The following is a 71,400-nucleotide window of genomic DNA, read 5'->3' on the forward strand; positions in this document are numbered from 1 at the left end:
ATATTTCAAGGGATGATTCAAGGTGAAGTGGTCCATTAACACCCCTCCACTCATAGGGAAGAAATGAAGGGAGGTGGAAAGCAGCTGGGGGCAGATGAAGTTTAAGGGCTTGTTTGTTGAGAGCTTTTCTTTTTAATTTCAGGAATAATTCTCAGGCCTAGGATCTTGCTCCAGCAAAGGACTCTCTCTCCAGACAGAGAGGGGAGCACACCAATGGAGTGCCTTCCTCGTGACTGTCAGCTCTCCTCAGTGCAGGGTGGGGATGAGGGTGGGGGCTCTTACCAAAGCTTTTTCCTCTACATGACTTTCTCAGGCTGGTTCTTTAAATTTGGCTGAGCCAAGCAGCTGCCACTCTAATATCAGTAGTTAGTAGTTGGCTGTATCCCCCTCTCTTCCAACAGGTAAATACCTGTTCTGTTTCTTCTTTTCTGACATCCCTAATTTCTGTGGACATCAATGCTTTTTTCTTTAATCATAGGACAGGGATGCTCAAAGAAGCTAATCTATAGGGGCCAAAGCAATTTTTCAATGCAGATTTTGCTTTGCAAAGGTAAAAGTAATGCTGAGTGATACTGAGAAGAATTTATGGAGTAACTGTGTGCTGGACACATAAGAGAGGGCAGCAGGGACAGAGGGAGGGTAAGGAAGAGGCAAAATTCTGCCTGCTAGGCAATGGTGGGAGGGCAGTCCAAAGGGAAGTAAGTGAGGCCCAGTCCAGCTGGTGTTAATCTCCTTCCTATTTAGGGAACCACCAACCCATATTAACAGTGAGCATCTGGAGAATGGTAGGGAAGGGCAGGATGGTCTTGTGTCGCAGTCCAGTGGAATGACACAAGAGACCTGGGTCAATTCCCAGCTCTGTCACAGACTCCCTGTGTGACTTGGGAAAAGCGCCTCTGTCAGGGTTCCCTCCCCACTCTGAACTCTGGGGTACTGATGTGGGGACCAGAGCAGAGTCAGAGGGGAATCCTCTGTGGTTTAAATCTTTTTATTCACCCTGTAAAGTTACCTTCTATCCTAACTTTGCAGGTGTGATTCTTTTATTTATTTATTTTAATAAAATTCTTCTTTTAAGAACCTGATTGATTTTCAGTGTCCTATAAAAACAGGGGTTTGGTCTGTGCTCACATTGTAACCGATTGGTTAGTATTCTCAAGCCTTCCCAGGAAAGGAAGGGACTTGGGGAAATATTTTGGGGAAACAGGGACTCCAAGTGATCCTTCTTCCTGAATTTTTGGCTAAATCACTTGGTGGTGGCAGCAATACCGTCCAAGGACAAGGAAAGGATTTGTGCCTTGGGGAAGTTTTTAACCTAAGCTGGTAGAAATAAGCTTAGGGGGTCTTTCATGCAGGTCCCCACATCTGTACTGCAAAGTTCAGAGTGGGGAGGGAACTCTGACAGCCTCAATTTCCCATCTGTAACTGGGACAAACAATGCTTCCCTCACAAGGGTGGTGGGGAGACCTTCTTTGTGTTTGAAGTGCTTGGATGCAGGGGTGGCGGCCATGTTAGTACCTAGACAGACAAGATTGTATTGAATCACAGAGTTTAACCACAAATGGAACAGGAAATGAGATGGCAATGCCATCATTTCCTGCTGAGATGGCATTAATAGTGACAGATGTTCACCAGTGGGACCCATAGACAGTAGACTGTTGCCAACTCTCATGATCTTGATGTGACAGTTTGCCTGGCGCTGAAGCCAGTTGGGCCATAAAGGGAGAAGTTCCAGCTGTCTACCAAATTTGAGCCTTGCCTGAGGAAAAACTCCCTCTGATTGGCTAGTTGTCCCATTTGCCTGTGTCACAGGGATGAGTAACCAATCAGAGCTGCTTCAGGCATAGCTCCCTACCCTTAGCAACTGAAAGTCATTCACATAGGAGGGGAGGAGGGCAAAGGAGTCCAACAGCTCAGGGTGGCTCTGTTCCATCATCCCTCTTCCCCTCCTGTGAGCAATGGCTCCGTTCGCTCCTTGCTTCCTGCTCTGCTGTCAGGAATGAGTCATTCTGCTCCCTCTCCCCTCCACAATACCTGGCTTGGAAAGACTCAGAAGGGGTAAAAGGGTGGTGGTGGACAGTATTGATTTGGAAGTTTGGGGCAGCATTAATTGCTGGGCAGGGGACGGGAGATGTGGCAGTGAAAGCTCCTGTAGCAGGGGCCAAAATCCTCTTACTCAATACATATGGTAGAGTAGGGGGCATGAACTGTCACTCAGAGATGCAGGGGATGGGAAGGGAGAGTTCAGAAATCAAGACTGACCAAAAAACACAATATAATCCTTTTTAAAAAAATACATGGTTTTGGGGGGCCAATCTCATGAATTTTTTTGGGTGGTGGGCTACTCAGGATTTTTTATCTCTTGAGCTTGGCAATTTTGAGTAGTCCAGATTCTGATCTCAGTTACATTGAAGTCAGTGTCTTTATTCCATATTTACACACATATCTGAGAACAGAATTTGGCCCAGTAGAATTATACCAGGCATGTATTTGACCCAATGAGCCTGTGTTAGATCATATTTCCAGGATAAATTGAAAAATTGATTGGCGATAAAGCTGTGTAGAAGGAATTCTTAAAATAACCCAGAAAAATAAGGTCAGTGTCTGAGGTGCCTTATGCACCTAAAGAAAAGCCTAAAACATATTAGGGACTGTAGACTTGTGGTGCAGAGGAGACTCTTCTCAAAGAAATGCCACACCTCCCTGGAGCACTGTGACTTTCTTTGTGGTGGGTTGTGACAATTCACCCTGGAATGAATCTCAATTCCTACCAATGAAGTTTACGAATAAACATCTCTGAGACCTCCCAAAGGTTCTCCAGCAAAGACAGGGAAGGTCTCTTTATATGCCTGATATATCCCTAAAGTAAAAGCCAAGCGGAGAAAAAAAAATCCTTCTAAGCCATCATCTTACATACATTATAATGAAACAAAAAAAGGGTACATGGCCAATTTAAGAACTCTCTTTCCAGGTCACTTTTAAGGTATTGAGAATCCTAACTGCCCTACAAAGTACCATACTGATTTGCAGCCGAGTAAATTGGAATAGAAATCCTCATAAATATCTGAGTTACGTGTTTTGAGGGATTCTTGAAACTGGCTTTTCAGTCTATGTGGATTTTAGAAAAGGCTATTTGTAGAGGCAAGATGGATCAGTGGGTAGGGCCTAGCCTGAGACTCAGGAGACTGTGATTCAATTCCCTGCTGTACCAGTGACTTCCTGTATGACTCTGGCCAAGTCACCCTACATAGTAAGACAATTAGGCTGCTTAAAGAAGTGGGGACTGAAAAAACTGCAATGGTGATGTATGCTGATGAAAGCCACCAAGATTTTATTTGAGGGTGTGTGTCTATATTGCAATAAAAAACCCACAGCACCATGTCTCAGAGCCCAGGTCAGATGACAACCTTAAGTTGTGGGGCTAAAATAGCAGTGCAGATGCTTGGGCCCGGGCTCTGAGATCCTCCCCCCCTCACAGGGTTCTGGAGTCCAGCCAAAGCCCAAACGTTTACACTGCCATTTTTAGTCCTGCAGCCCAAGCCTTGTGAGCTCGAATCAGCTCACCAGGCCAGCCTCAGCTGTGCTGCGGGTCTTTTATTACAGTGTAGATATACACCCAAGTTGCTATCTTGCTGGTTTGCTGCCAAATGTCAAGGAATCCCTTTTCTATGCTCTCAGCATGGAGTTTATTTACTCTGCTTATCTGTCTCAAAGCATCATTCAATCCATCCCAGACACACACTCTTCTGATAATTTGTATAATTCTATTAGGCTGGAGGAAATGGGCTGTATGTCCCTTTGATTTTTCAGTAGAATCTCAGCCTTTTTAGTCCTGCAGCGTAACTCTTTGTGGATGTGTTCGTTTCTCAGCCTTTCTAGGATTTTCTGACGAGGCTTTTCTCCCCACCCTCCTTCCTCTTCATTTTCATTAATGAGCAGCTTTTGCACTACGAACAAATAAATTATAGCAGCTAGACATGAGCTAAAGCTTCAAAGCTCAGATCTGGATCCAGATTCCCCCAAAGCTCAAGGGGTGTTTGTCTAATAGTAACTATAAACCATTCTAAACTTCAGATGTTTTGCCTTAATTTGGCTTGTTGTTGCAAATTCTCAGTGCTATTTGTATTCCAAGGCAAGATCTTCTTTCTGATCCACTTGCTGGTGCTCATGATGAAATCAGCTGGATCAGTGATAAGGTTATTTTCATGGCAACAGATGGTGATGTGATATAAACATGTGATTATGACAACTGAAGGACTATGTAGAAGAAGGTTTTGTGCAGACAGGGGAAAAGCTCATCCAACCATGAATATCTGCAGTAACACAGAAGCTGCAGTTATACAGAACTGCACAGCATTTGCTCTTCATAACAAAGTGTTTTATAAAAATGCTTCTCGAAATCAAGCGCTATCCAGCTCAGATTATGAGGCAGGGGAAAAGGGATTCTTCTGCCCCACACCATGATATTGGTGCTACTCAGGGGTGAAAGTAACTTAAAGGACTTACTGGTACACCGGAGTCCTGAGCAGGGGCATGGCCTCAATTGGAAGAGGTGTGGCCTTTCAATATTTAAAGGCCCTGGGGCTCCGGCTGTGGCTGGGAGCCCCAGGGCCTTTAAATAACCCCGGAGCTACCAGCTGCAAAGGTGGCTGGGAGCCCTGGGGCTCAGGGGTGAATTAAAGGGCCTAGGGCTCCGGCCGCTGCGGAGCTCCAGGCCTTTTAAATCACTGCGGGAGCCCTGCTGCTGCTACCCCAGAGCGGCAGGGCTCCGGCAGTGATTTAAAGGGCCCGAGGCTCCCCGCTGCAGCTGGAGCCCTGGGCCCTTTTAATCACCGCCGGGGAAGCCGGTCCAGTCCGGCATGGCGTGCTAGCTCTTGCCGGTACACCATACCAGACCGTACCGGCTTACTTTCACCTCTGGTGCTACCCCTGCAACAAGCCAACATTCAGCTGTTGTCCACTGCTCTTGCTCATCTTGCTTGTTTGCCTTTTGCTACCACAGTCCCAAACAAATTGATCAGGAGCTGTGTCGTGTGTGCAGCACCTCATAAAAATGTTACATGTGATTTCCTAATAGGGGGCCTTGGACCAGTCCTGGTCAATCCGGGCTGAAGTAGCTCTGAAAAGAAAAGGGAACAGTCTCCTGGGGAGGGACTTGCCCCACTAGGATGGGAGCAAGGACTGTTTGAAAATTTTCTATTGAAACTGTTTTTTGACAGAATTTTTGAGTAAACAAATTTTTGTGAGAGGTGTCTGCTTTCCATGTAAAATTTCTGTATTTCGTTGAAAAAACACCCCCCAGAAAAACCAAGTCCAATCCATAGAGAAGAATGGGAGCATGAGGCACTGCAGTGCCAGTTTAAATCAGATTATTTCAATTGTCTGTGGAAATATTTTGATTTTTGATGAAAAGTCAACATTTTCCATTAAAAATTAAAATTAAAATTTTTATTGACACTTTCCATGGGGGAGCAGAGGAGGCAATATTTTCTGACCAGCTCTAATGGGAATAGCTAGTAGCATTGCCTAACATTCTTTTATAACATCCTGCTTAAAACTTTGCCAGACTTTAACTGTTTGGGCTGAAATTTTCTGTGCTAGGTCTTATCACAAGCTGAATTACTTTTGAAGTTTCAGCAAAAATGGGTCAGCCATTTCTGAGAATAAGATTAGGGGAAAGTACATTGTTTTGTCCATGACAAAAAATTCTTACAGCTGTTAAATTGCGAATCTCTAGTGCCTTCATTTTTTGGAGCAGGGAAGTCATCTGGTGCCAGAGATATACTTTGTACCATCCCTGTGAAAATCCACCAAAAGCTGGCCAAATTATAAACGTCTGTGAAATTGCGATTTGCACATGCTCAGTAGTGACTGTTAGTTTGGCTTTTAAGTTTGCTGAAGATTTTATCTGCCCGGAGCATGCTCCAGCTCAGGCCTTAGGGGGACTGAGCAGGCCTTTCCCTGCAACTTTTAGCTGGGGGTGAGGGCTATGGTGGTACCTAGGGTTACCATACGTCCGGATTTCCCCGGACATGTCCGGCTTTTTGGTCCCCAAATCCCCGTCCGGGGGGAATTGCCAAAAAGCCAGACATGTCCGGGGAAATAGGGAGGCTAGGATCTCCGAATCTGTGTGTGTTGGTCGCCCGCTGTGACATCATCTCGGTGCGACACTCGCTCCTGCCCAGGGCATGCTGGGGGCTGTAGTCCGGCCGGGCCTCACGCTCCAGGGAGAGCCGGGAGAGGGGAGCGGCCGAGAACTACAACTCCCAGCGGCTCCTGCGACGCGACCAACCTGCCCCGTGAGGCAGCAAGCCGTCGGAGGAGGGGGGGCGCGAGCCCCTGTCCTTTGGGTCGGGGGTGTCTCTGGGCACCGCTTGGCAGCCATCGCAGGGCTGGGGGGCGCCCTCCGGGGGTTGTGGACGCCAGCGCGTTGCGGGGAGCCGGCACTGTCCGGATTTGGATCCCCCTGGGGCTGGAGCTGCGCCCCCGGCCCCGGGCACCAGTCACGTAGGGTTACCGATACGTCCGTTTTTTCCGCAATCAAACCCCCGTCCGGGGGGAATTGCCAAAAAGCCGAACATGTCCGGGAAAAATACCGGACGGGCACTTCCTCTCCCTCTGCTCTGCTCCTCCCCTGACTCAGACTTCGGCTCTGTTTAAGAGCCAAGCGCCCGAGCCAGCGCTACTGGCTTCGGGCAGCACCCGTGTCTCCGGACCCCGAGCCGCAGGCCGGGCACTTCCCTTCCCGGGCTCCAGCTGCTCTGCTCCGGCGGCGCAGGGTCTGGAGGCAAGGGGGCTGCCCGAAGCCGGTAGCGCTGGCTCGGGCAGCTTGGCTCTTAAACAGAGCCAAAGAGTCAGGGGAGGAGCAGAGCAGCTGGAGCCCAGGAGGGAAAGTGCCCGGCCGGGGACGCAGGGTCCGGAGGCAAGGGGGCTGCCCGAAGCCCGTAGCGCTGGCTCGGGCAGCTTGGCTCTTAAACAGAGACAAAGAGTCAGGGGAGGAGCAGAGCAGCTGGAGCCCAGGAGGGAAAGTGCCCGGCCGGGGACGCAGGGTCCGGAGGCATAGGGGCTGCCCAAAGCCCGAGCGCTACCGGCTTCACGGGTTTGCCGGGCAGCCTCCAGACCCTGCGCCCCCGGCTGGGCTCTTCCCCTCCCGGGCTCCAGCTGTGCTGGGGAAGCGCTGGCCGGGGGCGCAGGGTCTGGCGGCTGCCCGGCAAACCGTGAAGCTGGTAGTGCTTGGGCAGCCTTTTTCGTGTGGCTGGGAGGGAGGAGGGGGAGTTAGGGCGGGGACTTTGGGGGAATGGGCGGAGTAGGGGTGGACTTGGGGCGGGGCCAGGGCCCGTGGAGTGTCCTCTTTTTTTTATTTTTTTAAATATGGTAACCCTAGGAGAAAGGAACCATGGAACAGCAACGTAACGTCACAGTCCCATTCCCCACCTGTCCTGTGGGGTCTTCTGGCCTTTAGAGCTTCTGGTCAGGGCCTCCCCCAGTCTGCAGGGGGCCACCGGGTCTGCTGGCCTCCTCGCAGCCTCTGCTGAGGCTACAGGAGAGAGGCCTCTTCAGTTTGCAGAAAGAAAGAAATCTCTGAGGTGAGCACACAGCAGATGTCTGTTTTCCCAGGGCCAGATGCTGCCACCTTGTCACTGGAAGGGCCCGTGTGACCTCTGACCACAGATGAGGGAGGACGCCCAGCTTGGCTAGACAGATTCCTTCGTGCCATGGCTGGGGACAGAAGCCTGCAGCCAAAGCTCACACTGCAGGAAACAACCCGCAGAGGCCTTTCATCTCCCCAGGGTCAGACGTCACCACTAGGAGAATGTGAGCGCCGGAGCACTGGGGGAGCTGGCCTGAGATGGCATCCCAGGGCATAACCACCTGTGTCAAGTCCATTCTGATTCCACGCTCAGCAAAGATGCAGGGAGCTGTGCGGTCAGGAGAGGCGCTGGTCAGAATTTGCCAGTGGAACCGTTTTTCCATCAGAAATTGCCAGCTTGTCAAAATCCAAACGTTTCGTGGGAACACGTCGATTTGGACAAACCTTCAGACAGAAAGCAGGCAGGTTTAGCACGGAAAGCTGCTTAGCTCCCTGCCAGCTCACCCGCCTGCCCACCTGCTTGACAGGCTGATGGGGGGCCTGGGCTTCCAGGCTGCTGAGAGAAGCCCTGGCTCCCAAGATCCCAGGGTCCCCGAAACCCTCTCCTCGCGGGGGTAATGTTCTGGTTACTGCACAGCTCTAGGAGGAGGGGAGGTATCCGATGCCCCACAAGCCACCAATCCTCCCTGCCAAGGTCCCAGTAACTACGACAGCCTGTGAGAACATCCTAACCTTTAGGGCACTTTCCCTGCCAGGTGAAAGGGTGCGAGCTGGACACCTCCCTGCCACCAGAGTCCAGCACTGCCGAGAAAGCCAAGTGTGGACTAAACTAAGCCCCTGGTTAACCCTTTCCCAGAGGAATCCAGAAGCCACTGATAATTGCAGGCTACATGGTGACCTCTCTCTCAGGTCACTCCCCCATCCTGGAATAGGGGTCGGTGAGTCCTGGACGAACGCCGTTCAGCTGGGAACATGCTCCCCCTTCTCGTGCCGAGGACTGCGTGAGATGGGTGTAGTGGGCACTCCCGATAAAGGGGACAGTGTGACAGCTGCCTTTCAAATAGGCCCCAGGCATGGGGGGGCCACAGCACCCAATTCCTCTGTCCCCCCAACTTTCTTCACTGCTTTAACGTACAATCACAACCTGCTCCGCTGACACCTCTGACTCCTGAAAGTCCTAACGCTCCAGGGGAGCAGGCCATGCCCTGCCCTGCCCTGGCTGCCCTGGGTGTTACCTCGGAGGGAATCGTTCCAGATTCCAATGGGTGGCAGGTCCAGGGAAGAGCCTTATCTGGGGGGAGGCTGTACCAGACCCGCCCGACCCAGGCAGGCTCCCAGGTACTCTCTGACCGGGGCTGATAAGGCTCCTTAGCAGTTTCTTTCCAAACAAATTCCAGTTCAAGACACCTCAGAGCTCCACAGCAGGGCAACATCCCCAGAGCGCAGCAGGGCGGGGGTTACGGGGAGCAGTCGGTAGCAGCCCCTCGTACGGCAGGAGCGAGAAGCGCCAGCCTCTCTGCACAGAGCAGCAGCGTTCAGCCTGGGCCAGACGTGCTGGGGTGATGGGTAAGAGCGGGCTCGGAGAGCCAGAGGGTCTGTGGGGCAGCGCTGGGCCCTTCTGCTCCGCACTAGGGCCGGGTGGGCGTGTTCAGCTGGGATTGGAACCCACCAGCACTTGTGGGTGCGAATGTGGGGCTGGAACGCAACGTGGGGCACTCCCACCTCGCCCGGGGGCGACTAGGGGGAAGGGCAGAGAGACACCTGGGCTGAGACCCCAGCTCCAGGGAGACAGTCACTCCTGCCCAGCTGGGTTAAATTGCCCAGCTGTGTGACAGCCCCCCCATCCCCGAGGGGTTCCCCCCCCAACCCGGGTATGTCACAGCAGGGTAATGTGCGTATTGAACGGCAGGGGTTGCCAGAGACTGGCTGGGAGAGGCCTTTGGGGATGGAGGAAGCAGCACTAAGGTACATGCCAACCTCCCTACAGAGGAGGGGCCGTGCCCCGCAGGTGTGGGGCAAGGAACTGGGACACTGCGCGGTGGGTCATTGTCTGGCCCAGGCCCTTCCTAGCCGGAGGCCGAGGCCGAGGCATTTCCTTCAGGTCACCTTCCGCTGCAGCTTGGCCACGGGCCCCCATAGCCACTAGCCCAGCCAGGGATCCCAAGTGGGGATTGTCACGGCTGGCTCCTCCCTGCCGCCAGCAGCTCTTCACTGCCAGGGAATTCCTGAAATCCTGTGTGCCCTCCCCCACCCACCTCCTGGGGCTGTGAGTGCCCCCCCGGACAGCCCCCCCCCCCCCGAGCTCTGAGTGCCCCTGGCCAGTCCCTCCCCTCAGCCCCCCCCCCCCCACTTCATGGGGCTCTGAGTGCCCTCAGCCTGTCCCCCTCCCAGACCCCGGGGCTGAGTGACCTTGGCCAACCCCCGTCCCTTCAGGAGGAACTCCCAGTACCCACCCAGCCGCCACACCTCAGGGTTCCCCTCCCTGCGGCTCTGTGGCCATACCCCCACCAGGGCCGGCTTTAGGCCAATTCAACCAATTCCCCTGAATCGGGCCCCGGGCCCAAGCCCCAGTACGGTGTACCGGCAAGAGCCGGTGCGCTGTACCAGGGTGGCCCGGCTTCCCCAGGGGGCAATTTAAAGGACCTAGGGCTCCCAGCAGGGGCCGGAGCCCCAGACTCTTTAAATTGCTACCAGACCCCCACTGCTGGAGCCCTGGGGTAGGGCTGCGGGGCTCTGGGGGCTATTTAAAAAGTCCGGGGCTCCCGCTGCCTCTACCGCCCTGGCCCTTTAAATAGCCACTGGAGCCCCGCTGCTTCCCCAGGGCTCCCGCGGCTATTTAAAGGGCCGGGTCGGTAGAAGCAGGGGAGCCCTGGGCCCTTTAAATAGCCCCCAGAGCCCTGGGATAGCGGGGGACTCAGGGGCTATTTAAAGCTGCCTCTGCTGCACCCCGTCCCCGCACCAGCCCTGCACCCCCTGCCCTGCCCACAGCCAGCCCCGTCTCCAGCCAGCCCTGCACCCCCTGCCCACAGCCAGCCTCTGCCGCACCCCCTGCCCTGTCTCCAGGCAACCCCTGCCGCAACCCCCCTGCGGCCCTGCCCAAAGCCAGCCAGCCCCACACACCCCTGTTTCCAGCCAGCCCCGCACCCCTTGCCCTGCCTGCAGCCAGACCCTACCTCCAGTGAGCCCCTGCCCTGCCTCCAGCCAGCCCCATGTCCACTGGTGCCCTGCAGTTCCCAGGGCAGTGACCCTGCACACCTGCTTCAATGAGGAGGGCAGGGAGCAGCTGGGACCCACACATGTGCACACCACTAGCGTGACCAGACAGCAAGTGTGAAAAATCGGGACAGGTGGTGGGGGATAATAGGATCCTATAAGAAAAAGACCCAAAAATCGGGACTGTCCCTATAAAATCAGGACATCTGGTCACCCTAGCACACCCCCAGGGAGTGGCGGGGACCCACACATGTGAAACGGAGCTCATTAATAACTGATCAACAGCATATATGATGCAATGTACTTAATGTATAATTTTATTATTTATACAGTTATGGAAAGTAAATAATACATGGAAGAAATGAAAGGCTTTTTTTTACATTATTTTTTTTTGTCATCCCTGCCGGGGCCCCGCCAAAAATGTTTGAATTGGGCCCCGCCCTTCCTAAAGCCGGCCCTGCTGGAGAGAACAGGAGGATTCAGTCAGCAGGGGCTGCCGATCCGTCCCATTCACCAGGGCTGCCATCCTGCGGCTTCAGCATTAGTGGCTGGGGTGACTTGGGGAAAGGTCTCAACCTCCCCACATCCCACTTCACTGCTGCCAGAATCCCTCCTTCCCCCCCCCGCTACAGTCCCCTCCCTACCCAACCTGGGTGGGGCTGGAGAAGAGGGGTCTGAGAACTTGAGCTGTGGATTGGAGGTGGAACAGCTGTCAGGGGCACTGAGGGGGAGGTGGCAGGAGCTCCCCGTACAAGGAGGGGGGTTGCCAGTGGAGGTCACTAGGAAGGACAAGACTCCATCCTGGGGATCAGGAGGGGGAATCCATCCCTCAGAGGTGGGCAGGGGCTGGGTGGAAATGCTGCTGGTTCCAGGGGCCGTTAATCCCCCCTGATTCCTCCGAGGCGTCTGAGTCTCAGACAGGTTCTCGTTCCCTTGCAGCAGGAGGACGTCACGGCCAATGTGATGCGCCAGCTCCGTATCATGCGGCACTTGTGCCAGGTGCCCGAGGCACTGCAGGGCCTGTGCCTCTGCGGCCACCAGCAACTCCCGCTCCCTGCTGCAGGTACTGCTCTGGCTCTCTGTAAATGGGGAGCTAGTGGAAGGGGAAATGGAGCCCCCCGGCACTCACAGAAAGCTGATTATAGAATGAGCCCGAACTGAGAGGCACCATATCCGCCCCCGTAAAGAGCCAGACTTCAGTGGTGATACAGCCCAGCTGGGGTAGCAACAGGATTAAGAACGAGGTAGGAAGTTCAGAGCAGCAAGGAAAGCCTGGAGGGGAACTTGAGAAGAGAGGTTGGAAAAGTGCAGCAAAGAGAAAGGTGCAGACCTAGCTGTTGGGTCCAGGGCCCTGAGCTGCTATCAATGTCAGGGTGGGACTGGGTTCCCCTACCGGCCCCAGAGGAGGCGGCGTACACGCACCTGGAGAGGGTTCCCAAGCCCAGCAAGGGGGCTACAGGCAGAGCAAATGCCCCAGCGATGGCAGAAGGACTTCTGTCTGTGGAAAGACCTCTTTGGACTTTTAGTGTGAGGCAAGCTGGGCCCCAGAAGGGTGGACTAAAGGTGGTGACCTGGCCGGAGTTACCAGGCAGAGAAACTGCCGTGGTGCTGGAGCGACCATGGATGGGGGACGCTAGCCCAGCGAGAGGGCTGTGATGCCATGCCTGGCTGCCGGGGGGCACCTAACGATGAGTAGATTCATTTATGATTGGCATCGTTGGCAGGATTGAGTTCCCCCTGTGATCCGTGAGGGAAGTCTCTCCAGCGGAGCACACTCCCTCTCAAAGCAGGGGGACCGGACATGATTGGTTGTAATTGCCAGCTGTGGGAGGGAGTGTGCAGCAGTGGTTAGTTAAGGGGCCTGGAAATAAGGACTGCTGGGTCTATTGGAGAGTGTCACTAGGAGCAGTGCATAAGATGAGGTGTCCTATCATGTTTACTCAGATCAGATTAGGACATAATAGAATGGCTGAAATAGTTTATTTTATTTGTATTGTATTATTTTGCAATTGTTAAGATCAGCATCTACTTAGCTCAGACTGAAGCATCTTATCTAATTTTTGAGATCTAAGTGTCTCCTCTTTGAGTGCGACGAGACAATTTAACACATTGTGACAAAGAATTTTCATTGCCACTTGTTATGATTTCAAGAAACAAACTGTTTTAGTTTGAATAGGATTTTCGGTCAGAAACGGTTTCAATGAAATTTCCCCACCATCTCGATTCCTGGGCTCTATCTCTGCCTTTCGGGGGGGGGGGGGGGGGTTGCTGTCTGTTAGAACTGGAGTCTGATTTGGATAGGGATCGAGACCTCTTCAATGTTTTTAATGAAGTAAATACTAATGGGAATTGTGTGATCATGGGAGATTTTAACTTCCCAGATATAGACTGGAGGACAAGTGCTAGTAATATAATAGGGCTCAGATTTTCCTAGATGTGATAGCTGATGGATTCCTTCACCAAGTAGTTGCTGAACCAACAAGAGGGGATGCCATTTTAGATTTGGTTTTGGTGAGTAGTGAGGATCTCTTAGAAGAAATGGTTGTAGGGGACAGCCTTCATTTGAGCGATCGTGAGCTAATTCAGTTTAAACTAAATGGAAGGGTAAACAAAAATAGATCTGTGACTAGGGTTTTTTTTTTCAAAAGGGCTAACTTTAAAAAATTAAGGAAATTAGGGAAGTGGATTGGACTGAAGGACTTGTGGAACAGATGGATCAGACTGAACAAGTTCCAAACCTCTCGGAGGCTCTTACCTTCTAAACAGGGACGTCAGTTTTCTAGTAAAATCAGGAAAAAGAAAGGAGAAAACTCAAAAGAGGTTCCTCCTGGCGCTCACGTACGTGACCCCTAATACTCTCTCAGTCCTCAAAGAGAGACCTCGAGAAGGAGACTAGCTGAAGGAAAGCTACAGGGGACTCAGAGGTTTCCCTGGTCCTGCGCCCCTGTCCTGCCTGGCTGATGTCAGCATCTCTCTGTGAGGTCACCACCTTTGACCAATAGGCGGAGGTCCTGCAAAAGGCCTTTGTGATGTCACTGTCACACCCACCCATCCCCTGCAGTGCTAATGTCCTGCCACAGGCCAGACCCTTTGGAGGTTTGAGCTACTCTCTGTGGATCACCCCACTCAATGAGTGTTCATTCTAGGAAGCAAGCCGGCTAGACAGTAAAACAGCAGAGGCTGCTCCCAATGCTACACTCGGTTTCTCAGAAATGAGTAGAATTTATGGGCAGAAGAGACAGTTAGAGCACCTAATCTGATCCCCTACATATCACAGGCCTTTCTGCACCATATGGGGCAGGCAGAGCTCTGCCTGGGCGCAGGGGGAATGGGATGGGGGTAGATCAAGGAAAGAGGGGAGGGGAATGGGTGTGAGGGAAAGAGCTCCTGTCCCAGATGAAGGAATTTGGGGGCAGAGGAAAGGACCCTGCTCCACAGAGAGGGGAGAGGGTTTCTGTGAGTGCCAGGGGGCTCCATTTCCCCTTCCACTAGCTCCCCATTTACAGAGAGCCAGAGCAGTACCTGCAGCAGAGAGCGGGAGTTGCTGGTGTCCTGGGAGGCACAGGCCCTGCAGCTCCTCGGGCACCTGGCGCAAGTGCCGCATGATACGGAGCTGCGCATCACATTGGCCGTGACGTCCTCCTGCTGCAAGGGAATGAGAACCTGTCTGAGACTCAGACGCCTCCGAGGAATCAGGGGGGATTAACGGCCCCTGGAACCAGCAGCATTTCCACCCAGCCTCTGCCCACCTCTGAGGGATGGATTTCCCCTCCTGACCCCCAGGATGGAGTCTTGTTGTCCTTCCTAGTGACCTCCAGTGGCAACCCCCTTCCTTGTACGGGGAGCTCCTGCCACTTCCCCCTCAGTGCCCCTGACAGCTGTTCCACCTCCAATCCACAGCTCAAGTTCTCAGACCCCTCTCCTCCAGCCCCATGCAGGTTGGGTAGGGAGGGGACTGTAGCGGGGGGGGGGGGGCAGGAGGGATTCTGGCAGCAGTGAAGTGGGATGTGGGGAGGTTGAGACCTTTCCCCAAGTCACCCCAGCCAGTAATGCTGAAGCCGCAGGATGGCAGCCCTGGTGAATGGGACGGATCGGCAGCCCCTGCTGACTAGGGTTACCATACGTCCGTTTTTTCCCGGACATGTCCTGCTTTTCGGCAATCAAACCCCCGTCCGGGGGCAATTGCCGAAAAGCCAAACATGTCCGGGAAAATGCTGGCCGGGTACTTCCTCTCCCGCGGCTGCTCTGCTCCGCTCCTCCCCTCTCAGACTTTAAGAGCCGAGCTGCCCGAGCCAGCGCTACTTGCTTCGGGCAGCACCCTCCCTTCCTCCAGACCCCGAGCCGCCGGCCAGGCACTTCCCTTCCCGGGCTCCAGCTGAGCTGCTCCGCTCCTCCCCTCTCAGACTTTAAGAGCCGAGCTGCACGAGCCAGCGCTACCGGGTGGGCGCTTCCCCTCCCGTGCTCCAGCTGCGCTGGGGAAGTGCCGGCCGGGGGCGCAGGGTCTGGGGGCTGCACGGCAAACCGTGAAGCCGGTAGCGCTGTGGCAGCCCTCTCCCCATGGCTGGGAGTGGGAGGGAGGAGGGGGCGGAGTTAGGGCGGGGAAGGAGCGGAGTTGGGGCGGGGCTAGGGGTGGGAAAATGGGCGGGGCCAGGGCCCGTGGAGGGTCCTCTTTTTTTATTTATTAGACATGGTAACCCTACTGCTGACTGAATCCTCCTGTTCTCTCCAGAACGGGTCCAGCCTTGCCAGCAGCAGGGCAAGCGTCCCCTGCCCATGTGCCTCAGCCCTGCCTGGTCAGACGCCATCACCCGTCAGTCCTTGGCCTCCCAGGCTGCCAGTGATGGGAGCAACTCTGGGTGGTGGCTCGGGTGACACAGACACCAGACCACTAGGAATTGGGTGCGGCCCTGTGGGACAGGAGAGTCTCGCAGAGGGCACTTGGGGGACTCTCCTGCCCTTCCCAAGAGCGATAGCACCCTGTCCTAAGAACATAAGTCTGGGATGAGGCAAAGCTTGTCATTAATTAGCCTGGCTAAAGAGCTGGCTGGAGCTGCTCCGGGGACAAGCTGGCTCGCTCCTGCTCATGGAGGTGAATTCATCTCCCTTCCCAGGAGCACCTGCTCTCCCTTTCATTCCCCACCAGGCTTCTTGTGCCAGGCCAGCGAATGGCCACAGGATGGGAATGAGGCCTGGGCCGTGCCCCAATCTCCTGAGTCTAATGCAGCTGCTCACCTTGTTCCCCATCAGCTGCTGGGTTTCCCCCAGGAGGGAGTAGGTGACAGGGAGAGAGACACACACACACACATTTGTCCTTCTGGTTGCAGGGCTTGTGTCCTTCCAATCCCATTGGTGGCTGCACAGTGGGCAGAGTCCTCGCTGCGTGCCCGGCCCAACAGAATTGCAGGGCGTGGTGTGGAACACAGAAAGAGATAGAGAGACTCATCCTCCAGCCGGGGTCAATCTGAGAGAAATTGGCTGGGGTCCCAGTCTCACTCTTCTAGCGGGTGCCATTTCCCAGCTGGGTTCCTTACTCCTCTGGTGCAGCAGCAGCTGGTAGAGCCGGTAAACCCCCTCCCTGGCCTGCCGGCTGATGTCCTTGGCTGGGTCACTGACGGACAGAGCTAGCTGTGCCATGTGGTGACCCATCCTGGGGAATTCCGCTGAGTTCTAATGGACGGGAGAGGGAGAGGGGACTCCATCAGCATTTTCCTGTCAGCTCCCAGTCCCCCCCGGGCCAGGACTCTCCTTCCCCTCAGCCCCTCTGCAGGGCCCTCCATGAGGACTTGCTTCCCCAGCTGCTCCAGGATGACAGGGAGGCATGAACCTGGAGCACAGTCCCCTTAAAAGCCCAGAGTCACCACTTAACTAGGACAAGAAGAACTTGACTCAAGCCAGGCTCACTCTCTGCTCTGATTCTGCCTCCCCAAGAGGAACACTCCTAACCCACAGCCCCTGCAGCAGCAGATCCTACAGCCCGTCGGAGCCAGATCACCTACGCCTGGAGTCAGGAAGCTGGGGTCAGAGGTCACTTACGTCAAACTCAGGGAGGGTGATGGTGAATCTGAGCAGGGCAGTGCTGCTCTTAACGGCCCTGGCTCTCTCTCGCGGCACCGTGGACACGATCTAGTAGTTAATGTGCTGTGGGGAAAGGAGGCATTGCACTGACTGCCCTGACCAAGGATGCCCACTTGGGGCCCGGCTAGGAGGACAGACTGGAAAATGGATCTAAGAGTGAAGGTAAAATTGTCCCCACCTCTTTCATCGGGCTCACCTCCAAGATGTACTGGAGCCTGTCGGTGTCTGGGGACTCTGCCAGCAGGTTCCCCAGCATGGCATCCAGGAGGTCTGGCAAGACCCTAGGCAGATCCTGAAAGCAAGGGAGAGCCATGGGTCAGAGTTAGGGAAAGTGAGGCTACACCTGCCACAGGATGGGAAGTGGGGTCTCTGGGAAACACTGGTGAGACCCCCAAACACATATCCTGGCCTCTCTCATTCACATCCCACTGCAGGCAATTAGCAAGGACTCATGGCAGGATGACAGCTGGCTCTTCAATCCATGACTTTAGCATGATCTACCTGCACTTGGGTGGTGTCCTTCTCCATGCCCAGGGTGAAGACGGCGTGCAGGGCAGCTCGGAGGAGGTGGGTCTCCAGCTCTGGCTCCACGGCAGGTGTCATAGTGCTGGCAAGAGAGAGGAGCCGGTATTAGACTGTGCAGTGCGGGGATGGGACTGGCACCAACACGCAGGTGAAACTGCAGGGAAATAGGCACAGGCTGGCGAGAATGGAAACTGAGGCACCGAGCCAGGGAATGACAAGGCCAAGGTTTCTCAGACAGACAGTGGCAGGGCAGGAATAGCCCCTGTTCCCTGGACCCTGCTGCCCCTCCTGTATCTGATCCTGGGAGTGAGCCTCTCCCCAAAGCCGTTGCAATGTTACTGGAGTGAAAAGAACAGCCCAGCCAGGAGAGAGTGACCCTTCCCCGCACCTCTGCCAGAGGAGCCACCCTTGGGCGGTGACCTGGGAGTGGGAGGGGCAGTGACTCCCAGCCCTGCGCCTGAGTTTCCTATTGACCTGTGGGACTTTGGGTAAGTTGCTCCCCGCTCTAGGCTCTGTCCCCAGCAGTCAAATGGGGATTTCATACTTTCCCACTATTGGAAAGTGCTGGGAGAATCCCCCAGCAAAAGCTGCTCTGACAGTGCTAAGCAGCATCTGACCATTAGAGGTCGGAGCGCACTGCCCAGGAGAAGGAGTGTTTGGTTCTGGGCTGTTGGAGTACGGGCTTGCAACCATCTGTGCACACATATTATACTAATTGCATCTAGACCACATCTCCCTAGTTTGTTTGTGAGAATGTCCTTATTAACACCAAGATGGATCACATCTACTGTTTACTTCACTAGGCCCGTAACCCTGCCAAAGAAGGAGCTAGGATTGGTTTGGAATGATTTGTTCTTGACAAGTCCATGCTCACTAGTCCTAAGAACCAAATTGTCCTGTAGGTGCTGACAAACTGATTGTTTAATAAGGGGTTCCAGTATCTTTCCAGGTATGTTAATGGATGGGAAGACGTTCTTTTTCAGGGATCTCTGACGAGAACTGGGGCACAGCACTTAGTTTGTTGAGGCCATAAAATGGAGACAGGCACCTCTTCTCTTCTCCCAGCACCCCAGATACCTAAAAGGGTGGGACTCACATCCCTCAATGGGCTTAAAAAAGACAATGGTTACAATGTGGCCCCAACCATTTCTGGTTTCTGCAGACTAGATGTTTTAGCAAAGTTTAGAATTCCTTGGTGCTCAACACCGTGAAACTCCCCTTTCTCCTTCACAAAGGGCTTTAACGCCCCTTATCTCACCCAGGCTCTCGACTGCCCAAAGTTGGAGAATTGTCCCTGTTCCCACTGCAGAGCACCCCCCACGACACACACACAGAGTCCTCCTGGTGGTGGGAGGGGAACAGAGGAAAGGACAGAAGACTTAAGAGATGAAGAGAAAGGAGGAAGGGATGGAGGAAAAGGTAAAACAAAAAGAACAAACCCTAATGTCCCCAGTGATTCTAAGGGACAAAATCCCAGGTGAGGAATAAAATTCGACCACCTTAAGCTAGTGTTTTCCATGCCTAGAATTCAGCTGGCGCCAGATGCATCAGACTGAACAGGTTCCAAACCTCTCGGAGGCTCTTACCTTCTAAACAGGGACGTCTGTTTTCTAGTAAAATCAGGAAAAAGAAAAGAGAAAACTCAAAAGAGGTTCCTCCTGGCGCTCATGTACATGAACCTAAATACTCTCTCAGTCCTCAAAGAGAGACCTCGAGAAGGAGACTTGCTGAAGCAAAGCTACAGGGGACTCTGAGGTTTCCCTGGCCCTGCGCCCCTGTCCTGCCTGGCTGATGTCAGCATCTCTCTGTGAGATCACCACCTCCCCAGCACCTTTGACCAATAGGCTGAGGTCCTGCAAAAGGCCTTTGTGATGTCACTGCCATACCCACTCCTCCCCTGCAGTGTTAATGTCCTGCCACAGGGCAGACACTTTGGAGGTTTGAGCTACACAAAGAGGAGATACTTAGATCTCAAAAATTAGATAAGATGTTTCAGTCTGAGCTAAGTAGGTGCTGCTTTTAACAATTGCAACATAATAAAATACAAATAAAATAGACTATTTCAGCCATTCTATTATGTCCTAATCTGATCTGAGTAAACAGGATAGGACACCTCATCTTATGCACTGCTCCTAGTGACACTCTCCAATAGATCCCCATTCTCCACCTGCCGGGAGGTAAATAGGGCGGATTGTTATCCCTACTTGAAAGAGGGAGAAGCTGAGGCTGAGAAAGGAGAATTGACTTGTCTTAGGTCACACAGCCAGTCCGTGGCAGAGTTGGGAATAGGACCCAAGAGCCCTGATTTTCAAACTAACCATCGGATCTTGAATTTCAGACATTGAATGACCTGAATAAAGTGCTCTCAAGTGAGTTCCAGACCAGCAAGAGTTCATAGTAATTATTCAGCAAGTATTTTAGGAGAACTGGAATGTTAGAGAAAATAATGAACTGCAGAGACGCAGCAAAATTTGTCGAACATATGACTGGTTATGACTATTTACTTGGTCTTAAAAGAAAACAACAGGGACCTGAGTCTCCTCCCTGTCAATAACCCCCTGCTCAGCCAATCAGGGTAGAGACCGAGGGGCGGGAGGATGAGGGTTCTCACCAGAGAGCCCAAAGGATGGCCCAGGTCACCGCTGGGGATCACTGTCTGAGCACTATTTCAGCCCCACATTTTTCGGTGGACCTCCCACAATGGGAGTTGTAGAGCAACCCCCATGACACACACACACCCCTCCTGGTGGTGGGAGGGGAACAGGGAAAGGACAAAAGAAGTAAGAGATGAAAAGAAAGGAGGGAGGGATAGAGGAAAAGGTAAAAGAAAAAGGACAAACCTTAATGTCCCCAGAGATTCTAAGGGACAAAATCCCAGGTGGGGAATAAAATTTGGCCACCTTAAGCTAGTGTTTTCCATGCCTAAAATTCAGCTGGAGCCAGATGCAGCAGACTGAACAGGTTCCAAACCTCTCGGAGGCTCTTACCTTCTAAACAGGGACGTCAGATTTCTAATGAAATCAGGAAAAAGAAAGGAGAAAACTCAAAAGAGGTTCCTCCTGGTGCTCACATACACGAACCCAAATACTCTCTCAGACCTCAAAGAGAGATCTCGAGAGGAGACTTGCTGAAGGAAAGCCACAGGGGTCTCTGAGGTTTCCTTGGCCCTGCGCCCCTGTCCTGCCTGGCTGATGTCAGCATCCCTCTGTGAGGTCACCACCTCCCCTGCACCTTTGGCCAATAGGCCGAGGTCCTGCAAAAGGCCTTTGTGATGTCACTGCCACACCCACCCCTCCCCTGCAGTGTTAATGTCCTGCCACAGGGCAGACACTTTGGAGGTTTGAGCTACTCTCTGGGGATCACCCCGCTCAATGAGTGTTCATTCTAGACAGTAAAACATCACAAGCTGCTCCCAATGCTACACTCGGTTTCTCAGAAATGAGTAGACTTTATGGCCAGAAGAGACAGTTAGAGCATCTAATCTGACCCCCTGCATATCACAGGCCTCCTGTCTATCACAATAGCTACTTTTGGGGCAAACACATTCCGGAAAGGCATCTAGTCTTTATTAATGACATCAAGAGATGGAGAATCCACCACTTTCCTTGGTAGCTTCTTCCTGTGTTCAATCATCCTCGCTGTTGAATATTTGTGCCTTATTTGTCATAGGAATTTGTCTCTTTTCACCTTCCAGCCATTGGGTCTTGTTCTGCCTTTCTCTGCTAGACTAGAGAGCCCTTTAATCCCCAGTATTTTCTCTCCATTAAGGCACATCAACACTTCAATGAAGTCCCCTTCAATCTTCTTTTGATAAGCTAAACAGGTTGAGCTCTTTCAATAGCTCACTAGAAGGCATTTTTCTCCAGCCCTCAGAACATTTGGTGGCTCTTTGCTGCCCCAGCTCCAATTTCTAGGACCATCTTTTTCAAAGGAGGACACCAACACTGGAGGCAGTATTCCAATAGCAGTCTCACTGCTGCTGTGTCACCTCCCTATCCTACTCACGGCTCTGCTCCTTCGTCTAATGATGGCTTTAGCCCTGTTCACCACAGCATCACACTGGGAGCTCATGTTGAGTGGCTTCTCCACTCTGGCCCCTAAATCCTTTTCAGAGTCACTGCTTTCCTGGATACACGTCCCCATTCTGGAGGTGTGGCCGGCGTGCCTTGTTGCCACGCATAGGACCTTGCATTGGGCTCTGCTCAAACTTGTTTTCTTTGAATGGGTCCAGCTGGCCGAATGAGCCAGATCGCTCTGTATCACTGCCCTCTCCCCATCAGGAATTACCACTCTGCCTGTATTTTGTCACCCCCCAATCTTATCCGCAGTGATTGTATGTTTTCTCCCAATTCATTGATAACAATTATTTTAAAAAATTAGTCCTTGAGAGCTTCTTCAGACCCTTAGTACCCAGGACCTGCTCCCCACATCACAGTGAGAAATGCTGTCCAGCCCTGCTGGTACATAGGGGATAAGCACAGAACAAACGTACCTTTAGGAGCTGTGTTGTCCATAGGCTCTGAACAACATGTGGGGGTCAGCAGATTACAAACGCACGACAGACCTGTAGTGTAGACAGGTCCCAACTGTGTCTCGGTTTCCCACCCTGTAAAATGGGGAGAACAAACAAAACCTTGATTAGCTCCATTTGATAGCTGGGGAAACCGAGGCACCCAGCGGTGCAGAGACTCGCTCATGGTCCCAAAGCCAGGAATAGAAAACAGTAGATCTGATAGCCAGGCCTGGGACCTAACCCTGGTTTTCCTGGCCTTGCTGCTCTAAGTTTAGTCACAGCCTCCATGTCTTTTCCCCCGTGTCCCTTAACCCCACGTCACTGCAGAAGAGAGATTTTCTGGTAGCCAGCTGGCTCTCCTGCATGTGGATGTCGTTCCAAAAGACATGCTCTGGCTCAGTCCCATGCTATGGTTGGCTGAAGGAACCACTTGGTCACATTCTAGGCCCTGAGTTATAGAGGAGGGGCGACTAGATGCACATAATGGTCCTTTCTGACCTGAACCTCTATCAATCGCTACATTTTCTGCTGCTAGGAAGAGAACTCTGGACCTATTTTCTCTCATTCACTTTCAGTCGGAATAATTTCAATCCAGGCCAAAGGATTTCCTCTTCCATTGTGTCTTCAGCACCTTTGCGAGCAACCAGTTACTGTTACCCACAGGTTTCCAGTTTCAACCTGTCCCAGGGTGAGATGGCCAGGAAAGGGGTTGGAGCTCAACTGCACCTGGCCCAGGTGATGCAGCTCCCTAGGGTGAAGGGAATAAGTGTGGGGGTCACGTGACAAGACGCAGCCTGTGATTAGGACCCAGGCCTGCTGAGAGATAGAAGGGCAGCCTGTGCTCAGCCAGGAGAGAGACCCCAAGGGAAGCAGGCATGGGAGGGGCTTGGAGAGTCCTTTAAAGGTCAGGGACAAGCTGGGAAGGGGCCAGGTTGAGCACTAAGGACCAGGCCCTAGGAGGGAAAGACAGGGCAGTTTAGGAGATGGGGCAGATAGTCCAGTTGGTTTCGGCTCCCAGGACCAGACACCCAGAGGTGAAGGTGATTGTCGGGGCTTCTGTCCTTCTTCCCCAGTGTAGATTTGATAGTGGAGAAGACTGATGCTGTAAGGGGGAAGTGAGTTACCCCAAGGTCACCCAGTGAGTTTATATCACGAATATCGGAAGGATCCAATAGAAACATGGATTTTCCAGTCTCTTCTTTCTAGGAGTCCCCAGGGCTAAGGTAAAACCCCTGCTGCCCCTCCCCATTCTGCTCACCTCCAAGATGTGCTGGAGTTTGTCTGTGCTGGGGGGTGCTGTCAGCAGGATCGAGAGCTCGTCATCCATGTTCTCGGCGCAGGCCTTGCTCAGAGCCTGCCAGCGGAGGGAGACCAGGGGTCAGGAGCCTGCATTAGCACCCGTGTGCCATTGATCAGGAGCTGGCTGAGGTAAGTGCCGCCTGGCTGGAGCTCGCACCCAGAAACCCTGCCCCAGGTTGGAACCCCCTCCCACACCCAAATTCCCTCCCAGACCTCACACCCGGCACCCCAACCCCCTGCCCCAGGTCGGAATCCCCTCCTGTACCCTAATCCCTCCCAGACCCCACACCCCCACCCGTAGGGTTACCATACGTCCGGATTTTCCCGGACATGTCCGGCTTTTGGGGGCTCAAATCCCCGTCCGGGGGGAAATCCCCAAAAGCCGGGCATGTCCGGGAAAATCGGGAGGTCAGCCGGCCCGCGGGGAGCCGGTCAGCTGGGCTGGCGGGGAGCCGGGTCGGCCGGGCCCGCGGGGAGCCGGGCCGGCGGGGAGCCGGGTCGGCCGGGCCGGCGGGGAGCCGGGCCGGCGGGGAGCCGGGTCGGCCGGGCCCGCGGGGAGCCGGGTCAGCCGGGCCCGCGGGGAGCCGGTCAGCTGGGCCGGCGGGGAGCCGGGCCCGCGGGGGGCCGGGAGCCGGGGGGGGTGCGCCGGGCCGCCGGGGGCCGGCAGTGCTGGGCGGGCCGGGGGTGGTCGGCCGGGGCCGGCACCCCAGGGCCCGAGCTGACCCAGGCTGGAAACGCCGGGGGGCCAGCCTGGGCTGCGCCTCCTCCCCCCACACCCCCCTTACCTGCTTCAGGCTTCCCGCGAATCAAATATTCGCGGGAAGCAGGGGAGGGGGCGGAGACTTTGGGGAGGGGTGGGGTTGGGCGGGGCTGGGGCGGGGTTGGGCGGGGCTGGGGGCGGGGCCGTGGAGTGTCCTCCATTTGGAGGCACAAAATATGGTAACCCTAGTGGTACCAGGTGCCAGAACTGAGAGCAAAGAGACTCTCCTGCCCTCTCAGTGATCCACCTCTGTGTTGGCACCCAGCAGCATGGCGGGAAAGGAGAAAGCAGTCTGATGTGGAAGCAGAGAGGTGAGGAACGGTGTGTGTTGTGTGTGAGCAGAGACAGGCGTAGGCAGAGCTGGTGCTAGGCATAAACAGACTAAGCAATTGCTTAGGGCCCTGAGCCCCCACCCATTACTTATGTGTTGCGGGGGGAGGGGGGAGAAGGCAAAAATATTCCTACTTAGGGCTCCGGGTGGGCTAGCACCGGCACTGGCTTTAGGGGCAATGGGATAGAGACTGGCTGTAGACTGCAGGGGCAGGACGGCGGTATAGACAGGCTGTGTAGGGGTGATGGGATCAGATGGGGAACATATTTCCTATGGTGCCTATATTGCTGTTCTCAGGTTTCATGCTGTGTGTCCTGGTGTATGCTGGGGGAGGCTGGAGCTGGATTCTGCAGGAAAGGCTCCTTAGTTTCTGTGCCCTTCTAGAGGGCAGACTGGAGAGTCTGAGGCAAATCTAGTGTGGCATCCCTTGTGTTGTTTGTTTTTTATACTAAATTAATTTGATTTTATTCTGCTCTTAAGCTGTCAAGGCCAGATCCCTGGGTCTGGTCACGCTTTGTTGGGGGTTCTTCTTCTCTGCTGCCCTATGAGGGTATAGCTCTCTGTCCCCTTTACACTGCCAGAGTGGTGCAAAACAGATGGCGTCTGTCCAGTACTTAATTTGTAATGAAAGAGGTGCTGGGACTCAAGCAATTTTTTTTACATTCATAACTGGTGCAGCAAGCCCTAGAGGTGCCGGGGCTATGAACTGCCAAACCTAGAGGTGCTGGGGCTATGAACTGCCAAGCCCTGGCATAAATTAAGCCCTGAGTCTGTCCCTGGATCTCCATTGTACTGCAGAATTTTTACTGAAAACACTTCACTGCATTAGAGAGACTGTAAGGGGAGAAACTGGAGGTTTTGGCTGCTGGGTAGGGGACAGTTAGGGCTTTTGGGACCCAGAAAAGCATGGGAAGTGGTTTGGGATTGTGGGATAAGCAGATTAGCTGAATGTTTTTGCTAAAATGATTGAAAGAATTTGATAGTTAATGTTGACATTTATACTGTCATTGTTAGGTTTCAGCATTAGCCCCTATTGAGATGGTTGGGGGCTGTTGACACTTCACAGCTTTTGGTTTGGGTTATCAGCAGAGCTAGGCAAACATCATGACATCTGGTTACACTCGTAAGGTTCTTCCACAACCTTAGGGCTAGAATAACATTTTTTATATGAAAGCTTGGATTGTAGAGCACAGTTCTGTGAAAACCCTGCAGCTGCAGAATCCTGGAGTACAAGGAGGCCTGCCTGTCTTACTGTACGTATGCATTCTCTCCAGGTGGTGTAAGCAGGCCTGATCCTTTCACAAATTGTCCTGACCACAAATTGTCACAAGAACATGGCCACAACATCTCCTGTTGGGAAACCTGAGGTACTACCACACTCAGAAAAAGGAGAACATTGCAATTCATATTGAATATAGCTGCCTTCACCCTACTTCTATACACCACTCACAGTGGTTTCCTGAAAGTATTTTATTTAGTAGGTTGCATTTAGTGGGGTAATTGGTTTTTGATACAGAAACCAAGTCTGGTAAAACTAATGGTGTCTTCACCTGTGAATTATCTACTAGGTTTAAACTTTTACAGTAGAACCATAGACTAACGAACACCTCAGGAATGGAGGTTGTTTGTAACTCTGAAATGTTTGTAACTTGAACAAAACATTATGGTGGTTCTTTCAAAAGTTTACAGCTGAACATTGCCTTAATACAGCTTTGAAACTCTTCTATGCAAAAGAAAAATGCTGCTTTCCCTTTATTTTTTAGTAGTTTACGTTTAACACTGTACTATACTGTATTTGCTTTTTGTTTTTTGTCTCTGTTGCTGCCTGATTGTGCACTTCTGGTTCCAAATGAGGTGTGTGGTTGAGTGGTCAGTTCATAACTCTGAAGTTCTACTGTATTCTGTTAAACTCATATAGAAACAACAGTTTAGAGCTCCTGTGGAAATACTGATGCACCTTAGTGATTTGTTTCAGTGCTGTTGCTTACTGGTGCTCACCTGACTATATATGATATTGACAGATGAAGCTGAGACTGCTCCAGCACAAAAAATGCAGTTCTCTTGCAGCAGGGTATGAGTAACAGCTAATAAAGACAGTAAGGTGTTAAGGCCTATCCTATAGTAGGAGAATCGGGCCCCCAAATATCCAGTCCCTAAGACATGTTTATGTACTTTCTCAGCTATTTTCTGAGGATTGCGTTGTAAAATACCTTAATCTACACTCATGCCCAAAAATAATTTACTCCAGTAAAACAGGATGGTCAATCTGGATTGTTTCTTCTGTGCTGTTTCTTCCCCATTTTAGCACTGCTCTCCTTTCCATAGACTGAGCTTGCAGTCCAACCTCTCTTGAGTCACCATTTGCCTCTGCTCCTTATACACTTCCCTGTTGAGCTTCAGATTCGTGGTGCTGTATACCAATTCCCCTTTTCTGAGTTATAAAGGCTACTGGAACATTTTGGAAGTAAGGCTATTTAAAGGAGAGTTTTTCACATTTTATTTAGATTTCACCAATGAACAGAGTGTATAAATATGTTTATCATATATTGATTTGGGCTCCATAAACCAAACACAGAGTTTTGATGCATTTTAAGGAAATAAATACTGTAGCAATTGTTTCTCTTGAAAGAGCAAAATTGTGCAATGTGAACTGCAGGCTCTTATGGAAACACAGTCTTTCCCAAGGTGGCATAAGTAAATACCATTTTAATAATAATCCTGGTGCACTCTGAGGAAAACTGGCAAGTTGTAGAAATAAATAAATTTCTCTGTAAAATGTTTAAACATATTGAAAAAAGAGCCAATATTTAATCAAAAGTAATGAAATTAAAAAAAGAAAAGAATGTCTTCTAGAAAATTCCTAACATCATGATAACACAGCAAGCCAAATTCTGCTCCCAGTTCACCAGTGTATATCCAGACTAACTCAACTGACTTCAATGGTATCGCTTTGGATTTACACCAGTGGAACTGGGAGCAGAATCAGGTTCAGCATCTGTGTAAGCATTTTACAGTTTTAAATGAGAGTTAAGGGCTCGCAGCAGCAGAGTGGTTTTGAAAAAGTGGCTGGAGAAATAGCCCAACAGTCCCAAGGACACAAACAAAGATGAATATCCAGAGAAACAGTCTGTCCACTACCATGGCAACATACTTCCAATCTTCGATGACCTGGAAGAAAAAGCCAGTTAAAGATGCTTAGCAATTTACCATGTTCATCTCCATCTCTTTTGTTGAAGCTCAATATTTGTATTTTGTATATGAAAATAAGAGAAAACAAATCATAAGGTTCAGGATCACCACAGGGGTCAGGAAGGAATTTTCCCTCATATAGTCCTGGACAGTTGGTGAATGACACTAGAAATAGTTTACACCCTGCTCTGAAGCATCAGATATTGATCACTACTGAAAGCTTGGTGCCAGACTGGATGGACCGTCAGCATAATCCAGTTAAGCTCCTGTGTGTGAATTTTAATTTGCTGATACTATTCATCCCAATTAACAGGAATGAACAATACTTACTGCTTTTAAGAAAAGAATTCTGTAGTTGATCTTGATTCTCAGTATGCAAGTGTTTTAATACATGTTAGCACTGCTGGTTGTACTCAAATCCCTGTCCAGTGTGGATGAGATCCTGGACCCATTGAAGTCACAATGGGAGGTGTGCCATTGACTTTAATGGGGCCAGGATTTTACCCCCTATCCTTACATTCAGTTCTTACACTACAGTGACTGCAGGCATACTAGTGAGTTGTAAAGGGAAAGTGTTAATCTTTTTTTATCACTTTTATTTTTTCCTTTATAATTGACTCTAGTTACACATGGGAACTCTTCCTCTTAACGACTTTACAGTACTTCCCAATTGACTCCTGCCTTGTACTAGACCATTACATATTTTCCCCCTCAATGCACACATGTACCTCCCATTGCCATTAATGGGTGTTACATGCTTCTGAGAAGAGAATATACTGTAAGTACATGAACAGTTGTTATCAGACCATCATACTAATGGAAAAAGCAGAGATTAGAATTATGAATCTAGAAAACAATGGTTTGTAGCTAGGCACTTGAAGTTAATGTCAGAGGACCTGTGTACAGAAAGCATTTAATTAACGTTTAACTTACAATACCTTGGATAATTGCTCTTTAGTCTAGGGTGAGGACAGGGAGTTTGTGAATCATAGGACTGGAAGGGACCTTGAGAGGTCATATAGTCCAGTACCCTGCACTTATTTTTTAATACCCAGTACAAGTTCTTTACAAAAGCACAGATAGTATTGAAACACTTTTTCAGCATTGTGAGGCCTATGCTCACATCAAGTCCATTTCAATTTGTTTAAACTTAAGGCTATATTTACAGATTTAGCATCTGGTCTTTCTTTTTTCTGTTGACCAGTAATTCGTTCCTTGAAAATGCAAGAAAGTCACCAGTGTGGCTTTATGAGGGACTCCTGCAAGATCTGAGGTTAAAAAGGACCCAGACTTTCAGACTACTTAACTTGTATATTAAAAGGAGAGGAGGAAGACAGAGCAGTAATGGAGAATCTAAGGCTAGATTGGGAGTTGGGGAAGAGGAAGGTAGGAAATTTTTCATGGATGCGGGGTGGGTGTTGTGGAAATTCATGAGTTTTCATCTGTGCCTTCTGAGATTTGCTGAATATTACTCAATGGATACTTATATGAACTTTAATGTACTAGCTAGGGGAATGTGTCTCTATGTATCACTACAGGATGGCAGCGGAACTGCTCAAATGTGTGTCATAGGTCTTATACTGCTAATAGCTTATGGAGAGTCTCCTTTCGCTCAAGTGGAAGAAGCCTCAGCTTTTGCAATATGAATATCATGGTTCTATCCACTCTTGCCAGAAAGTTCTGAATGGTCTTGGGAGGCAGCATAATGACCACCATGTGTCAACCACCCAAACAGGGTATGGAGGGCTAATGGATAGAGGGCACTTTTAGTCCAAAATAATAGTGTTCCTAGAAAGGGTTTGTGCCAATCTAACTAAATCCATTTCTAAACCCATTTAGTTAAACTACTTTGTGTAGCCCAGCCCTAAGTAACTTACTCTAGCACAGGGGTGGGCAAACTTTTTGGCCTGAGGGCCACATCGGGTTTCCGAAATTGTATGGAGGGCCAGTTAGGGGAGGCTGTGCCTCCCCAAACAGCCAGGTGTGTCCTGGCCCCTGCCCCCTATTCAACCCCCCCCTGCTTCTCATCCCCTGACGGCCTCCCCAACTCCTGCCCCATCCAACTCCCTCTGTTCCCTGTCCCCTGACGGCCCCCGGAACTCCTGCCCTGACTGTTCCCCCACCACCCAATCCAACCCCCCCTCTCCTTCCTGCCCCCCCCAGGACCCCTGCCCCCATTCAACCTCCCTGTTCCCCGCCCTCTGACTGCCCCGACCCCTATCCACTCCCCCGCCCCTGACCGCCCCCCAAACACCCCTGCCCTCTATCCAATCCCCCCCTGCTCCCTGCCCCCTTACCACGCTGCCTGGAGCACTGGTGGCTGGCGGCGCTACAGCCGCACCGCCCAGAGCACAGGACGGGCAGCTGTGCTGCCCGGCTGGAGCCAGCCACACTGCCACGCAGCACTGAACACCGGGTCAGGCCATGGCTCTGCAGCTGCACTGCCCAGCAGGAGCTCGCAGCCCCGCCGCCCAGAGCATTGCCGTAGTGAGCTGAGGTTGCAGGGAAGGGGGAACAGCAGGGAAAGGGCTAGGGTCTAGCCTCCCCGGTCAGGAGCTCAAGGGCCGGGCAGGAGGGTCCCATGGGCCACATAGTTTGCCCACCTTTGCTCTAGCAGAACCCAGCCATGCTCATGGCTGGCTTACCTGCAGTCCCTTCATTGTGGGCCCAATTATATGGTGTTTCCTTTGAACAGGTATTGAATGTTAACCCTCTCCCTGCCACACACTAGCTGGGGTCTCTACACCCCGTTACCTTCCTGATGTGAAAACACAGTTTGTTTAACATTAACTCATCTCCATCTCCCTCCGCCCCAAAGCAAGAAATGTGTTCTGTTTGTGGGTCTGAGATTCTTGCCTAGCACACTGCTTTTTAGAACAATATCAGCTTTATCAAATTGTTATTCATAGGAAATTTATAGGAAAAGAAACTTATTACTAAACAGTGATTAACTATGAAAATTATAGCTAGGATCGCTACAAAAATTAACACTAAGGAAGATGGTTGGGTTCTTATTTCCCTTCTGAAGAAGAATACACTTATTTGAGACATCAAAAGAAAGAAAACTGGGGTTTGGAAAGATGGGAATGATTTGTCCTGTTACTTACACTCTGGTCGTTGTCCTCATTTTTCATGTGGTCTGCTATAAAACTGACTCCATCAATTGCTTCTTGGACTTCTGGAGAAAACTTCATTGAAGATCTTAACCTAAAATCTTGATGGCCACTGATGTTATCCGGATTCTCAGTAACTTTCAAATCATATTTTTTGGCAAAGGCTGTGTTCACAAAGTAGGTGGAGTTTTTGTACAGGTCAGCTGGATCAGTGCATAGATGATCAGATTTATTCTTTCTGCGCTTGCTTAACCTTTGCCATGCAGAGTTATTCTCTGGGCGTTTCATGAACAGAAAAGTTGGAAGTTTCTGAAGGAAAACCACCTTTACCCATGGGGGCATAGTGTGGGTGCTGGGAGATCTGTGATGAACATTCAGTACACAGACACTGGTAACTATTGAGAATGTTACTAATACCATTGTAAACATCAGATACTTCCCAATCAGTGGAACATCCAGTGATGTTGGAGGGACAATTTTGGAGATCAGCAATAAGAACACAGTCAAGGCAAGCAGTACAGATATGCATAAGGTCATCTTTTCACCACAGTCTGAAGGCAAGTAGAACACGAGGATAGCCAATGATGTAATAAGCACACAGGGAATTATAAGATTGATGGTATAAAAAAGAGGTTTCCTTTTAATAATAAAGTCGTATGTCACATCAACATACTTTGGGTCTAAGGGGTTTACAGTCCTTCTTCCTGGAAGTGCTACAATATCCCATTCTCCACTTGGTGTAAAGTCATCCATGCTTGCCATGGGAGTTTTAAGTACCATATCAATTTCTGTGTGATCATATGTCCAAGAGCGGAACTTCAGTGTGCAGTTTTGTTGATCAAATGGGAAATGCTTCACCTCAATCTTGCAGGCACTCTTGTAGATGGCTGGAGGCAACCAGAAAATGCTTCCATTGTTCTTTACAATCACATTTGTATACAAGGAAACTTCATATGTACCATCCGCACTGAGGAAATGGGAGAAAAAATAAAGAAACGGTGAAAAGACAGAATATGGGTTCAAAATACAGAAAAGTACATTCTCAGCCCCCTCTACTGAATCCAAAAGAGGTCCCACTGTCTCTGCTAGAATTAAACTTCTGTACCCTTGCAGTGATGAAACCCAATCCTCAGGTATTTATAACTTGACAATGAAAACTATGTATACATTTTTCAACCTGGGAATTAACACTTTTGCCAATATTTAGACAATGTCATTTATTAATGATAACGTGTATGTCTAGTGCCTGTTTCATCCAATAATCACAAAGTATTTTATAAACACTTAATTACGCATTATTACACCCCATTGGGATGTGTAAAGAGATGTAAAGATAAGATCACCCATCACCAAAATGCAGCCACCTTTGCTTTGGAACAGAGCCATTAAGAGCACATGGCAACACTTTTAAACAGTTTTGAGCAGGAAGTGAAGAAGAATGTTATATTCAGTTGGGAATATAGGGGGAACATAGGCAGAATGAATGCAATTACATGAGTTGTAATTTAGGCAGGATAATTGTGATTAAAGCTCCTGCTCTTACTAAAAGTGCCATGGGATTTTTAGTGCCCACAAATTCTCTTGGTTTTGTGTCTCATCCAAAAGACTAAAACTGTACCGGAAGAGTGTCCTCCATCACCGAGGTGGGTCACTGGTTCAGCGGGAAAAGTGTGCCCTAAGTAATGGTGAACACCACTTCCAGATATACTTTAGTGCTTCTTGCAGGTTCCTTGGACTAACAGCTTGATGCCACTTAGCTTATGATATTTGTTAGGGCAGCAATGCAAAATGGCATGACTGCAAATAAACATTCCTGAAAGTATAATCAGTCTGAGATAGGTTTAACGGAAAAGGCTGTTAAAATGATCCCAAGATTATTTTGCTTAAATATGTCATCCACTCAAGCAGCACTATTTCCCAAATTCGTATTTGTTGATAAACTTAACGGATCCTGTTATTGAAGGACACCGTGAGACTAGAAAAGAGTAACTATTCATCACTTTATTTCTCTGTAAATTAACAAACAAATTAATAAAACCTTGAGTAGGACCCTCATTTTTAATAAAACTGGGTTAGTCAGTTTTTAAAGTTAGATGAGAGAAAATATAGTAAGAGAGAAATTGTCTGAACTACAGTACTTTTTATATTTTTCCTTTTCATTTTTATTAAAGAAAATAAGGGGGGGAATATATAATTTAGAGGCAATCTATCTTGAGCAAAAAAATCAGATCAAATTCACCACTGATATAAATAGCTCCATTGACTTCAACTGAGTTGCACCCACTTACTGAAGCAGAAATTATATGCCATAATATTTAGAAATAGGCATAAATAATTATTTACTGTTAAGAAAACTCCTTGAAGAGGAAAAGAGCCGTGTAAGTATTAACATTTTTCTTCTAAGTAAAGTGTGAAACAAATAAACAGCCAAATAAATTCTCTGTGTGTGACTGCACATCAATACTGTGTGTGAGTACTGATGTGCAGAATATATATATAATTATATATATATATAAAATTCTCCTAATCCGTTACAGTTTAAAGGTGCCAGTCTGACAACCCCAGAGAATAAAAGTCAACTGAGACCATCAAAGCCATTTCCTGTAGGTAATTAACAGCCACCAGAGGCAAGCATGTTTGAATCACTGACAGCTTGGGGCAATTACAACGAGCAACATCGAAGTATAAGGCTCTTTAATCCATTGCCAGTAATCTGGTACTGAGCAACATAGAATCTCTTTGCCTTATTAATTTTATCTCTTCATTCTAGTTCTATCAGCGTGGATCTACAAAGGAACCCAGGTGTGATGCTAAGCATCACAACGCAGAACTTTTAGGTGTCTAGAAAATCACAGAAACAACACTGTGACCCACAAAACCTGAGTTAGGCACCTGGCACCCTATACAATGAATGGGGAGAGAGAGGCTCCTTAGAATATAATCCACAAAAGCCAGCGTGCTAGGTGGGAAGCCACCTATACTAGGCACTGGGAGATGCTGACCAAAGGAGTGTGTCCTCCACCCTGCTCTGCTTTCAGAGATAGGTTCTTAAGTCTGGGCTGCAGGGAGCTGCCTATCTGTTCTAGTGATCCATGAACTGTGAGACATGTTCTGGCATCTAAATTGATTGCAGGGCCTGATCCAATATATGGGCTCAGAGGCCACCTAATTCCACACAAAACAGCTGGGAGGATGGAGGAGAAAGACCACCCTTATAACCTTTAGCCCAATGGTTAGGGTAATCACCTGGGATGTGGGAGACAACTGGTTCTAGTTCCCCCTCTTCCTGATGAGAAGGGATTTGAACAGGGATCTACCACCTTTCCTTGGAGAGATTTTTCATTGTGCAGTATACAATATTATTCATTTAAATAATATCCTAAACTTACTGTAAGCTTATTTTCCCTGCAAAAGAAAAATATTTGTTTTTTTTTCTTGTTAAATCAATAAGATTTTTGTTTCTGTTTAAAATCTTTGCAACATTTTTGTATCAAGACTTACTTATTGTAAAGCACAATGTCTGGCAGCCAGATGTGCTTAGAAGGGATTCTCAGCTTATTTATGCCTTCATAGTCAGAGGGCTGCCAAGCCAAACGATAGTCAGTCCATTCCTAGAGAAAGAATTGTACAGCAGTGATGTAAGTTATTTTGTGTCAGTCAAGTCATATGGACAACAAGAAAGCAATGTGTTGCGATAGCATCCGCAGGGGATGATTACCTGGTTTAGCCAGACATTTGTGGTCATGATCTGTTCACGTTCATTCTAAAGAAGGAAAAAAACATTTATAAATCTATACTGTACAAAGTTAGTCCTATTATTAGGATTTATTCATTAATCTTTAAGGAATACCTCAAACTCCTGGCTGTCTAAAACCATTGCATATAATGTAAAATCGACCTTTTACAACATTAGGAATCTTTCTGTGTCTACTGGTCTATCACTGAAATGCACAATTCTGACTATATTAATAATCACATAAAATATGACAAGGTACAGTATTTCATGCAATTATGTAATTCATTATAACTATTAACTAAGATGGACTTGGGTATGTGCAGATTTAAGAATCTGTTTTAAAAACCCAAGAACAAGTAATGGGTAAAGTAATAGTCTTCTGGCAATCTTTTTCTATTCATCAGGCCAATGGAATTGTCATTTTCGATTAGATCACTAGTGGGGCTAGTACAGGTGGGGGCTCTCGTCCACGCTGAACTGGACGACCTGCACCTAGGAGTATTAAAAGAATTGGTATGGAGCTCTCTGAACGACTACTGTTGATTTTTAACAAATCTTGGAATACTGAGAAAGTTCCAGAGGACTGGAGAAAAGCTAATGCTGTACCAATATTTGAAAAGGATAAATGGGATGACCTGGATGAGTGCAGGTCAGTTAGCCTGAAAATGATCCTAGACAAAATCATAGAAAGGCGGATATAGAACTCAGTCAGTACAAAATTAATGGATGGTAGCATAATTAATGTCGGTCAACATGATTTTATGAGTAATAGGTCTTGTCAAGCGAACTTGACATAGATTTTTTTGATGAGATTACATGTTTGGTTGATAAAAATAACTGTTGACGTAATATACTTAAAATTCTGCGAGGCATTTGACTTAGTCCCACAGGTCATTCTGATAAAAATAAACAGTGATCCTAGCAATATGCAGAATCAATGAGGCCCATATTAAATGGATTAAAAACTGGTTAACTGATAGATTGCCAAAACTAATTGTAAATAGAGAATTGTGATTCTGTGGGGATGTTTCTAGTGGGATTTCAGGGGAATCTGTTCTTGGCCCGATGATGATTTGTAAGAAAATATAAAGTCATTGCAGATAAAATTTACAGATAACATAAAAATTAGTGGAGTGGTAAATAAAATGAGGATAGATAAATTATAAAGAAAGATTTCTATAAAGCTGAGATTCCTGAAGCCACACCAGCTTTGACATTACCATAAGAACCAGAAAGATCCCAGCAATAGAACTAAGGCTTATTCTCACTGCAGTTTTGTGTTGATTCAACAATGTAAATAATTCTACCAGTGATCCAAGAGCAGCAGCACCCTTAATAACACGGATGATAAAAACAAAAAGGCTGAGAGAAGAACAAAGGAGTGTAAAGCAGAGTGACCGGTGACAGTTACTAATGTCTGAGTGAGGCTGGCAGGGAGTGGACACTGTCAACTAGCTGAGACCCCAAATATTGTCCTACACAAAAACGGCGAGAAGTATTCTGATTCTAAACATCAACAGAGGGTCCTGTGGCACCTTTAAGACTAACAGAAGTATTGGGAGCATAAGCTTTCGTGGGTAAGATGCAAGTCTGAAGAAGTGAGGTTCTTACCCACGAAAGCTTATGCTCCCAATACTTCTGTTAGTCTCAAAGGTGCCACAGGACCCTCTGTTGCTTTTTACAGATTCAGAGTAACACGGCTACCCCTCAGATTCTAAACATATTTATCTTAAAAATCTCTCACGCCATTGAAGATATTCTATTTTTCAAACTGTTGAAGGGGTATTCCAAACAATAAACAGTAGTAAACTCCTCCCTCCACTATTCCAAGAGACTTGATGTCTTGGGAGACTGGTAATTAGTAATAGACCCTTTCACTACTGGGTTACTGATTTACATCTAGACCAGGTAAATAATGACTGCAAGAAGCTGTTAACATCTGATGGTCACTCAGTGGTCTATCTAAAATTATTACATAAGAATGGTGATATTGGGTCAGACCAATGATCCACCTAGCCCAGTATCCTATCTCTGACAATTGCCAGTACCAAATGCTTCAGAGGGAATGAACAAAACAGAGCAATTTCGAGTAATCCATCCAGTCCCAGCTTCTGCCAGTTGGAAGTTTAGGAACACCCAGAGCATCTCTGATTATCTTGTCTAATAGTCATTGATGGACCAGTCCGCCATTAACTTATGTAATTCTTTTTTGAACCCAGTTATACTTGGCCTATGCAACATCCCATGGCAATGAGTTCCACAGGTTAAGTGTGTGTTGTGTGAAGAAATACTTCCTCTTGTTTGTTTTAAACTGTAGTTTATTAATTTAATCAGGTGACCTCTAGTTGTTGTATTTATGTGAAGGGGTAAATAACATTTCCCTAGTCACTTTCTCCATGCCATTCATGATTTTATAGATTGCTATCCTATCTCCCCTTAGTTGTCGTTTTTCTAAGATGAACAATAGTAGTCTTTTTAATCTCTCGTATGGAAGTTGTTCCACACCCTTAATAATTTTTGTTGCCCTTCTCTGAACCTTTTCCAACTCTAATATATCTTTTTAAAGATGGGGTGACCAGAACTGCACAAATTATTCAAGGCGTGATATTTCCCGTTTTATTATCTATCTCTTTCCTAATGGTTCCTAACATTGTTAGCTTTTTTGACTGCTGCCGCACATTGAAGTTTTCAGAGAACGATCTATGATGACTCCAAGATCTCTTTCTTGAGTGGTAACAGCTAAATTAGATCCCGTCATTTTGTATATATAGTTGGGATTATTTTTTCCAATATGCATTACTTTGCATTTATCAACACTGAATTTCATCTGCCATTTTTTTGCCCAGTCAGTTTAGTGAGATCCCTTTGCAGTCTGCTTTGGACTTAACTGTCATTTTGTATCGTCTGAAAATTTTGCCACGCACTGTTCACTCCCTTTTCCAGATCACTTATGAATATGTTGAACAGCACAGGTCCCAGTACAGATCCTTGTGGGACCCTGCTATTTACTTCTTTCCTTTGTGAAAACTGACCATTTATTCCTACCCTTTGTTTCCTATCTTTTAACCAGTTATTGAGCCATGGAAGGACCTTCCCTCTTATCCCATGACTGCTTAGTTTGCTTTAAAATCTTTGGTGAGGGACCTTGTTGAAGGCTTTCTGAAAGTCAAAGTACTCTGTATAGATTGGATCACTCTTGTCTACATGCTTGTTGACTTCCCCAAAAAATTCTGCTAGATTGGTGAGGCATTCCATTTAGTAAAGCCATGTTGATTCTTCCCCAACATATCATGTTTATCTGTGCATGTAATAATTTTTTTCTTTACTGTACTTTCAAACAATTTGCCTGATACCGTAGGTATGGTTACCAGCCTGTAATTGCCAGGATCGCCTCAGGAGCCTTTTTAAAAAATAGGCATTACATTAACTATCTTCCAGTCATCTGGTATGGAAGCTGATTTTAGTGATAGGTTACATACCACAGTAAGTAGTTCTGTGACTTCATATGTGAGTTCCTTCAGAACTCTGGGGTGAACACCATCTGGTCCTAGTGACTTATTACTATTTAATTTATCAGTTGTTCCAAAATGTCTTGTATTGACACCTCAGTCTGAGACAGTTCCTCAGATTTGTCACCTAAAAAGAATGGCTTAGGTGTGAGGATCTCCCCCACATCCTCTGCTGTGAAGTGGTAGATGGTCTCAGTCCAATTCATGGTGGACACATCACAGAAAGTCAACATAACCGTCACATGTTAAGAGTAACAAGAAGGGTTTCTTCGGGTATGTTAGCAACAAGAATAAGGTCAAGGAAAGTGTGGGCCCCTTAGTGAATGAGGGAGGCAACTAGTGACAGAGGATGTGGAAAAAGCTAATGTACTCAATGCTTTTTTTGCCTCTGTCTTCATGAACAAAGTCAGCTCCCAGACTACTGCACAGGGCAGCACAGTATGGGGAGGAGGTGACCAGCCCTCTGTGGAGAAAGAAGTGGTTCAGGACTAGTTAGAAAAGCTGGACGAGCACAAGTCCATGTGGCTGGATGCACTGCATTTGAGGGTGCTAAAGGAGTTGGCGGATGTGATTGCAGAGCCATTGGCCATTATCTTTGAAAACTCATGGCGATCGGGGGAGGTCCCGGATGACTGGAAAAAGGCGAATGTAGTGCCCATCTTTAAAAAAGGGAAGAAGGAGGATCTGGGGAACTACAGGCCAGTCAGCCTCACCTCAGTCCCTGGAAAAATCACGGAGCAGGTCCTCAAGGAGTCAATTCTGAAGCACTCAGAGGAGAGGAAAGTGATCAGGAACTGTCAGCTTGAATTCACCAAGGGCAAGTCATGGCTGACTAACCTAATTGCCTTCTATGACGAGATAACTGGCTCTGTGGATGAGGGGAAAGCAGTGGACGTGTTATTTCTTGACTTTAGCAAAGCTTTTGATACCATCTCCCACGGTATTCTTGCCAGCAAGTTAAAGAAGTATGGGCTGGATGAATGGACTATAAGGTGGATAGAAAGCTGGCTAGATCATCAGGCTCAACGGGTAGTGATCAATGGCTCCGTGTCTAATTGGCAGCTGGTATCAAGCGGAGTGCCCCAAGGGGCAGTCCTGTGGCTGGTTTTGTTCAATATCTTCATTAATGATCTGGAGGATGGTGTGGATTGCACCCTCAGCAAGTTTGCAGATGACACTAAACTGGGAGGAGTAGTAGATATGCTGGACGGTAGGGATAGGATACAGAGGGACCTAGACAAATTAGAGGATTGGGCCAAAGGAAATCTGATGAGGTTCAACAAGGACAAGTGCAGAGTCCTGCACTTAGGATGGAAGAATCCCATGCACTGCTACAGACTGGGGACCAAGTCGCTAGGCAGCAGTTGTGCAGAAAATAGGGTGACCAGACAGCAAATGTGAAAAATCGGGACGGGGTGGGGGATAATAGGAGCCTATATAAGAAAAAGACCCCAAAATCAGGACTGTCCCTATAAAATCGGGACATCTGGTAACCCTAGCAGGAAAGGACCTAGGGGTTACAGTGGATGAGAAGCTGGATATGAATCAACAGTGTGCCCTTGTTGCCAAGAAAGCTAATGGCATTTTGGGCTGTAAAAGTAGGAGCATTGCCAGCAGAATGAGGGACGTGATCATTCCCCTCTATTCGACATTGGTGAGGCCTCATCTGGAGTACTGTGTCCAGTTTTGGGCCCCACACTAGAAGAAGGATGTGGAAAAACTGGAAAGAGTCCAGTGGAGGGCAACAAAAATGATTGGGGGCTGGAGCACATGACTTTTGAGGAGAGGCTGAGGGAACTGGGCTTATTTAGTCTGCAGAAGAGAAGAATGATGGGGGATTTGATAGCTGCTTTCAACTACCTGAAAGGGGGTTCCAAAGAGGATGGATCTAGACTGTTCTCAGTGGTACCAGGTGACAGAACAAGGAGTAATGGTCTCAAGTTGCAGTGGGGGAGGATTAAGTTGGATATTAGGAAAAACTTTTTCACTAGGAGGGTGGTGAAGCACTGGAATGGGTTACCTAGGGAGGTGGTGGAATCTCCTTCTTTAGAGGTTTTTAAGGTCAAGCTTGACAAAGCCCTGGCTGGGATGATTTAGTTGGGGATTGGTCCTGCTTTGAGCATGGGGTTGGACTAGATGACCTCCTGATATTCTATGATTCTAATGTGTACCCTGGTAGGAAGTCTCAACAAGATGTCAAAGACTGAATGGATATGGAGACCTCTCTGGTTTCTTGTCTGTAGAGGTGGTTACTCTAGCTGTGGGAAGAGGCTCATTAGTGGAAGCCTCCCTTGCTGCTTCTTATGCTCTACCCATTCTGTGGATAAACAGAAGTCTCCTCAATTCTGCACCTTTCCCCAGCATTAAATTCACGGGCACATACTCTCTAGAAACAGGTGAGCTACCTGGCAACTAAATTGACCAAATCTCATTGACTCTCTTTTTCGTGTTAGTTGGCTGTAAACAAAAGGGGCCCTTTAAATTAAGTAGCTTGGCATCCAGCATAAAAGCAATTTGGATGGAAGATAAGGACAAAAAGGTAATCAAGCTGTCCTTAGATGTTGCTTCAGACCTGCAAGGCAACAGCAGAAAGTGGAGCTGGAGTGGCTTTTCAGATAAGAGACGCCAGTGAAAAGGGCCAAAAATACAAAGATAAACTAAATAAGTTAAGACTCAATATTGTCCCTTTGCAATATTGCTAACTGCCTTTAAGTTCCCAGCCATTGTCCTGGGTTAGCCTTGTCTCACTAATCTCAATGCCATATTTATCTCTAGAAATCGAGTCTGTGTCTTCAAATTAACAATGTTAGGTAAATAGAATACATATAAGTAATAGCTAGATTATTATTTGTTTTTATTTTCTTTCTTGATCTTCTGTTTATTTTATTGTCTATTCTGCTTGGGACTCAGTTGGATTCAATAAATCCATTCCTTCCTTCATTATTCGTCTGATGGCCATACTAGTTGGTCAGTGAGACTCTTGATCTCTCATTTTACAGGAAGATTTATCATAAAGATGCTCTAGATTAAATCATGTGAGGCCCTGTATGGGCCTGGATCCTGGAAGTCCTTTCAGGATAGGAAGCAGGGTTGTAGGGTTGTTGTGTTACTGTGACAATGTGAGTGGAGGCTATGCATGAGCAATAGTACATTTCAGGCTCCCTGCACTCTACTTCCTATAGGGTATGTCTACAGTGCAAATTAAGGTATAATTGTGGGTAGGTAGGCATACCCAAACTAGATTTAATCTTGATAGCATGGGTAATTATGGCAGTGAAGACTCGATGGCATTGCTGCACATATCTTCCCTCTGTTTGAGTGTGTGGAACTCTCCCTGGCATGGCTGGGCCTCTAAAGATGGGAGGACTTCTGCTAGGAAATCCCTGAAGGTGGAGCTAATGCTCCTAGAAAGCACCATTAACTCTCTTAGGAAGCATCTGTCCCTATAGAAGAAGTGGCAAATGGCAATGCTGTGCCTAATCAATTCTTGCTGCCATGTGGGGGGAAGGCTCTGGAGGAGCTGGCTAACTCAAATGATGGTCTGGGATCTGTGCACTTACTGTTTACCCTCAAGTATCAGAGGGGTAGCCGTGTTAGTCTGAATCTGTAAAAAGCAACAGAGGGTCCTGTGGCACCTTTGAGACTAACAGAAGTATTGGGAGCATAAGCTTTCGTGGGTAAGAACCTCACTTCTTCAGATGCAAGACTGAAGAAGTGAGGTTCTTACCCACGAAAGCTTATGCTCCCAATACTTCTGTTAGTCTCAAAGGTGCCACAGGACCCTCTGTTACTGTTTACCCTGTTGCTCCTGGGTTCTGTGGGGTTTGCAGACCATGCTTCCCCCTACTCTGTGAGTCTGCACCCTTTATTCCTTGTGGGAGGACCATGGGGACACTCTGGAAGGGAAATCTCTCAATATGTCCAGCTGAAATCTCCCAGCAGAGGGGAACATCGGACCTACAATCCCTTTGTTTATATTACAATATCTGTTGGGTAAGGAATTCCGTATATTCAAGCGCATCCATTCATGCAGCTTCCTGTCACCTCCATCGGTGTCTTTCCCCTTCCTCTCTTATATCAAAATTAGAAATATATGTTACTTTCCAACTTCAGAGTACTTTATAATTAATCACTAGTTCATCATTACAAAAACCATGGCAGGTCACTCCTATCCCATTTTACAGCTCGGGAGACTGAGGCAGAGTTTAAGACATCATCCCTATTTATGGGCCAGATGCTCTTCCCACTGCAGTCAATAACAAAACCTCCATTGCCTTTATTGGTACAGAATCCCGCCCTAGAATAGCTCTTAGGCATTGTGTACAAACCCCACCTGGGCAACAAGGGGTTAAGGTCCTACATTGGACCTAGACAGCCCTACCCTGCCATACCTCTAGGATATGCTCCAACTGGAGGAAGAGTTAAAAGGCTGGGGATCAGCTAATTTGGGGCAGACCAAGGAAGAGAGCAGACTCTCCAGCAGAGAGCAGAAGGAAGGCAGAAATTTCTCCCTAAGCCAGCTGCCCAAAGGTCCCTCCCTGAGGGAAGGGAGGACCTGCCACAGAGACAGCCTGAGAGGGAAGCACTCTCCCCCTCATATGAGCTCTGGACTTTGGTAATTCCCTTAGTTTTTTTGTTTGGGCTACCCCAGCAGGGAAACTAAAGCCCCTTGGACTGAGCTGGCCCAGGAGGGTGGGCCATACCATGGGAGAAGGCAGTTACCACCTGAGAAAGGGAGATACCATGCTGCATGCCACCACCAGAAGGTGCTTTGTGGTGAACTGGCAGCCTTCATGCCGCCTTAGCCCAGACGGTGACTTGGGACAATCGCGGGGGGATGGGGAGGTGGGGAGAAGTGGCCCAGGGAGAGCAGCCTCTGCTGTCAGATCACTGATAGCCCTCAAAGGGCCTTAGGTCAGAGCCCAGTGAAATCGAGGGCCCGGGCTCCCCTACAAACAACCCCTCTGCAGGTCATGGGCCTTAGCCCTGACCACTAGGTGACACTACCTGACCAACCAACCCCTGAGTGAGGACCATTATAGGCACATATTTAATTTTAAGAATGTGTTTGAACTATTAAGTTAATAGGACTAAAGCTAATGCAAAAGTTAAGCATATAGCTAACTGCTGTCCTAAATAGGGATTGGGTAAGTCCTTTCCTAAGTGATTTGGTCTAGACCCCACAGAGATTCAGAGCTCTTGGACAGGAGTTCCTGGCCCTCACTTCTGTGCTCAGACCATACCACATTTTTTCACTGTACACAGCAAAAGATAATTTATCATTATACACATTATGGAGAAGATCCTCATCTGATGTAAATTGGTGTAGCTCTATTGAAGTTGATGGAACTATGCCAGATTGTGTTAGCTAAGGCTCTGGCTCTGTATTTTTCAGTATTTTATAGTTTAGGAATAAATAGATCTCCTTTTGCTCGAATAAAGGTTATACTTATACATTCTGAATATTGCCTGAGGGACAAATAGATAATAAAATATATGTATCTGCCCATATCACTTACGATTATATAAACCATATAACAACAGAGAGACAGTCATGCTAATACAGTCTGTCACCTACGGAGTGAGCTACCTCTTCAAAGTTCTGTACAAATAGTAATGAATGAAAAGGCACATCTTATTCAAACTTACCACACTGATTAGCTGTGCCAGGGAAACCTGCAATTCTATAGATACCAACTGCGAGGAGTTGACAGCAGGGCGAATTAACTTATTATACCTGGCAGGGCTCAGTAGGTGGTTCATTAGCTTCTCCTCAGCATCTGCCGCGTCGCTTCCTGTAAAACAGCACAGAACAAGATCCCAGAATGAAGAAGAGATTACATTATGAAGCGAGCATTGCAGCACAGAATCCTCACTCAAATGAAATAAGAAAAGCTTTAGATTTTTGAAAGACTCTAATTGAATGTGAAACAGAAAGATCTGGGTTTATTATGAAAGCCCTTTGGGACAAATTCTGGTCTACTGAAGTCAGCTTTGTTGGACAAGGCATAAATCAAGGCAGAATTTACTCCTTTGCTTTTCATGTTAAAACTGGAAACTGTTTCTTCATCACTGCAGCACGAAACCAATAGGTACTCTCTGTGGTATGGTGTGAAATAGAAATTGGAAGTCCTTTTTCATGTTTTAGGAAGAGATTTTTGAAGACACAGAAGACAGATCTCCAATCCCATTTGTGACTTGAAAATCTCCCCTTTGACTGTCCTCGCAGATGAAGGGGAGGAATCCCAGGCACATGTATGGTAGGAAAAGAGAGTGCTATGTATAGGGAAGAGTCTGGAGATAAACTGTAGAAAGGTTTTCAAATGATTAAAGAGCACTATATATTTCTGGTTCTAGACTATTTTGCTGAAGTATAGCAGAACCAAAAGCACTATCCTAGACTTGGGCCTTTGGACACTTGGAAACAAAAACTGAGCTATGGAGTAGCCATAATATTAACACTTTAAAATTCTAGGTGACCAATTATTTAAGTGACTGTAAAATATAACATCCTAGGGATTCCAGGTTATCAAGCAACCCAGAACATTTTCTATTAGTTGATGTAGTCTATGGCACAACTCCAGAGATAATGAAATCTGTTATTAGGCTCTTGCATATGTTCTCCAAGCTCCCAGTGTTGTCCTCTGCAAACTACTGTTGACAACATAATAGATTAAGAGGCAAATTCTGCTTTTAGTTACACAAGTGTAAATCTGGAGAAATTCCATTGACTTCAGTGGTATAATTCTGAGCAGAATTTGGACCTAAAAGATCAACATTGTTGCTGTTATAGACCCAGCAGCTTCCCATAGGGATACACATCCTCTACAGGAAGCAGGCAATTTATATAAGGGCTAGATTCTTTTCCTAGTTACAGAGTAACTCTGTTGAACTGGTGTGACTCCACTGACTGATGTAAATGGAGTTACTTTCTAATTTATACTGGTGTGAATGAGAAGACATTCTGGTCCAGGGGATAGAAATATCAGTAATGTAAATATCTTCTCCCCTTCCAAATAAGCAAGTAACTCTATCCCCAAAAAAATCTGGGGAGAGGGGGAGATAATCTGACCCTGAGTAATATTTCTCCCATTTACACCCTCTTCACCCCCATTTCCAATATTCCTAAAAACATTGTCATTGCAAAGCAGTTATGTGCAGTAAAAACCATTAAGCATTACAAATATTTCACATTTATAATACATTAGGGTAGCATGTTCAATACACAGTAGTATGTCAGTAAAACCCAAAGAGGACCAGACATCAGAAAGCTTGTATCCAATAATCTTCTAAGTGGTTGAGTTGCTTATATCTGAAGAGTTGCTTAATTTGACCTAGAATTGGGCTAAAATCTCTTGAGAACAGGCTTTCTCTTGAGAATCCTGGTATGTTTGGATTATGCCGAGGTTAGAAATGCTACAAGAAGAGCCTTTCAGCATTTCTGCTTCTGATTTAAATGGGGAAAATGTAGGATATAGTCAACCAAACACTTTCACATCTAAGAGCAGGATCTATTAAAGCTTTCAGGAGAGGTTGAGGTGAATATTAGCGTTGCTCATTCCCTTAAGAACCAGCATCTAACAAGGCATTGATGGCGTAGCAAATTTACACAATGCATGACAGAAATGTATGCCATCTCTCTCTGCAAATATGTCCATGGCGCACATTCACTAGCTTAACCTCACACCTTTAATTAGTTTACTGATGTTTCCATGGGAGAAGATGTGATATAGAACAAGCAGTGATCAGTGCCTGTGTTTGAAAAGATGAAGCTAAGCAAAACGCAAAGTATTCGCTTTGCATATTTTCCACTGTGAAAAGAGAGAGATTTGTGAAATTTTACAAAAGCAAAAACTGCAGAAATGTCAACATCCTATGCTCACAACATTCTTTTTGCCAGTTAAAAAAAAAATTATTCAGATCCAACCTGATTAGCATTGACCCAAAGAGGAAAAATCTCTGGTAAGCCATTAGTCTTCTAGGGCCGTGTTTTTTCCATGCCTCAGATCCTACTTTGCCAGTCTGGTGGGTCACTCACACCCAAATGGGGTTGATAGAGTGGTGTATGATATCTTTTCAGCCAGCAGACTGCCTAAGATGACATTGCAGTCTCAAACATTGGAATTCCCAACAGTCAATGGTGTTGACAGCAACGAGGTGTTTCATACAGGCACTACATTTTTCACTCTCTAAAAATCCAGTGAAAAGTTGGTGTCTTCATCAAGTAGGATTTTTTTTCCACAGAGCCCTAAGAAAAAGAAATTATACCTCCTTTGGTGATTTGTGTAGCCTCTGGTGATTTAAAGGTGTAATAGCTATAAAAAGACAAGATGCCAAATTATCTTCACATTTATGTTGTTGCTACCACATTGAGGATGTACCATTGTAAGTGAGAGGACAGTTTGGCTCATGGGACATGTAGATATGTAAGTTAGGGCTCACATATGGGCCATGGATTTGACACAGTAGTCACTACAATCTGGTGATGGGGCGTTCAAGAGCCAACTTGAGTATCCCATATGCAGCGTGTTAACAATGTGGACAATTTATTAATTTTTATATTGGGCTCACAGTATGCCTGAACTAGGAATTCCATATAAGAACACTTTTGAACATGTCCATTTGGTTAGGAGAACCAGCTTAGACCTGAATTCAAGGCAGATGCAATATACTGCATAGGATCTTCAAGATCATTGAAAAAAAGTGGAGATTTCCCCTACCCTTTAGAAAAAGCTCTGCTTGTCATTTAACATCTTGCTTACTTTATGAACTAGAAGTGCCACTTTAAGATGATGTCTGTTGCAATAACCACTCAGTGTGTGTTCTGTAGCTCTCCAGCTCTGAAAATACTGTCATAACAAGAGACAACCATGTGATCAGTTACCAAACGTGATCAAAATAATTCAGACTGAATTGCTCAGGTCAAGAACTTCTAGACAAGTAGCAGCCAGGTGGGAAAAGATTTTTATTTACTGTTGAGTTATTACTCTGTATGTCATGGTATCCATTTCTACAGAAATGTATAGAATAAGAGTAACAGTAATTCAAAATGTTTCACAAGACCTCATTATCTAATGCAGATGGTAAAAAGCTGAGTTAGCAGTTCATTCCTGTGTCTGTCTCTTTAGTCTCAGTCACAGCAGCAACAGTAACAAATGCAAGCCCTATACTATTTCACCAAAATGGAAAATTGAAAACATACATCAAAATCGTTAGCATGCTGCCCTTTCATCCGTTACTCCAGTGCATGCTGGGACAGCTTCAAATGGGTACGGAAAAGGTGTGACTTGTTCTCATCCAGAAGAGCCTTGATGTTCCACTGCTGTTCTTAAGGAACTCAGATTATAACATGCAATAGTAAAGCCGTTTTTTCTTGTTCATTACTATTAATGAACTATTACATATAACATCACCTCTTTGGCAACAAACCACAATTCTCTCCTTTCTTCTTGTGGAAGTGATGGGCCGCTCCCACTGGTGTTTCTCTTCCCTAGGGCTGAGTTACATATTCTGGCAATTGACTGCTTTCTGGGTAGACACAGAATAATAAAGTTAATGAAGAAGATGATGATGATTATACCTAGCCTTTCTACAGCACGTTTCAGTTGAGTGAAACTCCCATTGATTTCAGTGAGAACTGCACTGAAATGACACACTCAAGGTCAAAGAGTGAGTCAGTAACAGAACAAAAGCCAACATACTATCTGGAATTAGGCGCATGATCCTTGACATCCTTCCACCCACTCTTACCCATGTCACCTCTAACCCCTAGCTCATGCTCCAGCTTGGGAATTGTAATTGTAATTGTACAGAAAAGTATCATTTTCTTCTTTTGAATGTCAAAAAGTTTGTTCAGTTTGCCTCCTTTCCTCATTATTAATAGCTGCCTGTTCCTAGCTGCTGATATTCACAAAGCCCTGCAGTGAAAAATTCCACCAAGTTTATTGTACTGTGATTAATTTCACAGCTGGGATGCTTTTAGGGTAATTTTTCTGTTATGCAAATGTTGTGTTTGGTGTTTTTTTCTAATATGTTATGGACATGAAAGGCCAGGTTGTGCCCTTCAGTAAGGCCCCTGATCTTCTCTGACACTACAACAGAGCTGTAAAGCTGCACTAAACTGGCAGCTGAAATTTCTCTGAAATAGAAGAGTCCTCAGCTAGTTTAACTGCCTTTGCATCTGCCCCCCCAGACTGTCAGCTGGTGTATGGGGTGGGCTCAGAATATGTGGCTAGAGTGCCGATTCTCCAGTGATCCCCAGCCAGTGTAATTTAGACTGCTCTAAGCTACCCCAGGGCCAGACTGGTCCCTAGCTGCCCCAGCAATTGGTAAGCACAATGGCTTTAAGCCAACCTTGCTCCCTTTCCTCATTCTCTGCTCTGGAGCTGCTGAGGATCTAACCCAAAGAATATAGCATTCTCTACTACCTTATGCCTAGAATTGCCACTCAGTGAGGTTTTGTAATGAGACAGAAAACCAACTTGTGTTACTACAAGTTCAGAAAGGGAAGCTCTTTCAGTGACACCATTCAGATTTTTCCATCCTGAGACTCATTTGAGAGTCACAAAGCACTTAGCTAGCTTTTCTTTTTTTATATTCTATGAAGTTGGTGAAAATCAGTTCAAATACATCAGTGGGATTTAAGTGCATATTTAAACTAAGCATGCATTTGAGTGTTTTGCTGAATCAGCATCTCAATCCTGACCTACAGCACCCTTGCTGCCTCTGTCCAGGGCCTCTCTTAATCAAAGACTGTCAATTGTGTGGTGGATACATGGTAGAAGACTGCCACATTTATTTTAAACAGTCATGGCTTGAATCCGGGGCTCTATTCCTGAAATACACTAACCTACCGATGCTAAAGTATATTGGCATCAGCCATAAAGACTGTGGGCTTTTGGTCCATCAGAAGCAGCAGGGCAGCATGGATAGATTATAATGAAGCTGTTCTATTTCCTATGAATCCAAGCAACTCTAATATGTTACAGTGGAGGCTGTCTCTTTGTGCCAGATGACCTTCTCCCATTGACATCAGTGGTGCAGGATTGCACCAGAATACTGTACAAAGTGGATGTTTTATGTTGCAACTTTTGTTATTTCCTCATATGCTCCAGAAAGAGAATTGTAATGTCCACATTTGAAACCACTATTCAAATATAACACTCCTGATCACTTCCTTCTCACAAGCCTTTCTGTGAGCATTGATTTTTAAACAAACTTCAGTTAGAATATCTTGAAACCTGTGTTTTCTTTCTCCCATGTGGGGGATCTATTTAATAATGGTTCTTATGTGATGAACCACCAGAAAAAATAAGTAACTGTAGCTCTGCACATCAGAACAGACTCCACAAAAATGTTCCAAACTATTTGAAAAGTTTTTCACACCAATGCTTCTGGGTGGCTGTTTTTGTTCTGTTTTCAGTCAAAAACCATAGTACCATATGAGATTTTAATAGCATATTCATACTAGCTGTGGCATTTCTAAATCCAAATCTGCCTCATCAAAAGGCCTAACAAGATAGAATTGTGCTGATCCATGCTGAACTCTGGGCTTGCTTTCTTTTCTTTTCTATTATATCTTCTCACTAATGTAGAGTAAAAATATCTATATAGTGAAGAAACTGAGAAATACTACAGACCCAGTGATTAATTTTAATTGTGTGTTTATTAGAGGTGATGTCTTGAGGTGGTTGAAAAGAGTATCTCTGTTTAAACACAAAGATAATGTTTTAAAATCAGTGAGGTAACTTCGATGTATAAATAGTCTCAGCAACAAACCCAGTGCTCTAGCTTCTTTGCATAAGAAAGCCAGATAGAAATGGAGTGCAGTTTGGTATGAATTAAATGGAGCTGAGTGACCTCTGCTAACATTTCAGTGCTTATATCTTTGTTAATTCACGATATTAGGGTTTACACCCGTCTGAGATTATTCTAGCAAATGAGTTTACTCCCTGCAATATCTGTTCGAATGGCCAATGGTAAATGAATACTGCAGAATATTTGCAGAAGGTGAATTTTGAATTTGTGTTCATGAGTATTCTCCATTGGAAATCTGATTCTAAACCTCATCTGCTTCCAAGTAGGAAATCAAAACATCCCATGGGACTTGAGTCCAATCAGAACAGCTCATATTTGGAATATCAAATATTTGCAATGAATTGTTCACAAATAAGTTACAGGCTAAGAATTATTTTGAGAAATTCTTATGCAAATATTTTCAAATAATCAGTACGTTTAAGAAACTATCCTTGCTCTTGGGCAAGTCACAAGCAAGTAACGAGAAGGAACTTTTTGAATAAATGATTCTTATGAATTATCCGTTCACGTCTAGCTTTAAATGACAATTCATCATCATTCAGATGCACAGATAGGATGCCACTAGATGTCACCAGTGCATTGACTTAAAGATTCCAGGATCAAACTGTCTGCAAATAGTGTCTAAAAATTATTTTTGTTCCTGAGCTGTTTTTATAATCTACTTTCTGTTTGCCAAACTACATATTAATTAGATGGCGCCTAATGAAAACAAAGTAGCCAAGTGGACAAGGTCCTATATATTTCACAATGTCCGTGGCAATGTATTTCAAACCTTGTTTTTTTTAAGTGCTTCTTTCCTTGACAAAATGTTTTCCAAATGGCAGTAACCAACAAAAATGTTGCATTTGAGTAGACAGATGCTTTTGGACAAACGATTGTAACAAGAATAATCAAGTAGCTCTAATTAGGAGGTGGACATATTTTTTTCACATACTGAAAACAGAAATGGAAAAAACAGCTAGGGCCAGATCCTCAGCTGGTGTAAATTGTCATAACAGCAGTGGACACGCAACAGTACAATGAAATAAAACCCAAACTGGTATGTAATTTACAATATACCTTTCAGCTGCAACGTTTTTTCCCACAGCTCATTTGCTACGACAAATTCCTTCCATGATATTTTGCATTTCATACTAAAAGAAACAAAAATCATACGTTTTATTAAAGCATCAGTGTAAAGTTTCTCTTTTACACAATCTAGTAATAAGAATGCAAAATTAGATTGAAATAGCTACTCACCACCTTCAACAGCTGGTCACTTTGAGAACATGACAACAAACATGTCAGATCGATTTCAACAGAATGAAGTAAGGAGTAAAGTTGGTAGCTACAGTTGAGTGCCCTGTGAACACCTTCTAAACTGCAAAACTAAACATAAATCACATTTCCTTTGTTTTCCTGACTTTTAAGACCTTTTAACAAATGTTGAGTCGTGTTTAGAAATGGCATGTTGTTCCACGTGTAGAGTAACTTCTTTTGTTTTTCTTGCCTTCCCCCTGCAAAATGACTAAATGGACCATGGTAACTTGCCAGATTCTCTCCTACTGTCAGGGAAGAGAAATAAGAATGTTCCATTGTCTCCTCGTACATTATTTACTGACATTGTTATTACTTCTCAAAATATTCTATGTAAAATTATTTATTTATGTAAAAGCCATTGCTGTTGCAATATGCTGAATTATAGTGTGGAATAGTATTAATGCTGGTTGTTCCAATATAGAGTAGCATCTAATGGAGCCTCATTTTAAAGTTTGTTTTAATTTCCAATAAAAAATTAATGCAAAGCAATAGCAAACATTTACAGGGATCAAAGCTTGTCTTAATTTCTTTTTCTGTTAAATCTAAACTAGGCCTCTTCAAATATTATGTTTCAAAACAGATTTTTTTTTAAAACTACATTTTACGAATAAAGTAAGAAAATGCTGGGTGCAGAAATAACAAGGATCATAAGGGAAGGTTAGTCATTTGGGAAGCAGACTTTCATATCTACCACCACCACTAAACTAATGCTCTTGCCTGATTTTTGTGTATGTCTGTGTGTTGGCTAAATTCTGTATATAAAAATATGGGTAGGCTATAGTAAATGTTCTTAATATAAGATTGAACGTGTTAACATATATTTACATATACTTAATTGAAACAGTATTTAAATACTATTAATCAAGTACTTTGGGGAAAAAACTAATCAGAAAGCATAAGGAAATATTTGCCTTGTAATTGTAGAATCAGGTGTGGGATACATTATTTTAAGCCACGCTTCTCTCTTTACTATTCGCAGTCACTCTAAACACATCCCCATCACTATCACAGATGATCCAGGCAGCATCTACAAGAATATTCTTCCGTGATCATAGTTTCCTACTGACTTTGGCTTTTATTGAGTTATGTTAAATCCAGGTTACCATTGCTACATCCTGGTTTCATTAATACCACACAAGATAAAAACAGCACTAAAATATCAGATTTAATGCATCTTTCTAAAGACTGTAAACTATCCCCCTGGAAGTTAGAGACATTTTTAAATCAATAACCCCATTGCTCCCTCCTCTTCCCTGAATGTCACAATTGTTCTACAAACTCTATCCAAAAAGACACTCACCGTTAAAAGAAAAAGAAACCACTACAAAGAGAAAGAACCTGTGTGTATTCCTCATGGCAATAACAAGAGGATGTGAATTACTATTCTTCAGTCGAGACTGCTGAGGATAGGCGCAGCTGTCCGTGTTGCACAGGCATGAGAGATAAAAGCAAACCTGAGCCTTGGAGATATTAAATCGCTGGAAAGAGACAGACAGTAGGACCCAGCAGATCTGATCTGCAAAGTGGAGTTTTCATGAGCATGGGGATCCCTCCCCCTTTGCAGTTGTTTAAAGAACCAGAGCAAGAGTAAAAGCATGTGAAAAGAAGAAACATAATGTGCTAATAGGAAATAAGCAAGAGGGGAGTATAAAAGCCAGTAAATAAACAAGGTCTGTAATATATAAGAGCAAGAATTATGCATTTGTCTAACATTTAAATGGCTTTCTCATTAGTGGATGCATTGGAGCCGGCAGGGATGGCTGGCTGGGAATGAGCTAGCGATAACTGTTTGTGTTCCAGAAGCCCAGCTAATGAAACTCACATAAGTGAATTATGGTCCAAATATTAGGATCACTTTTTGTATTAGTGGAAAGGTTGGTGGTGGATGAACAAATTTTCCACTATTTCCTCTCCAAAACCCAGACTGTATGTGGTCTGTTTTCAGCTAGATCTCTGAAAGCCCAAGGAAGTTGCAGGAGGAGCATGGTGAATTCATTGTGATTAACATTAATAGGATTTTAAAAGGGAGGCTAAATCAGCCCAGTGAGAAATAATAGTACCAATAATAAAGACACTGTTGAGAGGTAGTAGGGGAAGTCAGAGAACTCTGTGCCTGTCATTGTTACTGTTTGGAGAGTTCACATCCGGTAACAGTATATGAAGGGTAGAAAATGTTATGTATTGTGGGATATACAGTGAAGAGTCATGAATCAGGGAGTGGGGGAAGGAGAGCTTGCCTACCCTTTAAGGCCAGAGAGAATGAATGATAGATTATTGCTCTCTAATTACTGCCCAGAAGGCGAAATGTATTGCCCAATCACTGTGCCTCTTAATCTATTTTAATTGCTGAACTTCTTACATGTATAGAAGGTAACTCTGTCCACAGTCTGATTTTTACTGTCTTCTTTATTGGTATCTTAAAGTTTGTATAAGGAGCTTTGAGGATAAAAAGCTCTATGTATATACCAAGAATTACTGTTGTGTTAATGTCCATATCCTCCAAAAGTAAGTAGTCACTTGTAATGCGTGTTTCCTCTTATCTAGATCCTCACCTATGCCTTGGTAATTTGTTGTTATTTATATTACAGTAATGTCAAGAGGCCAAATCAGGGATCACATTACGCTATGTGCTGTGCACTGTAATAAGTTATTATATCACTCTCGTTACTTTCTGTCTCCTTTTTGTTCCCTGTATGTTGTATCTAAGTTTAACTGATTTGAGCAGGAGTTAGTAAATGCAATTTGTGCTTCAAAAACACTGTAGGAATTTTAGAGAAGGAGACTGAGAAGAGAGAGGCAGGATGGAGGATCTGTGAATTTATCTATATCTGAGTGGATAAAAAAGCCACTGCAAGCCAAGTGATTGCATTTTAATCCTACTTATTGCAATCAAAATATAACACTGTCCTTGCCCCTTTCCTGCAGCCTTCAATTAAGCTCTTCCTTACAGTTCTAGATGTTATTTCCACCAGAAGACCAGCCCTTTGTGCAAGTTGTAACCCATACCATATGTCCCAAATGGATTTCTCATACTGTACCCCTCCACTTCACACTACCTATCAAAACATGCATTCAGACTGGTATATTTTATTGTTCTGTGTGTCAAAGGCTGTGTTAGAGGCCTGTGAATCATATGGCCACAGAGGTTCCTACATCTCTGATCTTATCTGGCAATCAATGCTTTAGTAATATTTAGGAAACTGTGCTCAGGACAGCTGTCAGCCTTGCCATTCTCTTCAGCTTTTGAGGTTGTAGTGGAGCAAAGTGTCACTCTGCTGGGAGAAAAACGCAAATGTTTGTTTTATTTTTATCCTCTCTGCTTCTGGCCCTCTTCTCCCTAAAGGAAAGACCTCCATCTGCCAACTGAATATAGCTCTGGGCTTTGGCAGCAGTCGTATTAGTAATGGATTTATGGAGCCTAGAGTCATCTTGCACAATCTCTGCACCTATATCCTTCCTGCAGACAGTTCACTCAGAATATTATATTACTTCATTGGTTTATGTGGTACCACAGAATGGGCAATCTGTGCTGAACAATTAACAGGTCCATGTTGTGAAGAGCTTACAGTCTAAAGCCATGAGAAGGCAGAGGACATATCAGAACAAACAGAGAGTAGATATGGCCATGCTAGCTCGAATACTTCAGAGTGGGTGGGCCAGAATAAGGTGAATGTGAGTGGTCCAGAGTAGCCGAAGGATTCCTAGTCTCTCACTGACTGTGCTACTGCTCCATAGCTGGCGGAGCTGGAATCAGATAAGGAAAGCAGAGAACAGGCAGACAGATTCTCTTCTGTTGTGTTTTGTTCCTTACTTTGCCATTAACATCTTGTGTGACCCTGAGGACAAGTCATTCAAACTCTCTGTGCATCATTTTAGCCATATGTACGTTGATTCCCCACCGGGATGTTGTGGGGCTTTAGTAGTGTGTATTGAGCCTTGAGATCCTGAGATGAAAGGCTTTTCTACCAGACATTTTAGTATCCAGTATTGTGGAGTAACATACTAATGTTCTGCACAAGCAGTGAAGATGTGAGGGAACAAATCTATCCATTTAATTGACCTAACTCTAGAGATCGGACCTGCATTCTTTCCACCCCCAAAACTTCTTTTGATTTCAGTGGGCAGTTTGAGTACATAAGGAATTCAGGATCACAATGTGCCCAAGAAATGAGCAGGTGACCTTGGCAGATTTAGCACTGTGTTTTCATGCTGCCACTTGCATTACTTAAGAACCAGCCACAGATACTGAAGCTAGACTAATGAGACTGGTACAGGCAGGGCTTTGGAGCTGTGCTCTGGCTCCAAAAAAAATCTGCAGCACCACTGCTCTGGAGCTGCTCCGCGCTCCAGCTCCGGGCTCCGCTCCAAAGCCCTGGGTACAGGTACAAGAAGAACACTGCAAAATGAAATTGCTTCTAAGTGGAAAAAAACGCCATTTCCCTCAAGTAGTCATAATGTTGAACTGAAATTTAGGTTTTAGTGTGTGGTTAAAGTGAATTGAAGAGAAACTTCAGATCGGCTTGGTAAATATTGAACTAGCAAAATGGCTATCACTTTACTGCTGAAAATTGCTCCAGAAAAATGTCTAATGGGAAAGTAAATATATCAATATTTGCATTTCTGTAGCACCTTCCATCTGAGTGAACATTAATGAATTAATTAAACCGGGGTCATGGCTCATCTAATCAAAGTCAAGGGATGTTTTCCTCAGCTCTGTGTTCCAGTGGAGAATGGAATCACTCACAAGTGACTCATCTTCTGCAAACCTGCAATAGCATGATGATGACTGGATAAAATGATATAAATGAGCTCATTATAAAAAGACTATTGAGACAAAGGCTCTTTCGAGTCTGGAAGGGTTTTTTTGCACAAATGTAGCTACTCGGGTGCAAATCCCTATTAAAGATGTGCTATACTTAGTATAAGGTTCAACTTGCACTTGAGCAACTCATTTTGTAAATTACTGGAGTAAATTGCACTGGTGTAAGCTGCATTTTGCATTGGTGCAATGTGTCTACATGTGGGGTTTGCCTGGGTGGAACTGCATTGGTGAAGTTTCCCTAGTCTAGAGAAGCCCTCATACAATACAGGTCATTAACAGGAAATAATAGGATTGGTGTAGTCTTCTGGAATCTGGTGCAGAGTAATCTGGCATGGTGTGGAACTGAAAACACTTTTTCTGATTAGCAGTAGCAATTTCTATTGACAGACTAACCTGATGCCAATGTTTTTCATCTGTAATGCTGGACCTTCTTTGTGTGTAAAATCAGACACCGTGAATCTACCTCTTGTGACATCTCTATAAATGTGTTTGGATCACATTATTAATCCAAATGGTGTCTGACTAAAATGTTTAGATAATTACAATAAGCTTTCTTCAGACACTCCAGAAGGCTGGAAAAAGGCAAATATAGTGCCCATCTATAAAAAGGGAAATAAGGACAACCCGGGGAATTACAGACCAGTCAGCTTAACTTCTGTACCCGGAAAGATAATGGAGCAAATAATTAAGAAACCGATTTGCAAACACCTAGAAGATAATGAGGTGATAAGTAACAGTCAGCATAGATTTGTCAAGAACAGATCATGTCAAACCAACCTGATAGCTTTCTTTGACAGGGTAACAAGCCTTGTGGATGGGGGAAGCGATGGATGTGGTATATCTTGACTTTACTAAGGTTTTTGATACTGTCTTGCCTGACCTTCTCATAAACGAATCAGGGAAATACAACCTAGATGGAGCTACTATAAGGTGGGTGCATAACTGGTTGGAAAATTGTTCCCAGAGAGTAGTTATCAGTGGTTCACAGTCATGCTGGAAGGGCATAACGAGTGGGGTCCCGCAGGGATCGGTTCTGGGTCCAGTTCTGTTCGATATCTGCATCAATGATTTAGATAATGGCATAGAGAGTATACTTATACAGTTTGCAGATGATACCAAGCTGGGAGGGGTTGCAAGTGCTTTGGAGGATAGGATTAAAATTCAAAATGATATGGGCAAACTGGAGAAACGATCTGAAGTAAATAGGATGAAATTCAATAAGGACAAATGCAAAGTACTCCACTTAGGAAAGAACAATCAGTTGCACACATACAAAATAGGAAATGACTGCCTAGGAAGGAGTACTGCAGAAAGGGATCTGGGGGTCATAGTGGATCACAAGCTAAATATAAGTCATGTATCACTGTTGCAAAAAAAAGCAAACATCATTCTGGGACGTATTAGCAGGAGTATTATAAGCAAGACATGAGAAGTAATTCTTCTGCTGTACTCCACACTGATTAGGCCTCAACTGGAGTATTGTGTCCACTTCTGGGTGCCACATTTCAGGAAAGATGTGGACAAATTGGAGAATGTCCAAAGAAGAGCAACAAAAATGATTAAGGGTCTAGAAAACATGATCTATGAGGGAAGATTGAAAAAATTGGGTTTGTTTAGTCTGGAGAAGAGAAGGGGACATGAGAGGGGACATAACAGTTTTCAAGTACATAAAAGGTTGTTACAAGGAGGAGGGAGAAAAATTGTTCTTAACCTCTGAGGATAGGACAAGACGCAATGGGCTTAAATTGCCTCAAGGACGGTCTAGGTTGGACATTAGGAAAAACTTCCTAACTGTCAGGGTGGTTAAGCACTGGAATAAATTGGCTAGGGAGGTTGTGGAATCTCCATCATTGGGGATTTTTAAGAGCAGGTTGGACAAACATCTGTCAGGGATTGTCTAGATAATACTTAGTCATGCCTTGAGTGCAGGGAACTGGACTAGATGATCTCTTGAGGTCCCTTCCAGTTCTATGATTCAGGCAAGGTATTATGATATCACACTTCTGTAAATGGCAGTGGCAAGTAGATTTCTTGATGCTGCCAAATGTTTAGATAGATAACGCTTTTTTGTGGGTCTGAATTATGGTGATGCCTATGAGTAGAAACCTGACATATCACATCATGGATATGCTCCAAACCCACAAAAATGATCTAAAGAACCGCCACAGACAGGAATATGACAGCCATGTGAAAGACCACAGACAAGTAGAGTTGTACCTGGTCTGAATTTGTCCCAGCTATCGAAATATGAATGGATGTGCTAAATCAGAAAGCATTCTGTCTATTAGGAAGCAGTCACAGTTTGAATCTGGGAGTATACAAAGCAGCCCACTCTTCTGGAACAACAAATTCTTTTGCTGGTTAGATTTTTGGAATGTCATCCCACCTGCTAGTCAAAAATGAAAATCAGGTTTATATGTTTCCATGGCATGTGAAAATATGGTTGTGAAAATATGATTGTGAAGTCTCTGACACTTGATATTTTCCACTGTCAAAGCTTTGAGCCTTCAAATTATAGAAGTGTAACAGGCACTGACAGCTCTCAAATACTAGAGAAGAAGCAGATATACTGTATGGAGGCTGAAGATTTTATTAAGATCAGTTCTTGCTAGATTCAGTTGTATGGTTCAAGGTTTTTGATTAGGGTCAATGAGATGAAGTAACCTATAGCACAGCCTTCAAATACAGCCAGTAGTTGCAGTCACTGGCTGAACATCACCAGCGTGGAGCTAAAGAATGCATGAAACTGGCTTCCAACGTGGCCTCAAAAATGCACGTAATCAAGCAAAAAAGATCTGTGTACAGAACTATGTTTGAGATACACATTTGTTGGGATTCCAGAGTGTTGAAGGCTGAGATGAACCACAGCTTGATTCAAAACGATGGCTCAGGATATGCAGCATTTCTTGAATATACAACTAGGCATATCGGTTTATATGATGCCTGAAAGGGCTCTGCAACTGGAGGAGCTTTGTTTGGGAAAATGGTTGAAAAGGGACCTGATGATTTAGTCAAGTTAGGTTTCTTGTCTGGGTGCAAGATAGCTGAATCCTATATCATTTGAGAGTCTTTAGTTAATGGTCCTTATGCAAGTCAGAGCTAAAAGTTCCTCCACTATAAAGATCTGTTACAATGACTCTAGCACAAGATTAGAGCTCCTTGTTCAGAGTTCTGTCATGTGACCCAGTCTAATTAAAGTCCTTGAGGTTTTTTCAAAGAAAACGTGTTGCGAAGCTAGAAACAGTAAGAGACCTAGAGATGTCCTAATAAATGGACTGACCCTGCGAGATACTGATTTACCTTCAACAATGGGACTTGAGGGAACTTACCACATCTCAGGATCAGGCACAGAGTTTTGTCCCTAGCATATTTTCCTTGATAAGAATGAAAACTGTCAGACAGGTTGCTTTTCCTCCTATTGCCTGTACTGCACATCTGTATCCTTCTTTCTCTTCACTAGCATTTGAGGGTCTGTCCAGATAAGTCTGAGTGATCATCCCATATAGTGAATTAAGTGAGTTTAGAGTTTTTAGGATGATGTTTCATACCAATATATCACCTTGTGAACGATCCCCTTTTAATAATCCAGATCGGTAGAGAACATGCTAATATTTCATGCCATTATGTTCCTATGGCAGAATAACTGTCTTTCATCTGTTGGACCCTAAAGATAGCACTTGTATATACAAAGCAGATGCACCAGCAGCAAGACCCATCTTTTTATTTCACAGCAACAGACTTAACTAGAATGCTGCTCTCTCAAATGAAGCACTGTGGATAAAATTGGTCCCCATCCAGACAGCTAACACGAGGCCTGTGCACCACTTAAGCCTTCAAAATAAGGCTTTGTAGGGAGTTAAGTGGTGCATAGGCATTGTGTTAGCTGTCTGGATGGGGACCAATTTCATCCACAATGCTTCATCCCAGTAGCAGGCAATGCTGTTTTGGCAGTTTTGTGTACCACAAAACCAATCTTTATATCCTGAAGAAGCAATCCATGTATGAGGACACTGGATCTGATTCTGCTCTCATTTGCATCAGTTTTACATTGGTGCAGCAACAATGACCTCCATGAAATTACTCCTTATTTACCCCACACTGAGTGAAGAATCCAGTCCAACTGGTGAATTAGAGCTCAAAGGCACAATTCTATTAAAACTCTGTGTACAACCTTTACAGGACAGGACTGAGTTGATGCCAAGAAATTGTTTGAAAGAATATTTAATTTAAAATGAAGAGGTCATGCATCAAAGTTAAAAAGACGAATGGCTAGTAAATAATTCAGGCAGGATTTCTTTATGCAAACATTTAACTATGGATCAAATTGACAACATCAGCAAGAACAAGATGTGGTGAACACTTTAAGAAATGTTTGAAGATGCAAATATCCAATGGAGCCATTTGCTAGCTGGATTTGAGGAATCTAAAGCTAGGATTCAGGCTGATTTCTGAGGATTGCAGGCATAAACACTGATGGGCCATTTACTCTTTTTGCCAATTGGACCAGAGTTTAGTCACTGCCTGGAGCTCAAGAAGGGAGGACTGAGTTCCTAGCAGGTGGATGGAATCTAGCACCATGGACAGAGAAGTTGCTGGCAGGGAGCAAGAGGAAGCTCCTGGCTGGCTGCTAGGACTGGCATGCTGACAGGACCGGCTCTAGGTTTTTTGCTGCCCCAAACAAAAAAAATTTTGGCTGCCCTCCCCCCCCCGCACCCTCCTGCTGCCCCAGCCCTGGGTCACTGGTAACTTGCTCCCCGGGCAGGTCATTCAGCAGGAATTTTGGATGTGCACAGAACACAGACAGGATTGGTTCCCATATGGTTACAGAACTGCAGTAAAGTGGAAAAATTTTCAGTTTGTGTGATTGAAGGATATCTGGATGCATATTATAAGACTGTCCTACATAAATGAGGAAAAGTTGAGGTGCCTTTATTATTCTTTTGTTCCATTCTTTGTTTCTATGGGGAATTTGCCAATGCAATATCACTGTCTTCCTTTTAAACAAATAAAACTAAAACTTAATAATAATAATAATAATAATAAAAGCAATGGCTGTTGAAAATAGCAATTCCAGTCCTAATAACCACTGGGAAGCATTTCTTGCTCAATTTATTCTACTTTTTCCTACAGCAAGTTACAGTGGATCAGTATATTTGATTTGGGAGAAATGAAGTAACAGCTGCCCAAATTGAGCTTGAGCACTCCTGAATTTTGAGGGTGTTCAAATCTGGAAGGCAGGTGCTGGATTCCCTTTCTGAATATTAGCTAAATCTGGAAAAGAAAAGTCAATTTCTGCTTCCATGGCTCAGAAGTGTAAATCCTCCTACGTGCCTGGTACTGTATCTAAAGCTGCCCAGTCTAGTAGAGCCTCCCCTCCCTTACTTTTCATTATAAATTCTAGTGGGATCCACGTACCTCCCTTGCTAGGCTTCAGATAGAGAGGTGCAATGTCCATTTAGTCCACCCAATTCTTTCTTTCGGGGAGAGCCCAGGGCTGGGGTGGCAGGAGGTGCGGGTGCAGGGGGGAGGGAGAAGAGCCCAGGGCTGGGGTGGCAGGAGGTGCGGGTGGGGGGGGAGAAGAGCCCAGAGCTGGGGTGGCAGGTGGTGCGGGGGCAGGGAAGAGCCCAGGGCTAGGGCGGCAGGGGGTGTGGGTCGGGGGAGGAGCCCAGGGCTGGGGCGGCAGGAGGTGTGGGGGGGGAGAGAAGAGCCCAGGGCTGAGGTGGCAGGAGGTGCGGGGGGGGGGGGGGGAGAAGAGCCCAGAGCTGGGGTGGCAGGGGGTGCGGGTCTGTGTGTGAGGGGGAGAAGAGCCCAGGGCTAGGGTGGCAAGAGATGCAGGTGGGGGGAGAACTCAGGGCTGGGGCAGCAGGGGGGTGCAGGTGGGGGCCAGAGCTGGGGCAGCAGGGGGTGTGGGCAGGGGAGAGTCCAGGGCTGGGGCAACAGAAGGGTGCGGGGGGAGCCCAGGGCTGAGGTGGGGGGCGGCAAAAAACCTAGAGCTGACTCTGTTCCTACCATTTACAGCAAGCTGTAGTGTGAGGTTTCAGTTCTACACTCCTTTCCTCCTCCCTTTCCTGTTAATTGAGGCCGAGGGAATGCTGGGAAATGTAGTTCTTTCCCTGCTCCAGGGCTGGCTCTATAGGCAGGGAGCTAACCAAGGAACTACAGCTCCCAGGGCTCCCTGTTGGTTCTCAGCTCTCATGCTGGATTCTTGCGCCCCTGCAAATTTGCCGCCCCAAGCACCTGCTTGCTTTGCTGGTGCCTAGAGCTGGCCCTGCATGCTGAGGCCCCGAGATAAGGGTGAAGAACAGAGCTGGTGACATGGCTGGAGGACCCAGTGATGAAGAGGGCATGGCAGTTCCTGGAGAGGCTGCTGGCAGACACGGAGGCAAAATGACAGGGTGCAAACCATGGATGTGGGAGTGTCGTCCTTGAGCTAATCCGCAGAGTGACCAGAAGAGGAGGCGCCAGTCCAACAGTGAGTGGTGTGTCCCGTGACAAGGAGATTAACTAAAATTCCCTGCTGGGCAAAAATTTTTAAAGCCTTAAAAGGTGAATGTATTCTCAGCAATGGAAAATATACAGTAGGAGATTATCCTAAGCAAGATAAATTCAGAAGACCACATCTCAACAAGGATCCATATTCTGTATAGATTCCGTGTCCAACTCCAGATACACTTCAAGATGCTGATCCTGATCTTCAAAGTCCTTACTGGGCTTGGATCAAGCTACCTCAGTGACCACTTCTCCCTCTGCACCCCACCACAATGTCTGCAGCTACCTGGACAATCTGAGAACCCCAGGCTACATCTCTTGGGGTCCAGGACGAGGCTATTCTAGGTGGAGGGCTGTAGGCAGAGGAGTTCCTTAGCACTACAGTTCAAGGATGAGCCTAAGTCTTTTAGGACACAATGCAACACTTATCTCATTGCAGAGGACTGCCCTGAATGACTTGGTAATACCTTTCTGGAAGAAAACCACCAGGGATGAGGCCAGTCTTTATAGCAGATGTTATTCAATTATCTTTGTAACTAAATGATGACATCACGGTATCCCCCATACTAAGTATAGGGGATGCCACAAACGCTGTGGCAATGTTGCTTAGTTGCAAATGGAAAACTGTAAGATTTTTAAACATGACCACTATAAATCAAGAAGAGTGGAGAGTTTGGGTCCTTTATAGGTGGAATCAATGCAAGGCCCATTGATGTGGCACTTTTATCCTACAAAGATAGGCACAATAAGATTGCAGATTAGAATGGTCTCATGCCCATCAATATAGTATTTATGTATTTTACAAATTCACCTGTCAAATATTCACCTATGGAGTACGGATCAGTGAGTCTATCTCCCTACTGCCCTCCCTCCCCCCATTAGTGGTTCATTTATTGTGAGAATGCTACACTGTGGGTATAAGTTTTACATTTTATTCTGAAGGTAGTGAGATCAATGATCAGTCTGATTTCCTTAGGCCGTGAGGTCCTCAGATGTGGGCCTGTTGCTGAGAAGGCTCTGTTCCTTTTACCTGTGTGTATCATTCTTGAAGTTGATATGTCCATTGTTCCAGAGAAGTATAACTAGTGGAATTTCATGATCCCAGAGTGCCCTTGGGGGCATTCTGAAGGACTAAAAACCTGAACGTGCCTTAGTATTCAGTGGGAGCTGCTACCAAAGTTCTCAGCAGCTCGTGTAACTATGTAGCCAAGCTGCTTCATCTGAACAAGGTGAAGTTTTATTAATACTTCTCTTGTAACATTAGTGATCTCACCAATTATTCTGTCTCTGACTTTCTCTTCTTAGGGATTGTTATCAAGAAGGATGTGGTGAAAGTTGTCATCATATGGAGTCTTCACATTCTCATCAGTCTGGCTTTTTGCTTGCATATGGCACAGAAACATTAGTCTTGTTACTGATATTTGCTTCTATGAAGTTAAGTGCTATAGAAAAACCTCAGATACATTATCTCTTCCTAGGAATAAATAAAGGTAGTGTCTATGCTCATTCATGCAGATCTGCCAACAGCCTTTACTAGTGTCGGCCACAAGTTTTTGTTGGCCCACCTGCAGACCCTGTCTGGATTGGATTATATCTCTCCAAAAGGAAATAATGGAACTACAGGACTTGCAAGTGGTGATCCTCAGTTCCTTTTGAAGAAACTAGAATGCTATCATATATGCAATTCATAAGAAGACTTGAAATTGAAATATGCCATATCCTAGAACTGGAAGGGACCTTGAAAGGTCATCAAGTCCAGCCTCCTGCCTTCACTAGCAGGACCAAGTACTGATTTTGCCCCAGATCCCCAAGTGGCTCCCTCAAGGATTGAACTCACAACCCTGGGTTTAGCAGGCCAATGCTCAAACCACTGAGCTATCCCTTCCCTGGGCTTGGAGAATCAGGGAGCAAGGCAATAAAATTGACTTTTCTATGGATTCCATCACAGGTTGGAAGTGAGGTAGATGATGATCGGGCCAAAGTTGGAAGATCAGAAATTCAAGTAGGAATGACAACAGTTGATAATATTGGCACTCTGTCAAGAAAAGCATTAGCTGAAATAAATGATCAAAAGATGAAGTATCCTCTGATTGATATCAAAGCATCTCAGAAAATAATATCCACTATTGTGAGACTACGGACAGGGCGCACTGCATGAATGAAAATCATTAGAGATGGGACCAAGATGTATCCACTCTGCAAATTGTGTCGGAAGCAGGATTTAACACCTGCCTGTGCTTTTGAATGTAATATTGTAGGGAAAATGACACTCTTTAGATCTGACACCTGGGATCAAGCCCTTTCAAAGGACCCTATAAGAGTCACTGAATTCATTCTTGAACATCATGGTCTGATGTGATTTATAATGGGACAAGACTACAACAACAGAATGGAACAATTCAAGAGAGATTCCAGAGAATGGTTTGGGCCAATTGCTAATAAGGAAGGGCTAAATAATGAATGTGTACAGTTGGGATTAGATTTTAGCAGGTAAAGGTGCCTTCTCATTTGTGGCTTAAGCGTACTATAGGGGCTTACTCTTTGCCTCAAGAATCTGAAAGATAAATGCTAAAAAAAGGACCTCCATTTCTTACCTTTAGACACCTAAGTACTTTATTTTTGACAAGAGGAACTGCATTCCCTTATCTTCTAAATCCTCCTAACGGAGCCGAGAGCAGGTTCGGGCCCCCCAGCAAGGGCGGACCGGCTAAAAATCTTTACACGGGATTTGTATTAATTCCAACACAGACTCAATTGCCTTCTTAATCGCAGGAAGATTTTTTGCAAAGGGTTTAACACTCTCAACTCTAGCAGACCAGCATGTATTTGACATGGAGTGGAGCGAACTACTAATGTTTTCTTTCAAAATGTCCCACCCCTGAGGACTGCCACTAAATATATTATATAGCTTTTGTATGACTCCAAAAAATTTTATTACCTCAGGACAACATTCTGCCGCATGAACACTGCATAGATTCAAACTGTGACAGGCATAAGGAGAAAAAATAGCTAGCGGATTGATTTGTAAAATTCGAGCTTGAGCATCCTTGTACGATCCACTCATATTAGAGCCATTGATGTAGCCCTGTCCACAACACTCACTTATTGGAATATTGCATTTTTGAAGCATCTGTAGAATTAAATCTGCGATGGCTTCCCCTTTTTTTTTTATTACAGTTTACAAATTCTATAAATCTTTCTAAAACTTCATATTTGTTTGTTTGTTTGTTTACAAGAACATAACACAAAATGAATGTAGTTTGCTCCATATGTGCCGAGTTTGGTGTCGCATCTACAATGATAGAAAAATACTTTGCAATTTCTCTTTCCTTTAAAATGCAGCTAAATACATATTCGGCACAGCATGAATTAAATTCATTTTGGATTTCGGCTGACAAATAATGTACTGGCAATCTTTTTTTCTCAAATTGCGACTGTTTTACTCTTTTCAAATGCTCTGCTAGTAAAGGGTCGTAATGGCTTATGATTTCTAACATTCCTAAGAAATTGCCATTTTTTGAATCTCCAATTAAGTGGCTACTTCCCCTAAAAGCCAATCCACGTTCTGCAAGAAACAAAACTACATCCAGAAATCATCGTAATAAGTCTTTCCATACTTGTGTTTCACTTTGTATTTTTTGCAATAATAAACAATTAACTGTAGTATTCTTATTAAGATTATTTTGTAAATTTCGCCACTCTACATAACATGCTCGTTGATTATTACTATTTTCATGTTCAGGTATTCTGTTGCAAAGTTTTTTATAACCTTTAGAAGGTCTCCAGCCAATTTCAGTAGTGAAAATTGAATGATGAGCTTCTGGATATTTACAGAATAAACGACAGGGAAAACAGAACAAGGCTTGTTTAGTTTTACTCCACACCAACCAGTCTCGAGGAACTACTTCATTATTCCTTAAGCAAAAATTCAGTACATAAACAGGAAATTGGTTGCCATCTTTATCAGGTGGTAAAATTTTAGGATATGGTTCTGGCCCTTGTCAAATGGCATCTTCTATTTCATTGACTGTGAAATTTGATTCTAGAAGGCCAATATCAAAATGTAATAACTTCTCGTTGTTATTTAGCGCAATTTCAGAAGTTGGCAATATTGTTTTTGTCGAGCAAGAAGCGGAACAAGCCTCGGTGATGGTAACATCAGTTTTATCTGCAGAAGTGTATTGTGGTTCCGAAGATAGTATAGTGCTCGAATAACAAGTTGCTATATTATTAGAACCACTTTCATTATTAGAGCTGTTTTTATTCACTTCATCATTTTCTCTTTTTTCAGTTCTTTCTACTGAGAAAGACAAAAACATATGCAACATAGTTGGGCCCCGGGCCCCCTTCCGGACCGCTGGGCCCCGGTAATTTGTACCCGCTTCCCCCTCCCTCTCGTCGGCCCTGCCTGTATCCATCTTTTGTATAACACCTCATGAGCAACTGATAGCCTCTTATCTGCCTTGATATATCTCTGATTATAATACTCAGCACTGATATCAGACTTCCAGCTTCACCAAAAATAGCCATTTTATTCCACTTTAACAATTAGCCCCTTCCTCCTGAGATTTCATTTTCATCCCTTTCCATGTATACTAAAATGTGCATGGTATCCTAGAGTGAAATCCTGCAGAGAACACTGCTTAGTACATGTGTTACGCACTCTATAGTAAAATGTACTACAGTTCCTCTTGAGATAAAACATACCTATCCCAATATTATAGACAAAAAAAGTTGTAGTACTCTGTGCTGAAACAAAAACATCATAAGATATTTAAATTCAGATTTAAATGGTGATACACTGTCATTTATGTTCTGCTGTATTTATTCTGTAACCAGTAATCTTCTTTAAAAAGCTACACTGACCATCAGAAGCATGTGTTGTGATTCAAACACACAGAAAATTCTGAATATGTATATGGATTTTAATTATACAGGGCCAAATCCTGCAGTTCTGTAAGAAGCTGTGTTGAGTTCTTGCACACCAGAGTTCTTCAATGAAGCAGGATTGCGCATTACAAACTGTCTCACTGCTTGGGGCCCAGTCCCTTGATTTTTAATGGCAGTTTTGCCCACAGAAGGCTTGTCGAATGAGATCTTGCAATATATTAGTTCTTTTTCTATCATTTATAAGACCAGTGTGCCTGGAACATAGAATCTGTCTGCAGTCAGGTTCAAAGGTTTTCATCTCCCACACTGACAACTCAAAGAAGAAACTGAGAACACTATATTTACTGACAGTCTCAACACACACCAGAACAGGGCTGGGCTGACAATGCAGAGAAATTGTGCTACTTTAAATGAGCATTTGGCCTTTGCATTTGGAGCTCCAGTATCACATGTAATGGTAGATTTTAAAATTGCAGCTAGCACAGAATGCTAGAGGAGAAGGATGGTTTTGTAGTTAGGATACAAAACAGGGAGGCAGGAGATTTGGGCATATTTTCAGCTCTGCCGTGGGCTTCCTGTGTCTCTTTGGGTATGTCCTTTACCAGCTCTGTGCCTCAGTTTCCCCAGTTGTATAATGAGGATAATGACTTACCTACCTTGAAAGGCTTATCCAATGTTTCTAAATGCTTAGGGATCCAAAGATGGAAACTGTTACCAAACTATGAAGTGTAATTATATTATGATGGGATTCATACCACTGCTTCTATTAGCAGAGGGAAGGGGGTTGTCTGTTTTTAATATATGTACAGAAAAAGAGGCATTCACTGAAATGTCTGCTGTTTTGAGCATGATCCTGTAAGGTGATGAGTGCCCTCAAGACCCACTGTAGTCAAACAGATCAGACTCAAACAGCAGATTTTCCTAAAAGCAATTCATAAAAACTTTCTAGCAGCTCACATGACTGAATCATTTTTGATATCGCAGTTAGCTGCTCCAGTAATTATTACAGACTAAATTCTGCCTGGCCCTTATATGGCTGCACAGTGTTGAGGAGGGAGTAAAAAGCTTCTTCCTCCTCAGTCCCGTAACTTAACTTTCTTAACTTTAATGAAGACCCTCAGGGTACAATGGGCCTACTAGAAGTAGACACCCATCCTGCTTAATATCAGGCCAATACTTCTAGACCGTGGAAAGAGAAATGTAGAAATAAATACACAGACAACTGTATTTCTACCTAATGGGCAATGTTAGAATTATAGCAGTTGGAAATGGAAAAATCCTGTTAGGTCCTCCAGCCACGGCCAGATCATTCTTAAAGCTTTGTCCATTCTAGTTTTAATGAGGCTCCTCGTGCTTCCAGCATGATGGGCTTTTCAAAAGCACTTTGCACTGGTCTAATTCTGCTCCCATTGAATTCCATGGCAAAACTCCCATTGACTGTAACTGGAGTAGTGTTAGGCCAATGCTGAATACCCACCATAGGAGAGTGGTCCACTGTCCAAAGTGTCTCGCACCTGGAAGATTTCCTAAGATTCAACCTCTATTTTGCTTTCTTATTTTCATCCCATTTCTCTTAGTTAAATTCTAATGCACCACAGATTTTGCCCAGCCTTCCCGTAGATGTGAAATAGAGATGGGTGTGCACAATCCTTCTCCCAACTCATGTGAGACTCATGTAAGTGCCAGAAAGAATTGTAGCCCTGTGCTCTGGGAAGTGCCGGGGCTGCATCCTGTCTCCTACACCCTCAGAGCACTCAGCACAAGGAATGTGGGGAAGGCTGGCTGGAGGAAGAGCAGACATGGCTCCAGTCCCCCCCAGTGCATACATCTGCAGGAGAGAGCAGGATTAAGTAAGATGCACCCTGCAAACTGGGGCCACGCAGCCTCTGAGAGGCTTGGAACTCCAGGGGCCATTCTGCTTTCCTAAGGCAAATGCCTCCCAATAGCACAGTGGGCCACCCTTGGCCAGTGCAGCTCCATGCCTCCTGCAGCACAGTATAGCACAGCATCTAACAGGCACAACAGAGTCCAAAAGAATTACTCCATCTCCTTTGGATCTCAGTGGAGGGGAAGGGCTGCACTGCAGTGTGACCCTTTGGAGGAATTCTGACTGACTTGGATACAATTCCTCCTGGCACTTCACATGCCAGACTTGCAGTGTTTGAAAGTGAGGGGTGTAAGCTCTCCTTCCTTCTGCGTCTTCATAGGTCCCTGCTCTCCAGCCAAACTGTGCCCAGTTTCTTGCACACAGGAGTTAGGGGGAGGCATTAGCACAGTTGCAATCTAGCTCTCTGTTTACATCTTTCAGATATTTGCAGATTGTTTCCTGCCTGATTTCCAGTTCTCTGTGGGGATTCAACCAGCCGTGTGAGAGCAGTAGACACGTCTAAAATGTAAAGCAGTATAATAGTTCATAACTCTAGTTTGACAGCAGTCCTAGATAAGGGCTAATTGTCAGAAATGTGCTTTTCACATTTTTATTTTATTTTTTTTTAATTGGTGGCTAAGAGAAAAAAATGTGATTTTAAAACCTGCTAAATTCCTGATAAAATACACCTTGAGAAATAGCCAGCATCATCAATGATTCAGTGTGAACAACATTAAAATTACATTAAGGGTTTGGCCCAAACCCATGAAGTCAGGGACCACAGGGCTTCTAACTTCCATTTTCCATGTTTCTGCGTGTTGAGTGCTGCTGATCCTCAATGGTCTTGTAAAGTGCATCACAAAAGGTTTTTATTGAATTTCCTTTGTATTTTTATTGTGTTTGAGGAGGATTTTTTTAAAAAATCCAATTTCTTATTTTGCTTTAACAGTAAAAGGACAAAATGGGATCATGAAGATAGATGTTGCTCCCACTGAAATTAAGAGATTTGTGCCAGTTATTTTAATAGGAGCAGGATTAAGCTCAATATCACAATTTTCCGTTATGCTTTTCTGTACACACAGAGCAACCAGAGTGCTTCAGATTAAAGTGATTTATTTTAGACTGAGAAAAAAAATATGTACAAAAGTGAAGTGTATTGGAGAGAGCCGTAAAAGCTGCCGTTTCTGCACACAGGCAGTTAGTAGAAATGTAAATGTGTAGAATGCAGTGGGAAAAACAGCAACCAAGGGGCAGCTTTCATCATCTCTGGGGTGAGTCCCCCTCACACTAATGCAGATGCAGGGTCTGTGAAAGGAGGTCATTTATAGGTAACCCTCAGGAGTTGTCAAAGGTGATACCAGAAAATCTAGCGGCAAAGAAATCTCCCACGTGGAAACCACAGGAGAAGGAAGGTACTCAGAGTGGAACCACACAAAATGGAAGACCTGTGAAGTTGCCCAGTGATTTCAAAGAGTATGCATATAATTAAAATTACTAGGTTTCCATTATAAGAAGAGAGAAGTTATGAAAGGTCTCTGTAGCCATAGATATGTAAATTGTTGACCAATGAAGAGTGAGTAGATGGCGCTCAATAATACGTAGCATAGTTCCTGGGTGTATAAAACCCTGCAAATGGCTACCTTTTGTTAAGCTCTCTACGTTGGCTCTTAAAACACAATGAGTGATCTCTGAGCTCCCTGCACTTTCAGCAGTTAAAAGGAACCAGAAAGCAATTTTTTTTTTGGGGGGGGGGGAGGATGCTCTTTTATACTCTCAGAACCCTGAGTGGTGGCTGAGTGGGGGAAAGTCTCCTTGCCCATCCTTTCTAGAAAATTCGAAGCTCTCTTGCTAGGGGATCATTTGTCCCAGTAATGTAAGCCTTTATGATCAATTCTTGAAGGAGAACAAGTTACCTTTTCTTTGCTATATGCACAAATAAAATCAGTTTTCCATATGCAGAAAAGCAGTGGTTTTCTACAATACATGTTAATTTCTCACAAGCACCATAAACCACCTGCCATTCAATAGGGACTACCACTGAGGGGTTCACGTCATAAAACCCATTGTGGGGTGGAAACACTCATCTTCTGTGGTGTGCTTTGTGCTCCCAAACTATTCCACCATAGGTGCTCATTTCATGTACAACTCAAGTTAAAGGTATTGTCACTATCTCTTAATGCACCATTGGGAAAGGTTCCTGAGGAAATTTCCCCTGGAAAAGTTCTGAGGAAATGTTACATTTAGAAGTTCATTCTAAAACAATGGCGGAGACATTGTGAGGGCAGCATCAGGGGGATGTAAGCATTTTTTGAGTGGGTGTTGTAGCATCGAGATCCACCTCTAGTAACCGAAAGTAGAAAATTAT

At 45.5% G+C, this 71,400-nt stretch overlaps 1 protein-coding gene and 3 long non-coding RNA genes across 4 annotated transcripts; all 4 read right to left on the reverse strand.

The window, feature by feature from the left end:
* Window positions 1-14,971: 14,971 nt before the first annotated feature.
* LOC135973752 (uncharacterized) lies at window positions 14,972-17,196 on the reverse strand. Its single transcript, XR_010590765.1, has 3 exons — window positions 17,073-17,196; window positions 16,835-16,939; window positions 14,972-16,468 (listed from the first exon to the last, which is right to left on the reverse strand). It is a non-coding gene; the product is annotated as an uncharacterized LOC135973752 (long non-coding RNA).
* Window positions 17,197-17,239: 43 nt separating this feature from the next.
* Window positions 17,240-24,479, reverse strand: LOC135973751 (uncharacterized). The gene is made up of 3 exons (XR_010590764.1): window positions 23,173-24,479; window positions 21,894-22,007; window positions 17,240-17,483 (listed from the first exon to the last, which is right to left on the reverse strand). It is a non-coding gene; the product is annotated as an uncharacterized LOC135973751 (long non-coding RNA).
* Window positions 24,480-26,784: 2,305 nt separating this feature from the next.
* On the reverse strand, window positions 26,785-52,449 carry CHRNB4 (cholinergic receptor nicotinic beta 4 subunit). Its single transcript, XM_005294501.5, has 6 exons — window positions 52,268-52,449; window positions 43,501-43,646; window positions 34,325-34,369; window positions 34,108-34,217; window positions 30,601-31,573; window positions 26,785-27,472 (listed from the first exon to the last, which is right to left on the reverse strand). Exons 1-6 carry the CDS (start codon window positions 52,320-52,322, stop codon window positions 27,332-27,334), a joined length of 1,470 nt encoding a protein of 489 aa, XP_005294558.1. The 5' UTR covers window positions 52,323-52,449; the 3' UTR covers window positions 26,785-27,331.
* Window positions 47,054-51,041, reverse strand: LOC135973958 (uncharacterized). Its single transcript, XR_010591085.1, has 3 exons — window positions 50,908-51,041; window positions 50,728-50,801; window positions 47,054-47,379 (listed from the first exon to the last, which is right to left on the reverse strand). It is a non-coding gene; the product is annotated as an uncharacterized LOC135973958 (long non-coding RNA).
* Window positions 52,450-71,400: the final 18,951 nt, after the last annotated feature.

Source organism: Chrysemys picta, chromosome 10, assembly GCF_011386835.1.
Source record: "Chrysemys picta bellii isolate R12L10 chromosome 10, ASM1138683v2, whole genome shotgun sequence".
In the NCBI taxonomy this organism is placed as follows: domain Eukaryota; kingdom Metazoa; phylum Chordata; order Testudines; family Emydidae; genus Chrysemys; species Chrysemys picta.

What these genes read in the sequence shown, in the direction of transcription:
- CHRNB4 (XM_005294501.5), bottom strand. Translation starts at nt 52,322, where the DNA reads ATGAGGAATACACACAGGTTCTTTCTCTTTGTAGTGGTTTCTTTTTCT. An exon ending in GGTTTCTTTTTCTTTTAACG is followed by an intron (nt 43,647 to 52,267) that starts GTGAGTGTCTTT and finishes GCTGTTTTACAG; the next exon opens with GAAGCGACGCGGCAGATGCT. An exon ending in CAAATGTCTGGCTAAACCAG is followed by an intron (nt 34,218 to 34,324) that starts GTAATCATCCCC and finishes TTCTTTCTCTAG; the next exon opens with GAATGGACTGACTATCGTTT.